Source organism: Lithobates pipiens, unplaced genomic scaffold (genome assembly GCF_037356315.1).
Source record: "Lithobates pipiens isolate NorthernLeopardFrog02 unplaced genomic scaffold, aLitPip1_a1.2 Scaffold_8, whole genome shotgun sequence".
Taxonomy (NCBI): Eukaryota; Metazoa; Chordata; class Amphibia; order Anura; family Ranidae; genus Lithobates; species Lithobates pipiens.
The window spans coordinates 686,105,916-686,178,004 of NW_027507903.1; the positions used below are offsets into that span (position 1 = coordinate 686,105,916).

At 46.2% G+C, this 72,089-nt stretch overlaps 2 protein-coding genes across 5 annotated transcripts in view; both read right to left on the bottom strand.

Moving 5' to 3' along the window:
- Positions 1 to 14,611: 14,611 nt before the first annotated feature.
- LOC143962198 (activated CDC42 kinase 1-like) lies at positions 14,612 to 45,353 on the bottom strand. 4 transcript variants are annotated; one of them, XM_077471532.1, is made up of 14 exons: positions 45,214 to 45,353; positions 29,568 to 29,744; positions 25,629 to 25,699; positions 25,270 to 25,491; positions 25,008 to 25,160; positions 24,045 to 24,322; positions 23,777 to 23,903; positions 23,539 to 23,685; positions 22,501 to 22,595; positions 21,935 to 22,093; positions 21,757 to 21,848; positions 18,725 to 19,134; positions 17,466 to 17,561; positions 14,612 to 16,774 (listed from the first exon to the last, which is right to left on the bottom strand). In XM_077471532.1, exons 2-14 carry the CDS (start codon positions 29,728 to 29,730, stop codon positions 16,652 to 16,654), a joined length of 2,136 nt encoding a protein of 711 aa, XP_077327658.1. In that variant the 5' UTR covers positions 29,731 to 29,744; positions 45,214 to 45,353; the 3' UTR covers positions 14,612 to 16,651. The 4 variants fall into 4 exon arrangements, with proteins under 4 accessions (XP_077327658.1, XP_077327656.1, XP_077327655.1 ...); XM_077471530.1 differs by lacking the exon at positions 45,214 to 45,353 and adding an exon at positions 45,020 to 45,198; XM_077471529.1 differs by lacking the exon at positions 45,214 to 45,353 and adding an exon at positions 42,261 to 42,704.
- Positions 45,354 to 47,885: 2,532 nt separating this feature from the next.
- LOC143962200 (sperm-egg fusion protein TMEM95-like) overlaps positions 47,886 to 72,089 on the bottom strand; it is a 29,271-nt gene continuing 5,067 nt past the window's right edge. The window contains exons 5-7 of the mRNA XM_077471533.1: positions 69,602 to 69,682; positions 69,030 to 69,117; positions 47,886 to 47,965 (exon numbers count right to left, since the gene is read on the bottom strand). Coding sequence (XP_077327659.1) covers positions 47,905 to 47,965; positions 69,030 to 69,117; positions 69,602 to 69,682 — 230 coding nt within the window. The 3' untranslated portion in view covers positions 47,886 to 47,904. The remainder of the gene's footprint in view (positions 47,966 to 69,029; positions 69,118 to 69,601; positions 69,683 to 72,089) is intronic.

The window sequence follows — 72,089 nt, forward strand, 5'->3', positions numbered from 1 at the left end:
CTCCTTTTATGTCCTACCCAACATGCACTGTCAGAGAGGGTGTCCATTAGTAGGTCACCAAGCATCCTGAGTAAAGGTCAACCTTCCAAAGTAAATAACAGTCACTTCCTGTATTCAGTCTTTGTGCTTTGTGAAAGCAATATTCGTTTCAGCTATAGAATTGTCCATAGGCTTACATTGTAAAACATCAACATTACATTAGTAGACAAAATTTATCAGCACTACACTTGACTTCTATGTTCTATCGCCCCCATGTGGAGAAGATCTGATGGAAGTACAGGGAAAGGAATAGACGGTCAGAGGAAGAATTGGCCCCGAGGGGAATTGTTGTCACAGCGTCACCAGAAAAATGTTTTTCAGAGCTGCGAAACTGTGTGAAAGTCTCAAATAAACATTTCCTGATTCATTTTCTGTAAAGTACCGTATATTCTATGAGAAAGATTGACAGATAACAAATTTGCTGACTGTGTTCTCACATTACCATAAGGTGAAACTAGACCTGAGTCTATGTAAAGGGCAGTATGAAAATAGGAGTATTTGACATTCTTTAGTTTTTGGTTGAAAGGAAAAAGGTTAGAATCATGGATTAGCGGGGTTAGAATGGTCAAAAGGGGGCTTTTGTTGAAGCCAGCCCCTTGCAATATAATGGGGCACAGGGCAGCCATGGTGTCAGTGCATTGGAAGCTGTTATAAGGAAAGCTGACAAACTACATAGTGAGAGGAAATGCACTTTCTGATTGCTAGCTCTTTGGGCAATCAACCCTGTGGTGCAAGAACGGTGAGCCACTAAACCACCTCACATTATATCACACACATTCACTGCAACCCCCCACACCCCCTTAGTAAGAAAATAAAGTTAGGCATACATCAGTTAGGCCTATTATAGGTGGTTAAAACTGACCCGCTGCTGGCGCATTATAGACTTCTGCATAATTTGCCATCTCCTAATTCTTTAAGCCCTTGTACACGCGGTCGGAGATTCCGACAACCAAATCCGTCTGAGTAATTCTGACGGATTAATTCCGGAAGAGGTCCGGAAGTGATGTTGCATACACACGGTCGGACTAAATTGTCGGAAAATCGGATTGTACATAACGTGATGACGTTATTTCGTTACGACGGGACTACGTTCAGGCTAGTAGCCAATAGCTTTGGTCTAGGAATTTGAACTGAGCATGCGTGGCACTTTGTCCGTCGGAGTAGGCTACACATGATCGGAGTATGTCCGATAGGAGCATTTTGTCGGAAAATTTTACCGGCAAGTTGGAAAACTTGGTCCGTCGGATACTCTGATGGAAACAGTCCGATGCAGACCAGACACAGTCGGAATATCCGACAAAACGGTCCGATAGGACACATCCCGTCGGAATCTCCGACCGTGTGTACAAGGGCTAAGAGGGTTTGATAGAAATTGGCCAGCAGCTGGAAATGGAAAAACTGCATCAATGAACTGTAATGTAAAAGAAGACATATGCTGTGTTGAATGTCCTCTATATGTACAGTGGCCATGTGGTAGGGAAGCAGACAGTCTCTTTACCCATTCCTGCCTGGCCCAGGTTGGCTCTGTAGACCCCCCCAGATACTATGGGCTGGAGGCTCCCCAGAGTACCCACTGCACCTGGCAGAGCTCCTGCGTCTCGCCCTTCCTAAGGCTCACCCTTTGAGACTCCGGGCTTGGCCTAATCAGCATCCCTAGCCATCTGCCACAGTTTGTAGTCTCTGACGGCCATAGTCCATTTCCAGAGTAAGGTCCGACCCTGAGGTTCGGAGAAAAAAACTGTCCACACAAACCCAACAACTATATGGCATCAGACATTCTAGATAGGAGATAGAACATTCCCTTTTAATTGCAAACCATATAGAGAGGGTTGACTGGGATGAGAGTCAAGGAGAAGCAGCCCATAACTGCAATAGGCATTGCCCTGAGTTTAGCATCCCATCCCTGTAGTCCCAAAAAGTCCTGCACCTTCATTTCCTTACATAGTAGGTGAGGTTGAAAAGAAGACATAAGTCCATCAAGTCCAACCTATTTCCTGCTTCCACTATAAGGAGAAGTGACATGAAAATAGTCTACCGGCTACATCTTGATGAATAGTAATGTAATGCACCCCCTTTGGAGCTGCTGGTTTGATGAACCCTGTGAAACTTAGCATCTTTTTTTTCCTAGGTGCAGGCCTCCCCCAGAACCACTGTATACAGTGGTGGTATGGGAAAGGAGCTCCGCCAAGTGACCTGCCAGGAGTCCCTGTCCTCTGATTCTCCAGCGGTAATCCCTGTCCTCTGATGTAAAAATGTCAAAACTCTTAAGCCACTTTGAGTATCTTTGCGTGCGGTGTATCTGCACACACATTGGAAGTAGTGGGGGTCGGGGGTGGGGGGGGGGGGGCCCAGGTCAACTTTTGCATCAGGGCCCACAAGCTCCAAGCTATGCCTCTGCTGGGAATGACTCTGCTAGGTCCAAGTCTGTCCACCAGTCTTAGGTGTACCAGAATGTGCAGAAACAACTTAAGTCTGTGGAAATAATATAAACAGGGAGGAATAACCTCCAACTGGAAAAGAGGACAAACAAATCTAGAGTTTCTTCTGACGGTTTGGGTGGGGCCAGTACAGTGGTGCACTAGTGCTGTTGCTAAATGGCTTCCTGCCCCCCCCAGTTAAGGGAGGTGAAGACTTGACAAAAAGTTCTGATAGGAAAAACTTGACCTGAGTTTAGCAGTAATGAAAGGGCAGGAACAGGTGCAAAGAGTTAACTGGATCCTGGGTAGTAAAGTAATCCAAGACTGGTAAAAAGAGGCACGGAATGTCAGGACTGCAAGGAATAAAATGCAGTAGCTGGACAAGACAGTGATGACTAAGAAGGTTGGGTAAGGGTTAAGGATTGGTAGGTGAAGAGAGCGGCAGCCGAGCGTGGGGCGGCATGGCTACAGTGGCAGGTGGGGGAGATCGTGGAGGCAGAGGAGGCCGCGGCGAGAGTGGGTGAGCGGCAGCAGCGCGTGCAGAGGTCGCGACCTTCGGTGCGTTTTTCACCAGGGCCTGCACCTCGGTCACCTCGTGTAGTGCGCAGCCCGGGGAAGGATGGTTCACTGCCCCCTGCAAAACGGACCCAGAGGGACACCCTGGCACCCAGGCGGTGCACACGCTGCCGCATTGCTGCGGGAGGCGGGGCTACAGGCCGGCAGGCGCTGTTTCCCCACCGGACCACGTGGGCACAACATGGGGGAGGCTTCTTTAGCAGAGCCCAGTAGCATGGAGGGAGAGGCTCAGGGGGATGGCGGACCACGCGGCAAGTCACCTGGGCCTGGGAGACATGGTGGTGGGGGCAAGTGCTCAGAGAAGAGGTGGGGCTGTGTGGACGGAGAGGGGGGAGGAACGCGGGCAGAGGCCAGCAGAGTAGGCAGCAGGACTGGTTCGGGCCACCGGACTGCTGCGGAAGGCACACCGGCGAAGAGTCCGACCGCTGAGAGAGCGAGTGTGGCCTCCGGAGTTCAGTCACCCGGGGGGCTTCTGATGTCGCCGGTCTGGGAAAGGGAAGAGCGGTCAGAGGGTGAGCTGTCTGCGGAAGAGGAATTGCAGGTGCCAATGAGGGAGAGCGACAGTTCAGCTGCTAGCAGATTCCGAGGCAGCCTGGTGAGTCCAATTCTATTACTGCTCTGTCTATTGCTTTGCACGATCTGTTGGGAGGGGTGCAGGCAGGGACAGGGGTGCCAGCAGTGCAGACAGGGTAAGTAGGGGCCGCAGTTCAGCCGCAGGCGGGTAATGTCCCTGCCGTAGTGGGACCCGCTACGCAGATTGACGAGTTGTTGGCGGGGTTGCAGGCATTGGTGGGGAAGTTCGAAGGGGGGCAGGGGCAGCTGGGCCAGGCCGCCCCTTGGACGGAGCCCGGGGCTGGGGTTATGGAGGGGGAGGCTGGGGCTTCCAGTGGTGCCCCCGCTATGGTACTGGTAGTGAGGGGGGGGGGGTGCTGAGAAACCGGCTGACACAGAGGCTAAGTGCGCCTGCCTCAGGACTGCCGACCGTAAAGAAGTGGGGTGTATGTTGGCAGTTTAACGAGGGAGTCTTTAAGTTCGGAGGGACCTGCAGGTCCAAGCACGAATGCTCAGGATGTGGGGGAGCCCACATGCTGTCCAGGTACTTCAAAAGAGGGAAGAAGGCTGGGGACCCTGGTCACAAAAGGGATGACGCTGGTGAAGCTGGAAAGGATGCTTCCTTTCCTAAGTAAGTATCCGGATAGGGAGGCGGCTCATTTATTGGCCTCAGGTTTTCGGGACTGGTTCAAGATACCTTGTTCTCTGGGGGTGACTCCGCCGGTAACAATGAATCTGAAGTGGGCGTTGTTGCACCCGGGGATGGTGGATGAAAATTGGCCAAAGAGGTAGCCTTGAGGCGCATGGGGGGGCCGTTTGCAACTAAACCATGGCCAGATTTGGTGGTTTCACCTTTGGGGGTTGTCCCCAAGAAGGAAGCTGCTAAATTTTGTTTGATACATCACCTGCCCTTTCCGAAAGGGGGCTCAATCAATGACTTCATTGACCCAGAAGCGTGGACGGTTTCATACACGTCTTTTGGCGCGGCGGTGGAATGGGTGAGAAAATATGGGCGGGCGGCCTTGATAGAGAAGGCCGATATTGAGTCGGCGTTTCGTCTGCTCCCGGTGCATCTGGAGGACTTTAAGCTGTTGGGGCTGCTGGCGTGATCAGTTCTACATGGACAAGTAACTGGCTATGGGCTGTTCAATATCGTGCATTTTCTTTGAGGCGTTTAGCTCCTTTCTGGAATGGGTAGTTAGGGATGTTTCAGGCCTGGAGTCGGTCATCCACTACCTGGATGATTTCCTGTGCGTGGACCCTCCTGCCTCTGCTGTGTGTGCGATTATTCTATCCATGTTGCAGCACATCGCAGGCAGATTCAGGGTCCCATTGGCCGCGGACAAAACGGAGGGCCCAACAGAGGAGCTGAGTTTCTTGGGGATTGTAATTGACTCCATGGCCATGGAGTGTCCGTTGCCCAAGAATAAATTGGAGGATTTGCAGAGGGAGATTAGGGAGATCCAAGGGCGGCAGAAGGTGCAGCTGCGGACTTTGCAGTCGCTGTTGGACAAGCTAAATTTCGCTTGCAGGATCATCCCCATGGGGGGGGGGTTTCTGCCGACCACTGTCGGCAGGTACAGCGGGGGGTTATGGGTCCCGACCCATTTCATTCGCCTGCAGCAGGAAGACAGGGAGGACTTGCGGGTTTGGCATGACTTCCTGTCCGGCTATAATGGTAGGGCCATGTGGATGTCAGGCCCAGTGAGCAATTTTGACGTGGATTTGGCCACTGATGCAGCAGGCTCAATGGGTTATGGGGCATTCTTTTGGGGCAAGTGGCGTGCAGAACCTTGGCCGCAGGCATGGGATGGGGCAGGGCTGCTGGGGAATTTGGTGCTGCTTGAGCTGTTCCCGGTGGTCTTGGCCCTGGAGCTGTGGGAGGAGGAATTCAGAAACCTAAAATTAAGGATCAACTGTGACAACATGGGGTAGTCCAGGTAGTCAACCGGATGTCGGCATCATCTCCGCTTGTCATACGGCTCTTGCGGCAGTTGGTTTTTCAGTGTTTGCAGTTAAATATTTTTATTTATGCTGTGCATATACCGGGGGTTGAGAACTCACTGGCGGATGCCCTGTCTCGTTTTCAGTGGGACAAGTTCAGGGAGCTGGCGCCAGGAGCGGAGGAAGCAGGGGCTGCTTGCCCGGCCTGGATGTGGGAGCTGCCATTGGCATCGCTGCAGGATGAATCCGGCAGTCCTTGAGCGAGTCTACCCGGTCCGCGTATTTGAAGGTATGGACAGAGTGGTTGGCACTGATCCAGGAGAAAGGGGTAAGTGGGCAGGAATCTGACTGACGCCTGCTGGTGTTGTACTTTGTGACCAGAGACATGGAGAGGGGGTCGCTTCGATAGACCGAAAGCTTGATAGATTTGCGTTTCTCTTTAAACTCCTTGGGGGGGAGATTGGGCGAAGGATTTTTGGGTGCGGCAAGCTTTAAAGGGATATCGGAAGCAGCACAAAAAGAAGGATGCTAGGCGATCGGTCACATTCGCGAACCTGACGGCGATATGTGAACGGTTGGGGTCAGTTTGTTCATCTCGTTACGAGACGCAGCGTTCTCTCTGGCATTTTATGGAGCTTTTAGGGTTGGGGAATTGGTCAGCTCATCCAAAAACGTGGCTGGGGAGCTATAGGAGCAGGATGTACAGTGGTCGGCAGATAGGATGGGCCTTTGATTGCGTAGGTCAAAAACTGACCAGCAGGGCAAGAGGACGGTAGTGTCCCAGTTCGCATTACCAGGATCAGGGGTTTGCCCGGTTAGGGCAATCCAGGAATTTAGGAGGCTTAGGTTGGGGGAGGCAGGACCGTTCCAGTGAATTTTGGTTGGTTGTAAAAGTATGGGTCTCTGTCAGAGATCACCAGACCGGGTTATACATTACTGTTGTGTATATATATATATATATATATATATATATATATATATATATATTTATAATTTAGATATATATATTTTGTTTGGAGTTTATTGAGTTGTTAATAAAGGCTTTTGTGGCCAGTGTACTCCAAACCAAATGTGTGGTCTCTTCTATTAATCGGGAAAGGTTAAAAGGGTGGTAAAGGTGATACAGTGGCGGCACAGTGGTGTAGTGGTTAGCACTCTCACCTAGCAGTAAAAGGGTCGCTGGTTCAAATCCCAACCACGACACTCCCTGCCTGGAGTTTGCATGTTCTCCCTGTGCCTGCGTGGGTTTCCTCCGGGTACTCCGGTTTCCTCCCACACTCCAAAGACATGCAGGTAGGTTAATTGGCCTCTGACCAAAATTGGCCTTAGTATATGAATGGGGACCTTAGATTGTGGGCTCCTTGAGGGTAGGGACCAAAGTGAGTGTGCAATGTACAGGGATAGGGGTAGACACTCACTCAGGTTGAACTGGATGGACTGGTGTCTTTATTCAACCTTACTAACTATGAAACTATGAAACTATATTGGTAAAAAAGGGTTAACAGGTAAAGGGAAATTTAGTCTACACTGGTCATGTGGCACCCCTCAGAGATGTATAGCAGAAGTATGGTAGTGTCTGAAGAGCCAAATCGCACACTGAGTAATTGGGGTCACGCTTAGTTTTGTGGGGCAGAGTGTCTCGTGGGTTTGAAACCCACTCGCCAATCTTGCACGTCAATGGTAAGTTGCCGACGATGGAGAGGTGGAATAGTGGAATTTTGGAATGGTGGCTCCTGCGCCAACTAACCTGCTCTGGATCGATGCAGCCACAGATTGTGATCGGCGTACCCACTGTGTAGGACTGTGGATGCAGATGGTGACCAGTGAATCAATGCTGTAGAGCTGTAGATGCAGATGGTGACCGGCCAACCCACTCTGTAGAGGCAGCAAAGGGGCTGCACTGGTGGATGGACTCCCAGGAGCTCAGCACTCTCCTTGGACATATGCCTCCTTCCCCAGTCTTGTGCCAAAAGACCTCTTTTGAGCAACCCACTGAATTTCCTCCACTACTCCTTCTCCTGGGGGTTGTACTTTCCTCCAAACAAGGGGGGGAGGGGGGTAGGGTTGCCACTTGTTCTAACTGAAACCACATCTCCCACAATCCTTACAAATTCCCTCCAGTCTAAGACCCGCCAATCTGGAGTGAGTCAATAGGGCATTGCCTCTGAACATACTACAAATTGTTGGCTGATTTCATAACTCTGGAACTTTTTCCTTTAGGTTGTGACCCCAAAGAGGGATTGTGCCGGCTCCCCTGACTGCAGGTTTCCGTTACATCAGAGAGGGGCGGGGTCACCCACTCGTCATTGGGGAAGCCTGGCTTTCCCCCCTGCGTCAGAGGGGGGCGGGGTCAGGTGATGGGTGGCCTCGCCCTCCTCATATAAGAAATATCAGGCTGCCATGATCCCCGCAGTCTCTCCGCCAGTGGAGACAGAGGATGGATGGGCTGTGCTGCGCGGAAGGGAGAGATGACCCATCGCTGGATCAGATCAGCCATCGCTGGACCCCGGAGAGATGATCATCCGTCACTGGATAGCAAGAGTGGATTACCACCACTGGAATCTTTTATTTATTTATTTTGATTTTTAATAAAGGAATTGTTCAAAAGTGTGTTTGTCTTTTTTAACATTATTTTGTACCCCCTTACCATTTCAAATGGGGGGGGGGGGCGGGATCTGGGGGTCCCCTTGTTAAAGGGGGCTTCCAGATTCTGATAAGCCCCCTGCCTGCAGACCCCCAAAACCACTGGTCAGGGTTGTGGGGATGAGGCCCTTGTCCTCATCAACATGGGGACAAGGGGCTTTGAGGGGTCACAGACCCCCAAAGCATCCTCCCAATGTTGAGGGCATGTGGTCTGGTACGGTTCAGGAGGGGGGGGCCCTCTTTTTCTGCGGCCTGCCAGGTTGCGTGCTCAGATAAAGGGTCTGGTATTGATTTTGAGGGGGAACTCCACACCATTTTTTTTTTATTTGGCATGGAGTTCCCCTTAAAATCCATACCAGACCTGAATATTTAGGGGGAACCCCACGTCATTTTTTTTTTATTTGACGTGGGGTTCCCCTTAATATCCATACCAGACCTGAAGGGCCCGGTAATTGAATTTGGGGGAACCCCAGGCTTTTTTTTATTTTTTTTAATCAATGACTTTCAATGACTGTCCTCTGTATTATGGGAGCCGACAATTCATTATAGCCGCTAGTGATTTTAAATTACTTTTTTCCCTGCAGAAATGACACTTTGTGCAGGGACAGTTCTAAGCACGGGAAACATGCGCCCCTTTACAGGCATACTATAGACACCCCCCAGGTACGAAATGTAAAGGAATATTACACTTTTATTGTTTCACTTTAAGCATTATTAAAATCACTGCTCCCGAAAAACGGACGTTTTTTAAAACTTTTTTTGCATTGATACATGTCCCCTGGGGCAGGACCCGGATCCCCAAACACTTTTTAGGACAATAACTTTCATATTAGCCTTTAAAATTAGCACTTTAGATTTCTCCCATAGTCTTGTACAGGGAGCTCTGCGGCTTTTCGAATTTGCCGCAAACAACCCAAATTGTTCACTGTTCGCCAAACAGGCAATGTTGAAACGAACATGAGTTTGACTCGAACTCAAAGCTCACCCCTATTCATAATGTAGTTTCCGGTCAGATAAGCCTGGGATCTTACTGGCCTACTTGGCACATTCGTAATGTAGCCGCCAGTCAGATAAGCCTGCAATCTTATTGGCCTACTGAGGACATTCGTAATATAGTTGCCAGTCAGATAAGCCTGGGACCTTATTGGCCTACTGAGGACATTCTTAATGTAGCTGCCGGTCAGATAAGCCTGAGATTTTATTGGCCTACTGAGGACATTCGTAACGTAGCTGTCGGTCAGATAAGCCTGGGATCTTATTGGCCTACTGAGTGTAAGGATAGGAAGAGTCACCATTTAAGCCTGGGATCTTATTGTCCTACTGAGGACATTCGTAATGTAGCTGCCGGTCAGATAAGCCTGGGATCTTATTGGCCTACTTAGGACATTCGTCATGTAGTTGCCGGTCAGATAAACCTGGGATCTTATTGGCCTACTTAGGACATTTTCTTATTGGCCTACCTAGGACATTCATAATGTAGTTGCCGGTCAGAGAGGCCTGGGATCTTATTGGCCTACTTAGGACATTTGTCATGTAGTTGCTGGTCAGAGAGGCCTGGGATCTTACTGGCCTACTTAGGACATTCGTAATGTAGTTGCTGGTCAGATAAGCCTGGGATCTTATTGGCCTACCTAGGACATTCATAATGTAGTTGCCGGTAAGAGAAGCCTGGGACCTTATTGGCCTACTTGGGACATTCGTAATGTAGTTGCTGTTCAGAGAAGCCTGGGATCTTACTGGCCTACTGAGGACATTCGTAATGTAGTTGCCGGTCAGATAAGCCTGGAATCTTATTGGCCTACTGAGGACATTCATAATGTAGTTGCTGGTCAGATAAGCCTGGGATTTTATTGGCCTACTTAGGACATTCGTAATGTAGTTGCCGGTCAGATAAGCCTGGGATCTTATTGGCCTACTGAGGACATTCGTAATGTAGTTGCCGGTCAGATAAGCCTGGAATCTTATTGGCCTACTGAGGACATTCATAATGTAGTTGCTGGTCAGATAAGCCTGGGATTTTATTGGCCTACTTAGGACATTCGTAATGTAGTTGCTGGTCAGATAAGCCTGGGATCTTATTGGCCTACTGAGGACATTCGTAATGTAGTTGCCGGTCAGATAAGCCTGGAATCTTATTGGCCTACTGAGGACATTCATAATGTAGTTGCTGGTCAGATAAGCCTGGGATTTTATTGGCCTACTTAGGACATTCGTAATGTAGTTGCCGGTCAGATAAGCCTGGGATCTTATTGGCCTACTGAGGACATTCGTAATGTAGTTGCCGGTCAGATAAGCCTGGAATCTTATTGGCCTACTGAGGACATTCATAATGTAGTTGCTGGTCAGATAAGCCTGGGATTTTATTGGCCTACTTAGGACATTCGTAATGTAGTTGCTGGTCAGATAAGCCTGGGATCTTATTGGCCTACTGAGGACATTCGTAATGTAGTTGCCGGTCAGATAAGCCTGGAATCTTATTGGCCTACTGAGGACATTCATAATGTAGTTGCTGGTCAGATAAGCCTGGGATTTTATTGGCCTACTTAGGACATTCGTAATGTAGTTGCCGGTCAGAGAAGCCTGGGATCTTATTGGCCTACTGAGGACATTCATAATGTAGTTGCCAGCCAGAGAGTTCTGGGATCTTATTGGCCTACTTAGGACATTCGTAATGTAGTTGCCGGTCAGAGAAGCCTGGGATCTTACTGGCCTACTTGGCACCCGCCGGTCAGAGAAGCCTGGGATCTTATTGGCCTACTTAGGACATTCGTAATGTAGTTGCCAGTCAGAGAAGCCTGGGACCTTATTGGCCTACTTGGCACATTCGTAATGTAGCTGCCGGTCAGATAAAGATCAATATTAATTTATACTCATTAAACGCCATCTGCAAAAAAGTTCACTAAAACAAGCTAACCCTTTCTAATAAGATAACTCCACCATCTCCCCTTGTGGAAGTGAGCATTATGGGGCTTCTGTACTAAATATCCTCAAATACAACAAGCTCACAACTAGGGATGACTGATTGATTCAGCCTGGACCTAGCTGGGCAGAACCTGTGGGAAGCTCCTCCCCCACCCCCAACCCCACAGATACATGGAGACAAAGAGGTGGAGGCTTCCTAGGATACGGCCATATGGGGCCAATGACATTGACCTAAGCTGATTGGGCCGGCAGGGATACTATCAGGTGTCAGCTTCCTATGGGCTCTGCTGACCTGGGTTTGGACCAAGTTCAGACCAAACCCATCTCACCCTGATCACAACATCTGCAACCACAAATACTTTCTCATACAAACAACACAAGTCCTCTTATTTTTCTCTTCTAAATACTCATTACTCATAACTCACGGCAGTTTCCTGTCTGTATCATACATTACACAACATTCTCTACACGGAGGAGTGATTCACCTTCCATTGCTGCCAAACACCCAGCCAGCGTTCCTTTACAGACTTCGAAGGAGCTTGCCTTGTGCCGGAGTGTCCCCGCCAATTACATTAAGGCCGCCTTCACACCTGAGAGTCACGTTTGAGTGTTTTTTTTCGGGCATTTGTATGCGTGTTTTTGAGCGGTTCTGTACAGCATTTTTAAAGTGTTTTTGAGCTTTGGTGTTTATTAGTCAATGGAGAAAAATATCATCTGCTTCATCATTTGTTACTATGTTTTTTCAGCTTTTTCATCCGTTTTTAATTATTTCTTCGTTTTTTTTTTTTACTTTTTTAAAGGGCTAAGAAGGGTTAAAGGTTATGGTTCATTTTATTTATTGACTTAATTTTATGTATTTTGTTGGGTTAGGGGCTAGCATTAGGGTTAGGGGTCAATGTTAGTGGTTAGGGGATAATATTGGGGTTAATATTAGGATTAGGGATCAATATTAGTGTTAGGGGTTAGGATCAGGGGTTAATTTTTGGGTTAGGGGGTCAATATTAGGATTAGGGGTTAATATTAGGATTAGGGATTAGGATTAGGGGTCAATATTAGGATTAGGGTCAATGTTAGGATTAGGGGTTCATATTAGAATTAGGGGTTAGGATTAGGGGTCAATATTAGGATTACGGGTCAATATTAGGATTAGGATTTAATATTAGTATTAGGGGTTAGGATTAGGGGTCAATATTAGGATTAGGGGTCAATATTAGGATTAGGGGTCAATATTAGGATTAGGGGTTAGGATTAGGGGGTCAATATTAGGATTAGGGGTTTAATATTAGGATTAGGGGTTAGGATTATGGATCAATATTAGGATTAGGGGTTAATATTAGGATTAGGGGTTATGATTAGGGGTCAATATTAGGATTAGGGGTTTATATTAGAATTAAGGGTTAGGATTAGGGGTCAATGTTAGGATTAGGGGTTAATATTAGGCTTAAGGGTTAGGATTAGGTGTCAATATTAGGATTAGGGGTTAATATTAGGATTAGGGGTTAAGATTAGGGGTCAATATTAGGATTAGGGGTCAATGTTAGTGTTATGATTAATATTAGGGTTAGGGGTAAATGTTAGTGCTTAGGGGATAAAATTTGGGGTTAAGGTTAGGGGTCAAAATTAGGGGTTAGGATTGGGGGGGTTAATATTAGTGTTAGGGGTGAGTATTGGGGGTTAATATTAGCGTTAGGGGTTAATTTTAGGGATAGGGGTCAATATTAGTATTAGTATTAGGGGTCAATATTAGGGTTAGGGGATTAGGATTGGGGGTCAGTATTAGGATTGGGGGTTAATGTTAGGATTAGGGGTCAATATCAGGATTAGCGGTCAATATTAGGGATCAATATTGGGGCTAGTATTAGGGTTCAATATTGGGTCTTAATATTAGGGTTAGGGGGCCAATATTAGGATCAGGGGTTAATATTAGGGTTAGGGGTAAATGTTAGTGCTTAGGGGATAAAATTGGGGGTTAGTATTAGAATTAGGGGTCAAATTTAGGGCTAGGGGTTAGGATTAGGGGGTTAATATTAGCGTTAGGGGTTAATATTAGGTTTAGGGGTTATTAGGTTGTGGGGTCAATATTAAGATTGGGAGTCAATATTAGGGCGCTTTCACACTGGGACAGGAGGGTGTCAGCGCTTTTCGCCCACTAGTGGGGAGCTTTTAACCCCTGCTAGTGGCCGAAAAAAAAGTTAAAAGCACCGGCAAAGCGCAGCGCCGCTTTGTCGGCCTTTCAGCGGCGCTGCCCATTGATTTTAATGGGAAGGGGCGCTTTAGGAGTGGTGTATACACTGCTCCTAATCGCCTCAAAGATGCTGCTTGCAGGACTTTTTTTAATGCCCCGCAAGCGCACAGCTCCAGTGTGAAAGCCCTGGGGCTTTCACTTTGGAGTGACAGGAGAGGCGCTTTACAGACGTTATTTTCAGCTCTGTAGCGCCTCAGTGTGAAAGTAGCCTTAGGGGGGTTTATGTTAGAGGTTGCTGCTCTGTTAGCTCCTCCTATATTCTAGAGGATTTTAGAATCATAGTGGAAGAGAGAACGGGGCATGCAGCCTGAACATTTATGGTGGTGAGAGAACCCATTAGTATTCTATTAGAAGGCTTTTGTTTCTGGAGACCATAGCCAGCCCAGATGGTGGTGAGAGAACCCATTAGTATTCTATTAGAAGGCTTTTGTTTCTGGAGACAGCAACCGGCCCTGAGGAAGCCCCAGGTTGAGGGCGAAACAAGTTGGGAATCACATCAATCTTGCTGTATCCATAAGGACTGTACTACATGTACCGGCTGTAAAATACATTTTTGAAACCTTTTTTTTTTTACCAATGTTAAAATAAAGTGCTTTTCTTTTAAATGTATTTCTTTGGATCTCTTTACTAATGTAAGCACCTTAAAAATCCCATAAATACTTCAATACTTCTTTATCTTATGGATGTGGTGCTAAATTTGGTGTTTTGTCCATGGTCAAGAAAATAACCCATAAATAGTCTGAGGCCCGAGCAGCAGAGTATTAGTGTTCCTGGGTCCAGACCTGCAGGAGAAGACCCCTGGGGCAGAAGTCTGGGAGGAAGCTACCAGGAAGACAGAGGTCCCAGCTAGGCTTAGCTGGGGGGGGGGGGGGGGGTCTATTCACAAGTTCAAGTCCAGGAATCAAGTTGGAGAAGCTCACTGGATAGAGCCAGGAGGGAATTGTTGGGAAGGAGTCCAGCTTTCCTATGGTGGCTTGGAGACACAGACCGAAAATAGACAGAGAATCCGACCCTTCCCACCAAAAACCTTGTATTTCATTACCGTCAGTGGCCTCATTAGGTAGATTTCTTCTCCCTTCCCAAATGGTCACTGGTACAGGAAGCGATTGGTAACCCAACCCAGCAAGGGCACAGACAACATAAAAAAATAAAATAAAAACCCTACAGAGGCTTTCCCTCTTCCTCATTCAACCCAAACCCACCAAGAAAGTTTTGGCTCGAGTACCACTTTAACGATTATCCACACCTCACCCCAATAAACCAAAGACAAATGTAGTATAATAAAAATTTTATTTACCCGAAATAACGGTGTAAACCTCTATAATGTACAGTATAAATACAATATATCTCTGCATACATGTAAACCAAGGCTTGTTCGGCCCACGGGTTGATATATACAGGGTTAAATACAGCTATGTACATACAAGTCAGGCGTGAGAACTCTGCTATGGAAAGACGAGAATGGTGACATTCCTCCATACTGCGTGCCGGAGGACGGAGCTTCTCAACCTGCCATTATCAGTCATCAGTATTAGATCCTGGAGATACACACAGTGCATGATGGGAGCTGTACTTCTCCCTTACAGTCATTTTAAAAACAGGCACCTCCAACCATCTTTTTAGAAAAAAATAAAAATTAAATACTTAACTCCATGATTGCACGTAAAAAATACAGTTTATGGTATCACCTCTACCTATATGGCCAAAAGCATGGAGGACCCTCCCCACCAATGATGGAATTGAGGTGTCTCCCCTGAAGGGTCCTGTTAATACTCCATCATTCAAAGACATAGTAGACAATTGTGCTCCTCCAACCTTGTGGTAACAGCTTGGGGAAGACCCCAATAAGGAGAAGCTCCATAAAAAGACATGGATTGACCAGTTTGGTGTAGAGGAATATGAGTGGCCCCCACAGAGCCCCAACCTCATGGTTTTAGAATGTGATGGTATGGTGTCCAAAAACTTTTGGCCATATAGTGTGCGATATAATCCCTGAAGAAAAAAAATCAGAACACTGTAAGCACAGACTATCTACATATGTATAGGTTCCTCTCACATGTAGACCCTCCGTAACCTCACTCTGTAACAGTCTCTTCTAACAGGAACCAAGTTGCAGACCACAAAATGTTGGAGAGCGTTACACCAGCTCCAACCTGATGATGACCGTTTGATCTTTAGGCTGTAAAGTAATTAACACTGGAAAATCCTTCTCTAATTACCCATGAGCCCTTACTATTAGAGCTCTGGTGCCCAACTTTGGTGCTTGCCTTGAAACACTTGGACAGTCAGTGGTGGGAGAGTTGGTTTTGTAAAGGAGCTGTAATGACATTGATCTCTAGGAGTCTCAAGTAACATGTCCCCACTCTCTGACTGTCTTCTGCAAAATGTTTTCAACCACATGTAAAAATGTAAGTCTTCAGTCTGACAATCTACTGCAACATTGCATATACTTAATATAATGCGTGGCCTTTTGTTCATATCAGAGGCTGTAGTTGAGGTCCTCTTTACTTCACAAGTTGACAACCAGTGTCCTAGAGTAAGATTATTGCTGAGAAATGTGGCACCATCATCCATAGTAGATGATGCTGGGCCCATGTTGGGTGTAATCCTTTGCCCATAGTAGATAAATCAGGCCCATGTTGGGTTCCATGCATTTTCCATGGTGGATGATATCAGGTCTGTGTTGGGTACCATCCATTGTCCATGGTAGAGATATCAGGCCCATATTGGGTACAATCCATTGCTTATGGTAGATGATGTGAGGGTTATGTTGGGTATCATCCATTGTCCATGGTAGATTACATCAGGTAAACATTGGGTACCATCCATTTCCCATGGTAGATGATGTCAGGTCTACATTGGGTACCATCCATTGTCCATGGTAGAAGATGTCTGGTCTACATTAGGTATTATCCAAAACACCTCCTCCCTATTAGTCTTGGAAAGCCTTCATACTATTTCGCGAGTCAATGAAAATCCATCATGGCTACAAGCCATACCAGATGGCATCATGAAGATTTGAAGAGAGTTCTAAAATCATAGCTTTTGAGCAGAGGACCTCGGAAGTCCAGAATTCAAAAGAAAAAGGCGACCAGCACCCCCAAAATTCCAGGCTATTGCTACACAACCTTTGACAGAAGATTATATTTCTTCCCTTGTCCATAATTATCCACCAATATGGAACTCCAGTAAACAGAACCATCTAGACAATCCAGGCACTCCTCAGCAGCCTCTGGTGTCTCTGTGTAGATAACACATTTAAATTGTTCTCCAAGCAGGAAAAACCTTCAATCGGGAAATGTCAAATGTCCCATCAGTGAGGGTGCGGGCGCCGCAGGACGTATCGGGAAGCAGACTCCAGGCTCCACTTGCATTTATCCAGGATGCGCTGGCATTCTTCCTTGCTGAAGCGGCAGATGTTGTAGAGCTGTTCCACCTGGGGAGAGGAAATAATGCGCAACATTAGAACCCAACTCAAAGGTGTAAATCCAATTCCAGTTCTTAAATAATACTCGAGGAACCCTCTTGGTGACTGGGACACCTTGCATTAGAGCTTCCTTACAGTTGTATGGGCCCCTCTTCTGTACAGACATTGCTTACTCTGCTATCACTGCACACCGAGTTTCCCACAATGTGCATTAGAACCTGCAGCAAGTCAGATTTAGCCCGCCTCATTTTCTGGCAGGAGGACACCCAGCATCTACTAGACCAGTGGTCTCCAAGGTGCGTCCCTTTGCTTGCTTAGATCTGGCCCTTGGGGCACTATTTCATCCACTGATACCAACAATGGGGCATAATTCCTGCCCACTGACACTCATCAAGGCTACCAATGACAACAATGATGGGGCACTATTCCTCCCACTGACACCAACAATGGGGCATTGTTTTTTTTTCCCACTGATGTTGGTACCTTTTCTACTCCCAGTGGACACAGTCCAATATAAGCAGATTAAAAACTTCAACTTAAAAATAATGGGGACAGGTTTGCAGTTTACGCCATTCCTTTTTGAAGTGGTTCTCTGTACAGTTTCATATTCTTTTACTAAAAACCTGAACTTTTGAATGACCCCTAAAACTAAAAAGAACTCTGATATAAGCAGTGTGGGGGGCATTTAAAACATGCTCACCTTTAAAGACTGCACGGCCCGTGTTACGTCCCCTCCATAGTTGCGCAGAGCCTCGCGGCTCTCTTCTGTCGTCACTCCATGTACGCACTCCTCCACCTGCACAACAGAAAACAAGTTTAGGTAAATATACACCTGCGTTCAAGGTGTGTGAAGTAGGTTTGATGGATGGTTAACGTGGATGTTTGAACTCTGCTTTAGACCCTACGGTGCATTGTAGACCTGGATTCACCGAAAGTCTACAAGATATTTGCCTTCACGGCTGTTGTTAACCAATGGAACTTTGTATTGTGTATTCAGTAATGCTGAACAACCAGTTCTGCTTTGTTGTAGCTGCGATTATTCCCAAAAACAGGTCAACAAAGAAAAGCTTCTCAAGGATCTCAGAAGAATTTCAATTGAGCCCCTGATTTCCCTGAAGGCAACTAGAAGAAAGCTGCATCTGACATGTCTCTGGGCCTGGTGTATCAAGTTCAACTTTAAAGTGAAAGCCTACGCTCCGTTGAACTCCAGCCAATCCAGTGGAAGTCAAAGTCCATCATAAATAAAGTCCAATCTGCATCATCAGGCCACAAACCTCCTTCCCGACCTCTAATGGCAGCTTTCGGATTTACATCATATATATATACTAGATCAGTGCTGGGACAAGGTCATCCAGTGCCTGGGGCAAAGATGCCAAACTGCATACCCCCCCCCCCCCCCCCCATTCATGATACACAAGCTTAGGGGATCCTACTCCCAGCAGTCTCTCTCTTGTCCAAATCACTACTCCTGTCAGCCTTGTAACATATGGAAGGCCCTCCATCCCTACAGTAAACCATTGCGCCCAGGAAAGCTGTCCCTCCTGGCCACCCCTTGTACTAGATTTAGAAGCAAATCCTGAAAGACATTTTTATCATTGATCATAAGATGGGTCAATACAGAGCCAGTTAGGTTTCTATTATACGGCAAAAAATCCGCACCCCACCCACCAAGTGACAAAGGACTTTGGGGAGGGGGCAAATTAGAAAATCTAAGACCACAATGTCCATCTTAAAGCTACCATAAGCAGTACATCCCACTCCAGCCAAACATCATGATCTTGGGTCTCTAAGCCAAAAGTATGCAAGGAGCCTTTGCAAATACCAGCCAGTGCCCCCCCCCCCCCCTCCCCCCTGAGTGATGAAGGGGGAAGTTCGTGGAACAGGATGGCAGATGAATTGGGACCACCATCAGTCTACACTGAGTTTTACACCTACACACAGACATCTCAGTCTCCTCACCTCCTTAATCTTCTTTTGAAGCTCAGCGTCTGCAGTAATGGCTCTGTACCCCGCGGGTTTACTTTCTGCTGGCAGACGAGGGACCGGGTGCGTCTCTCCTGGAACCGGGATCGAAGAAGATGGGAATTTATCTTTATTGCGAATCATCTGTTGCATGGGGTGATCCACTGTAGGGGGGCTAAGAAATCGATCCTTAGGAGCCGACATTTTTGGTTTAGGAGGAGGTAGGGGTCGGATGTTGGTAATCATACGCCGTGGTGGAAGGTCGCTCATTCTTCTTGGGGACGGGTCACGTGGTGGCGATGCTATGCTCTCCAGATCCCGCCCACGTTGCTTGGGTGTGTGGTGGCTTTGTGGCTTGTTGTTCATTAAGTCAAAGTCAGAGAGGGACTCCAAGCTTCTAGACAGACCTGTGGATAGAAGTCAGAGCAGGTGAGAGGAGAGAATGAGAAAATTGGGGACAATGAGAACTACAAAGTTATAGAATAGAGAGGAAGAATGGAGAGGATGACAGTAAGGAGAGGATGGATGGAGAAGATGATAGTATGGAGAGGATGAATGGAGAAAATGATAGTATGGAGAGGATGGATGGAGAGGATAACATTAGGGAGAGGATGGATGGGAAGGAAGCCATTAAAGAGAGGAAGGGTGGAGAAGATGACAGTAGGGTGTGGAAGGATGGAGAGAATGACAATAAGGAGAAGAGCATGGAGATGATGACAGTAAATAGAGGATGGGTGGAAAGGATGACATTAGGGACAGGATAGAGGGAGAGGATGACAGTAAGGAGAAGGATGGAGAGGATGACAATAAGCAGAGGATGACAATAAGCAGAGGTTGACTTTAGGGAGATGATGGATGGAGAGGGTGGATGGAGAGGGTGACAGTAAGGAGAGAATCAATGGAGAGGATGACATTAGGGAGAGGGTGACAGTAAGGAGAATAAGGATGGAGAAGATGACAGTAAGGAGAGGAAGGATGGAGAAAATTACAGTAAGGGAGAGGATTGATGGAGAACATGACAGTAAAGGAGAAGACGGATGGAGAGGATGACCAGATGGAGAGTAAGGATGAGATCAGCGTGTTTGCAACTTCACGTGCCTGCGCCTGCCAGGAAGCTGACACACCACAGCGCTAATCACAGGTAGTGAGACATTTCCCGATCTGTGCACTACCTGTGATCAGAGATGCGGAGTGTCAGCTTCCTGGCGGGCGTGGGCACGTTGAGTTGAGAATACGCCTGAGCTCATTGTTAATGGGGAGGATGACAGCGAGAAGAAGGATGGAGAGGATGAGAGCAAGGAGAAGAAGGATGGAGAGGATGAGAGCAAGGAGAAGAAGGATGGAGAGGATGAGAACAAGGAGAAGAAGGATGGAGAGGATGAGAGCAAGGAGAGGAAGGATGGAGAGGATGAGAACAAGGAGAAGGATGGAGAGGATGAGAACAAGGAGAAGAAGGATGGAGAGGATGAGAACAAGGAGAGGAAGGATGGCGAGGATGAGAACAAGGAGAAGAAGGATGGAGAGGATGAGAACAAGGGGAAGAAGGATGGAGAGGATGAGAACAAAGAGAAGAAGGATGGAGGGGATGAGAGCAAGGGGAAGAAGGATGGAGAGGATGAGAGCAAGGAGTAGAAGGATGGAGAGGATGAGAACAAAGAGAAGAAGGATGGAGGGGATGAGAGCAAGGGGAAGAAGGATGGAGAGGATGAGAGCAAGGAGTAGAAGGATGGAGAGGATGAGAACAAGGAGAAGAATGATGGAGAGGATGAGAACAAGGAGAAGAAGGATGGAGAGGATGAGAACAAGGAGAGGAAGGATGGCGAGGATGAGAACAAGGAGAAGAAGGATGGAGAGGATGAGAACAAGGGGAAGAAGGATGGAGAGGATGAGAACAAAGAGAAGAAGGATGGAGGGGATGAGAGCAAGGGGAAGAAGGATGGAGAGGATGAGAGCAAGGAGTAGAAGGATGGAGAGGATGAGAACAAAGAGAAGAAGGATGGAGGGGATGAGAGCAAGGGGAAGAAGGATGGAGAGGATGAGAGCAAGGAGTAGAAGGATGGAGAGGATGAGAACAAGGGGAAGAAGGATGGAGAAGATGAGAACAAGGGGAAGAAGGATGGAGAAGATGAGAGCAAGAGGAAGAAGGATGGAGAGGATGAGAGCAAGGGGAAGAAGGATGGAGGGGATGAGAGCAAGGGGAAGAAGGATGGAGAGGATGAGAGCAAGGGGAAGAAGGATGGAGAGGATGAGAGCAAGGGGAAGAAGGATGGAGAGGATGACAGCAAGGAGAAGGACGATGGAGAGGATGAGAGCAAGGAGAAGGATGTAGAGGATGACAGCAAGGAGAAGAATGATGGAGAGGATGACAGCAAGGAGAAGAATGATATAGAGGATGACAGCAAGGAGAAGAATGATGGAGAGGATGACAGCAAGGAGAAGAATGATGGAGAGGATGACAGCAAGGAGAAGAATGATGGAGAGGATGACAGCAAGGAGAAGAATGATGGAGAGGATGACAGCAAGGAGAAGAATGATGGAGAGGATGACAGCAAGGAGAAGAATGATGGAGAGGATGACAGCAAGGAGAAGAATGATGGAGAGGATGACAGCAAGGAGAAGAATGATGGAGAGGATGACAGCAAGGAGAAGAATGATGGAGAGGATGACAGCAAGGAGAAGATGAATGTGGAGGATGACAAGATGGAGAGGATGACAGTAAGGAGATGATGGATGGAGAGGATGGAAGTAAGGAGATGATGGGTGGAGAGGATGGCAGTAAGGAGAGGATGGATGGAGAGGATGGCAGTAAGGAGAGGATGGCAGTAAGGAGAGGATGGATAGAGAGGAGGACAGTTAGGTGAGGATGGATATGATCACTCAATAGACATGTGTCTATTATTGACCCAACAAATTATGTAACTAGAAAAGTAGAGGAAAAAAGGAATGAAGAAAACAGGATGGAAGGAAGGGTGACAATGAAAAGGGAAGTGAAAGAATGAGGGTAATGGTTGCTTCCAGAAGACACCTACGTTGCATACGCATCATCTTCTCTTCGGCTTTGATGCGGCTAGCAACGCCCCCTCCTGCTCTCCGCTGACCTTCTTTTGCTCGGATTCTTTTGCTGAAAGAAACAAAAAGTTAATGAGTATATGGTGGGAGGAGATATGTATGATTATCTTCTTGATCCAGAGGCATTGAGGCACTTACTTATTTTCTGCATCCACAAGAGAGATCTTCCCAAGATTGCTCAACAAGCTGATAGAGTTTCGGGAGCGTGCCAAGTCCTCCGGAGAGATGACGGAAGGGGGGAATGGTCCAATTCTAACAGTCCGCTGATTCTGTCCTCTCCAGGGCTGAGAGTCTGACCTGGAGGAAGCAAAATTAGAGCCATGTAATCTACGATTACCAAACAGGCGAACCACTTTAGGGTTGATTTACTAAAACTGGGAAGTGAATATCAGGATCAGCTGTGCATGGTAGCCAATCAGCTTCTAAATTCAACGTGTTCAATTAAGCTTTTACAATGGCCATAAATGGTAATGGCCATAAACTTTCAGGGGAAGAGCTGAAATATGTGGCCAGGGAAAGGGAAGTTGGGAATGACTGGCCTGCAGCCTTCTAATCGGATGAATAACACATGATGAATGATGGATGAATGGCCAGTTATGAATGAAAAATAGACGTCATGATTTCTAGACCAATGAATGACCAGTAATGAGATAAACAATGGATAAACAATAGATGATGAAGGTCCAATATGTTTAATGCCTTACCCAACATCAATGACGGTGACAACGTCCCCAGCTTCCAGCGGCAGCCAAGAGGGATTGTTCACTTCTTGAAGAACACAAACCTCTTGTGGTTTCACCTGAAGAGATAAGTTGACCATAAGATAATGAACTAAGAACAGGGGTCAAATAAGAAACGGGCTTGGTGGAGGAATAGGAAGTAATGAGCCTTAGAACCATAGACATGACTGTAGGAGAATGTTGCCGATAACTTGACATATAAGCATGACTGAATTATTTAGATATCTAAAAAGAGGACTTTATTAGGAACGTATTTCTGTAATTCATTGGAAAGGGACAGGGATGGAGATGCACTATATGGCCAAACATTTTGGACACCTGACCACAACACCTGTATGATCTTGTTGGACATCCCATTCCAAAACCATGGGGGGCGAATATGGAGTTTCTTCCAACAGATCTTCTGGGAAGACTTTCAGCAAGATTTTGGAGGGTGTCTATGGGGATTTGAGCCCATTTGTGAGGTCAGGTACTGTTGTCAGATAGGAAAAAACCTAAATCAGTTGGTGTTGGATATCCTATACTAAAACCATTGTCATTAATATGGAGTTGCCCCCATTGGATCAATAACAGCCTCCACTCCACTGGGAAGGCTTTCCACAAGATTTTGGAGGGTGTCTATGGGAATCGGAGTCCATTTCTGAGGGCATCAGGTACTGATATTGGATGAGAAGGCCTGGTTTACAACTGGCCTTCCAGTCCATTCCAAAGGTGCTCAGTAGGGTTGAGGTCAGGGCTCTGTGCAGGACACTTGGGTTCATCCACACTGGTTAAACCATATATTTATGGAGCTGGCTTTGTACACGGGGGGAGCACAGTCCTGATGGAACAGAAAAGGGTCTTCAAACTATTACCAGAGGGTTGGAAGAGCACAATTGTCTACAATGTCTTTGCATGACGTATTAACAGGACCCTTTACTTGAAACACCTAAGTGGCATAATTTGTTCATATACTGTATGGAACACATTGTAGGGGTGAGTAAGGATATATATTTCACTTACATCTTGGAGAAGGCTGATGAGAGTGGCGAAATTAGGCCTCTGTTCAGGTTTGTGTGCCCAACACTTCATCATGATGTTGTACAAAGCGAGAGGACAATCATCTGGATGTTCCAATCGCTCTCCTTCTCGGTCAATCTTCATTAAAATCTGGAGACAGGAACACAGATATATAAATTTCGGTTCTGTGAGACTTACGGATAAATGTTGAAGATGAAACTCTATGAGAGCACCAAGTTACCTGTCTCCCAGCAAGGCCCAACCAGGGCTCCTGTCCATAGGTGAACATTTCCCACATGGTGACCCCAAACATCCAGACATCTGATGAGTGTGAGAAGGTACCAATCTTCAAGCTTTCTGGTGAACACCTGTCACAAAGAAGGCAAATAGTGGGCAAATTAGTGATTTGGGATTCCCAGAGATTACCCAATGTTCTGATGAGTATCCTCAACCTCCCACCATAGGATTGATCCACTAGTGCCCTACTATGTTCTGACTCCCTTCCTCACCATGCAAAGGGTATCCTGCGGTGAGCAGACATGATGTATTGTTCATCGTTCGCCCTCAGCGCTCTTGTCAGGCCAAAATCACCGATCTTTACCATTTCTTCATTCATGAGCAGGACATTCCGTGTTGCCAGATCCCTGTGGATGAACTTCTGGTTTTCAAGATAGCTCATCCCAGAGGCGATCTGGATGCAGTACGACCACAAGAGCTGCAGAGGATATGCTCCATAGCGAGAACGCAGAGCATCATGTAGAGATCCGAGAGGTGCCAACTCTGTGACCTGAGATGGAAGAAGGAAAGAAACAAGAGGGTAATTATCCAGCTACACACATCACATCCCCATTTGCCTTTCTGGAGGGAGGGGACAAACTAAGTGTCACCCTGACGGAGGGGGGGGGCAGACTTAGAGTCCCCTCTTGCATTAAACTGGCGTGAGAGAAGAAAAAGAGAACGTTGGGACTTTAAATGAGGCGGTGACCGGGTAAGGTCAGTTGCCTCCATCCCTATTTGAATAAAGCAATCAGGATGACTGAGGGTTGGGACTTTCAATGAAGCAGGCAGGTGTAAAACATTTAAATTTATTGGAAAATCAATGGTAAGTTGCATGAGGGTAATCATGAGTACACCAAGAAGACCAATATATTCCATTCAATGGGTAAACATACAGCAATAACAATTGACCACTAAAAATACAAATCACATATTACAAGTGATCATTAAGTAAGTAAAACATAGTTGGCATAAAACATGGCATATAGTAGCTCTATGCATTTCGTTGGATGGAATATATTGGTCTTCTTGGTGTACTCATGATTACCCTCATGCAACTTACCATTGATTTTCCAATAAGTATAAATGTTTTACACCTGCCTGCTTCATTTAAAGTCCCAACCCTCAGTCATCCTGATTGCTTTATTAAACTGGTGTGGATAAAAATGACCCCATCAAGAGAACCAACCACTCACCATTTTCATTGGCTGGGTCAGAACTACCCCATAGAGTCGGATGAGATGTTGGTGATCCAGGGCGTACATGGAATTCACTTCTTGCAGGAAGTCCTGAAGAATTTCAGGGTCAGAGCTGGCATCTGTACGGAGGGTTTTCACAGCAACATTCACCTGAAAAAAGACAAAGACGGTGAAGATAAGACCACTGCAGAGTAACAGGACATGATAGGAGGACTGAGAGCTCAGGGAACTGGAAGACATATAGGAAGAGGATACTCACTATCCTTCCACCGGGAATCCTCCACTCTCCTCTACGGACCACCCCAAAGCAACCATCCCCCAGACGCTCCATCAGGTGCAGGTCTCGGTCATTCATCAGACACTTCAAGGAGTAGTCACTTTCCCCACGGTGGGAGGAGGGCGACAGCAATAGGGTGGGGGGTGATGAGGTGTCCAGATCTGAGGGTGATTCGGGGCCTTCAGGGCCTCTGTTTGCAAACATCTAAAAGAGGAGAAAAAGAAGACAATAATTAGAACAGGTTCTGAATGTGGATTTCCCAACAGTAGCTTGTGTCTCTGCCCCTCCCCCAATGGTGAGCTCAGTAGTATGTGTCCTTGCCCCTCCCACAAAACGCTCACCTTGTACATCCATGTTTTGGGGCGGATGAGTGGCTTCCTTCGCTTTAAAGCTTCTAAGAGTCTTCTCTGAGCTGAAAAATAGAACACGGCAAGTCAGGCATGAGGCATGGGGCACTGCAGCTCCTCCACATTCATTTAAAGTGAACTGGTAATTTGGAGATCTTGCAACTTCCTTGACCAGGGTAGAGGTGGTAGCACTGCATTGTGGGATATGAGGAGATCTAAGCTACAACTGCCAATATATCGTCATTGCAGAGCCACCAACAATACTTTATTACAGATTCAGACCAGCTTCTGACCTGTAGGCACTAAGCATAAGCCATGGCCGCTGCAAGAACTCCTCAAACTCAAAGCCAAGTAGAATTTGCTTTCTGGATGGTGACTCTGCCCGGGTTCCATCCACCAAGGGTTTGGGGGATTTTGGTGGAAAACACTTTGTCTCCATTACAGTCTCTTGTGTTATAAATCAGGGAAAGGGCAGCGGAGGAGATTGAGGTAAAGAGAAGGGAGATGGGTTCCTTCTGGGACCTGTGTGTGTCCGGGTTGTAGGATGACACATCCAATCCATCGATACCTCACACCTCATTATAAAGCTAAGCGGTGACCTCATTCCTGGAGGAACCGGGTCATGTGACACACCTGAGTCACCCGGTACACGTGAGAATGTTCAGTGACAACTGGCAGAACAACATAAACACGCATGAAGGGGGGGACATTATGTAATGTACAGTATGAAGACAACTTTCCCAATCGTGGTCCAACCCCCTTCCATGTCCCCGGAGAACCTATTATTGTTATGAATCATCAGAGAAGGAGCGCAGGGTGCAGCATGGGGACACCGTGAACTCAGCTGCCTGGGACACACATGTCAGGGATAACAATGGAGGGGGGGTAAAGGAAGAGTAGGGGTGTCACAGCAAAATTATTCATCTCCAAGGAGATGACGGGGATGCCATACTTCATACAACCGGCTGCATGGAGCCTGACCTTACAAAGTACTCTACATATGACCAGCCAATGACAATACTCTACATATGTCCGGCCAATGACAATACTCTATATATGTCCAGCCAATGACAATACTCTACATATGTCTGGCCAATGACAATACTCTACATATGTCCGGCCAATGACAATACTCTACATATGTCCAGCCAATGACAATACTCTACATATGTCTGGCCAATGACAATACTCTACATATGTCCGGCCAATGACAATACTCTACATATGTCCGGCCAATGACAATACTCTACACATGTCCGGCCAATGACAATACTCTACACATGTCCGGCCAATGAAAATACTCTACATATGTCCGGCCAATGACAATACTCTACATATGTCCGGCCAATGACAATACTCTACATATGTCCGGCCAATGACAATACTCTACATATGTCCGGCCAATGACAATACTCTACATATGTCCGGCCAATGACAATACTCTACATATGTCCGGCCAATGACAATACTCTACATATGTCCGGCCAATGACAATACACTATATATAACCAGTCAATGGCCGCCCAGTGACAATACTCTACATATGGCCGGCCATTGACAGTACACTACAGATAACCAGTCAGTGGCTGGCCAGTGACAATACTCTACATATGGCCGGCCAGTGACAATACTCTACATATGGCCGGCCAGTGACAATACTCTACATATGGCCGGCCAGTGACAATACTCTACATATGGCCGGCCAGTGACAATACTCTACAAATGACCAGCCAGTGACAATACTCTACATATAACCAGTCAGTGGCCGGCCAGTGACAATACTCTACATATGGCCGGCCAGTGACAATACTCTACATATGACCGGCCAGTCAATGACTGGCTAGTGACAATACTCTACATTAAGGCCGGCCAGTGACAGTACTCTACATATGACCAGCCAGTGACAGTACTCTACATATGGCCGGCCAGTGACAGTATTCTACATATGGCCGGCCAGTGACAGTACTCTACATATGGCCGGCCAGTGACAGTACTCTACATATGGCCGGCCAGTGACAGTACTCTACATATGGCCGGCCAGTGACAGTACTCTACATATGGCCGGCCAGTGACAGTACTCTACATTTAACCATTCAGTCACAGTACTCCACATATGACCCTCCAGTGACAGTACACTACATATGGCCGGCCAGTGACAATACTCTACATATGGCCGGCCAGTGACAGTACTCTACATTTAACCATTCAGTCACAGTACTCCACATATGACCCTCCAGTGACAGTACACTACATATGGCCGGCCAGTGACAATACTCTACATATGGCCGGCCAGTGACAGTACACTACATATGGCCGGCCAGTGACAATACTCTACATATGGCCGGCCAGTGACAGTACTCTACATTTAACCATTCAGTCACAGTACTCCACATATGACCCTCCAGTGACAGTACTCTACATGTGGCTGACCAGTGACATTATTCTACATATGACCCTCCTGTGACAATACTCTACATATGACCGGCAAGTGACAGTACTTCACATATCACCCTCCAGTGACAGTATTCTACTTATGACCGGACAGTGCTTCACATATATCCGGCCAGTGACAGTACTCTACTTGTGGCTGGCCAGTTACAGTACTCCACATATGGCCGGCTAGTGACGGTACTACACATATGACCCCCCCCCCCCCCAGTGACAGTACATATAACCCCCCCTCAGTGACAGTACTCCACATATGGCTGGCCAGTGACGGTACCCCACATATGGCCAGCTAGTGACAGTAATACACATATGACCCCCCCAGTGACAGTACATATAACCCCCCCTCAGTGACAGTACTCCACATATGGCTGGCCAGTGACAGTACTCCACATATGGCTGGCCAGTGACAGTACTCCACATATCGCCCCCCCCCAGTGACAGTGCTCCACATATGACCCCCCCAGTGACAGTACACCACATATGACCCCCCCAGTGACAGTACTCCACATATGGCTGGCCGGTGATAGTACTCCACATATGCCCCCCCCCAGTGACAGTACTCCACATATGCCCCCCAGTGACAGTACTCCACATATGACCCCCCCAGTGACAGTACTCCACATATGACCCCCCCCCCAGTGACAGTACATATAAACCCCCCTCAGTGACAGTACTCCACATATGGCTGGCCAGTGACAGTACTCCACATAAGCCCCCCCTCCCCCCAGTGACAGTACTCCACATATGCCCCCCCCAGTGACAGTGCTCCACATATGCCCCCCCCCCCAGTGACAGTACTCCACATATGACCCCCCCCCCCCCCCCAGTGACAGTACATCTAACCCCTCCTCAGTGACAGTACTCCACATATGGCTGGCCAGTGACAGTGCTCCACATATGACCCCCCCCGTGACAGTACTCCACATATGCCCCCCCCCCAGTGACAGTGCTCCACATATGACCCCCCCCCCCCATGACAGTACTCCACATATGCCCCCCCCAGTGACAGTACTCCACATATGCCCCCCCCCAGTGACAGTGCTCCACATATGACCCCCCCCCCCCATGACAGTACTCCACATATGCCCCCCCCAGTGACAGTACTCCACATATGCCCCCCCCCAGTGACAGTACTCCACATATGCCCCCCCAGTGACAGTACTCCACATATGCCCCCCCAGTGACAGTACTCCACATATGCCCCCCCCCAGTGACAGTGCTCCACATATTACCCCCCCCCCCCAGTGACAGTACTCCACATATGACCACCCCTCCAGTGACAGTACTCCACATATGACCCCAAACCACATATGACCCCCCCAGTGACAGTACTCCACATATGACCCCCCCAGTAATGGTACTCTACATATGACCCCCCCCCCCCCCCCGTGACAGTACTCCACATGTGGCCAGCCAGTGACAGTACTGTATGTCAGATCTCCGAGTATACACAGCATATTTATGGTAAGGCTGCTCCTCTCTTACCTGGTCTCCCCATCCCGATATTGTCCAGGTCGAAAGGTTTGACAAAGTCGAAGTGTCCCGGTCGGGTGACATTGAGCTCATCACGGATCCTCTTGTAGAACTGTTCAAGTTGGACCTCCCGTAAGAGTTGGGTGAGCCAGTCGCTCCCCTCTTCGGTCACCATCTCCACACCTGACACTGGAGAAATACAGAGAGACATCAGTTCAGGTCTACGGCAGTGCGGAGTTCTGAGGTCTCATGTGTGAGCGCTGAGTCTTCTATAGACACATGTGTACAGTCAATACATCCGACACGCTGTATACACAAACAACACACAGTAAGCCACGCCCTCTCACTGTACGGTACCTCATGTACACGCTCACGTGTGGAATGTCTATGGACGACATGTTCCAACACGGGAGGAATGAGGAAGACTTCACAGAGAAAACAAAACACTCGTCATGTTACAGAACGCAAAGTGAGACTTCCAGAGATTACCCGGAGAACACATAACATTGCCAGGACCAGCAGTGAGATAATGTTCCTAGGATGGCTAGTGAGATAATTTTACCCTGTCAGCATTCCTGGCACCAGCCAAACGGATAATATTCCCCCATCACCATTCCCTGGACCAGCAAGCAAATAGCATTCCCCCATCACCCTTTCCGAGACCACCAAACAGATAACATTCCCCCATTGCCATTCCCGGGACCACCAAGCAGATAATATTCCCCCATCACCATTTCTGAGACCACCAAACAGATAATATTCCCCATCACTATTTCTAAGACCTCCAAACAGATAAAATTCCCCCCATCACCCTTTCTAGGACCACCAAGAAGATAATATTCCCCCATCACCATTTCTGAGACCAACAAACATAATATTCCCCATCACTATTTCTAAGACCACCAAACAGATAAAATTCCCCCATCACCCTTTCTAGGACCACCAAGAAGATAATATTCCCCCATCACCATTTCTGAGACCACCAAACAGATAATATTCCCCATCACTATTTCTAAGACCACCAAACAGATAAAATTCCCCCATCACCCTTTCTAGGACCACCAAGATAATATTCCCCCATCACCATTTCTGAGACCACCAAACAGATAATATTCCCCATCACTATTTCTAAGACCACCAAACAGATAAAATTCCCCCATCACCCTTTCTAGGACCACCAAAAAGATAATATTCCCCCATCACCATTTCTGAGACCACCAAACAGATAATATTCCCCATCACTATTTCTAAGACCACCAAACAGATAAAATTCCCCCCATCACCCTTTCTAGGACCACCAAGAAGATAATATTCCCCCATCACCATTTCTGAGACCACCAAACAGATAATATTCCCCATCACTATTTCTAAGACCACCAAACAGATAAAATTCCCCCCATCACCCTTTCTATGACCACCAAGCAGATAATATTCCCCCATCACCATTTCTGAGACCACCAAACAGATAATATTCCCCCATCCCCATTCCCTGGACCAGCAAGCAAATAACATTCCCCCATCACCCTTTCCGAGACCACCAAACAGATAACATTCCCCCATTGCCATTCCCGGGACCACCAAGCAGATAATATTCCCCCATCACCCTTTCCGAGACCACCAAACAGATAACATTCCCCCATTGCCATTCCCGGGACCACCAAGCAGATAATATTCCCCCATCACCATTTCTGAGACCACCAAACAGATAATATTCCCCATCACTATTTCTAAGACCTCCAAACAGATAAAATTCCCCCCATCACCCTTTCTATGACCACCAAGAAGATAATATTCCCCCATCACCATTTCTGAGACCAACAAACATAATATTCCCCATCACTATTTCTAAGACCACCAAACAGATAAAATTCCCCCATCACCCTTTCTAGGACCACCAAGAAGATAATATTCCCCCATTACCATTTCTGAGACCAACAAACAGATAATATTCTCCATTAATATTTCGAAGCCCTTGTACACATGGTCGGACATTCTGACAACCAAATCCGTCAGATTTTTTCCGACGGATTTTGTCCAAAACTGTTGCATACACACGGACAAAGTTGTCGGAAAATCCGATCTTTCGTAACGTGATGACGTAATTTCGTTACGACGGGACTACGTTCATGCTAGTAGCCAATAGCTTTGGTGTAGGAATTTGATCTCAGCATGGGTGGCACTTTGTCCGATCGGAATTCTCTACACATGATCGGACAAAGTCCAATTGGATCATGTTGTTGGAAAATGTTACCGGCAAGTTGGAAAACTTGGTCCGTCAGATAGTCTGACGGAAACAGTCCGATGGAGACCACACACAGTCGGATTATCTGACAACACGGTCCGATCGGACACATTCCGTCAGAATCTCCGACCATGTGTGCAAGGGCTAAGACCGCCAAACAGATAAAATTCCCCCATCACCCTTTCTAGGACCACCAAGAAGATAATATTCCCCCATCACCATTTCCGAGACCACCAAACATATAACATTCCCTTATCACCCTTTCTAGGACCACCAAAAAGATAATATTCCCCCATTACCATTTCAGAGACTACCAAACAGATAACATTCCCCATCAGTATTCCTGAGACCACCAAGCAGAAAACATTCTCCCATCACTATTCCCGAGATCACCAAACAGACCATTCCAAAGACCACCAAGCAGATAACATTCTCCCATCACTATTCCCGAGATCACCAAACAGACCATTCCAAAGACCACCAAGCAGATAACATTCTCCCATCACTATTCCCGAGATCACCAAACAGACCATTCCAAAGACCACCAAGCAGAAAACATTCTCCCATCACTATTCCCGAGATCACCAAACAGACCATTCCAAAGACCACCAAGCAGATAACATTCCCCACCAGTATTGCTGAGACCACCAAGCAGATAACATTCTCCCATCACCATTCCTCAAAGAACACAGAGACATTTCCTGGTTACGTCAATGAAGGGGAAGGGGACAATTTCAACCTATCTACTATTCCTTTGAGATTGGCCAACCAGAAGTTATCTGGAGGAAAGTTGCAGAATATCTTTGTGAAGATGTACAGGCTGGTCACCTTTCTCTAAAATCAGGCACAGTCTAGATTGGGTCATCTGACCACATATGTTACAATGTGATTGTACAAGCTTTAGATGTAACAACAGCTGACCTTAATGGATCGTTCAGGCCACTGCCAAGGTTTGGCCAACCCACTGTACAATGAGATTGTAATGGGTATTGCCGGTGGAGGAGACACGATGAATAGTGAACCTCCAGAACCCCAGACGTTTGGGAAGCTAGGGGCTTGTGGTGGGGCAGAGGTAGATTTATAAATAGATTGTGTATGGAGGGCAGGGTGGGAGGAGCCTTAATGTAATAATGAGATTGCAATGTGTATTACTGGAGGAGGAGACATTTCTATAGACTGGGGGTGAACTGTCAGAACCCAGAAGTGCGGGAAGCCCATGGCCGGGCAGAGGTAGATCTATAAATGGATTGTGCATGGAGGGCAGAGTGGGAGGAGCCTTATTATAATAATGGGATCATAATATGTATTACTGTAGAAGAAGACACTTCCATAGACCAGGGGTGAACCTCCATAACCCAAACGTTTGGGAGGTCCAGGGCTGGTGGTGGGTGCCGAGATAAATGAATAAATAGATTGTGTATGGAGAGCAGTGTGCGAGGAGCCTTATTATAATAATAGGATCATAATGCATATTATTGGAGGAGCAGACCCTTCCATAGACCAGGGATGAACCTCCAAAACACCTGAAGATTGGGAGGTTGAGGGCCAGTGGTGGGGCCGAGGTAGAGCTGTAAAAAGATTGTGTATGGATTGCAGAGTGGGAGGAGCCTTATTGTAATAATGGGATTGGGATGTGTATGGCCTGAGGAGGCACATTCATAGACCAGGGGTGAACTGCCAGAAGCCCAGAAGTGTAGGAGATCCAGGGCCAGTGGTGAGGGTCAGTGGTGAGGCCGAGGTGGGGGCCAGTGGTGAGGCCGAGGCAGATCTACAAATAGATTGTTAGTGGAGGGCAGAATAGGAGAAGCCCTATTATAATAATAGGATCATAATGTGTATTACTGGAGGAGGAGACACTTTCATAGACCAGGGGTGAACCTTCAGAATCCAGCTATTCTGGAAGCCCAAGACCAGTGGTGGTGCCAAGGTAGATCTATAAATTGATTGCTTATAGAGGGCAGAGTGGAAGGAGTGTTTTTATAATACTGAGATTGCAATGTGTATGATTGGTGGAGGAAACATTTCCATCGACCAAGGGTGAGTCTCCAGAATCCCAGGATTTTGGGATATCCAGGCCTGGCAGTGGGACCGACGTAGATCTACAAATAGATTGTTAGTGGAGGGCAGAATAGGAGGAGCCCTATTATAACAATGGGATCATAATGTGTATTACTGGAGGAGGAGATACTTCCATAGACCGGGGGTGAACCTCCAGAATCCAGCCATTCAGGAAGCCCAAGACCAGTGGTGGTGCCAAGGTAGATCTATACATTGATTGCGTATAGAGGGCAGAGTGGAAGGAGTGTTTTTATAATACTGAGATTGCAATGTGTATGATTGGTGGAGGAGACATTTCCATAGACCAGGGAGGAACCTCCAAAATGAAGATGTTTAGGCCCTTGTACACACGGTCGGAGAATCCGTCGGAATGTGTCCTATCGGACCGTGTTGTTGGATAATCCGACTGTGTGTGGTATGCATCGGACTGATTCCGTCGGAATAACCGTCGGACCCAATTTTCCAACTTGTTGAAAATATTTTCCAACCAACTGGTTCGATCGGACATACTCCGATCATGTGTAGAGAATTTTGATCGGACTAAGTGCTACGCATGCTCAGATCAAATTCCTACATCAAAGCTATTGGCTACTAGCCTGAACGTAGTCCCATCGTAACGAAATTACGTCATCACGTTCTAAATGATCGGATTTTTCGACAACTTAGTCCGACCGTGTGTATGCAACAGTTTCGGACAAGATCCGACGGATTTGGTTGTCGAAATCTCCGACCGTGTGTACAGGGGCCCAGGGCCGGTGGTGGGGCCGCCGAGATAGATCTAGAAATAATAGGCTTGCATGGAGGGCAGTATGGGAAAAGCCTTATTATAATAATGGGATTGTAACATGTATGGCCTGAGGAAACACTTCCATAGACCAGGGGTGAATCTCCAGAACCCCAGAAGTTTTGCGATATCCAGGGCTGGCAATGGGACCGACGTAGATCTACAAATAGATTGTTAGTGGAGGGCAGAGTTGGAGAGGAGCCCTATTATAATAATGGGATCATAATGTGTATTACTGGAGGAGGAGATACTTCCATAGATCAGGAGTGAACCTCCAGAATCCAGCCATTCAGGAAGCCCAAGACCAGTGGTGGGGCCAAGGTAGATCTATGATTGCGTATAGAGGGCAGAGTGAAAGGAGTGTTTTTAATATAATAATGGGGTTGCATTAATTAACATCAGTTAGTTAAAGATGAGTCAGTTCAGCGTCTCCTCACACCTCGGGGTGCCAGCCTCGCCCTCCAATCTTCATAAACAGGATATTGACAATAAATCCGGCCTGTCATTATCCTGTCTGCCTGAAGCGCAGGGACTGTCTGGGCGGATTTTAGGCCGGGCACAGCTTATATTTTGCTGGAGATCTAAAAATAACAGGAGGATCATCCGGGAAGCTGGAAACGTAATCAGTAATGTGGTCATTGCTTTCAGAACAATAACTACATTTTTAAAAACGTAGTTTGGGTTATCTTAGGACAGCGATGGCGAACTGCGGCACCCCAGATGTTTTGGAACTACATTTCCCATGATGCTCATGCACTCTGCAGTGCAGCTGAGCATCATGGGAAATGTGGTTCCAAAACATCTGGGGGTGCCAAGGTTTGCCATCACGATCTTAGGCTATGGCCTCTTTTTTACTGCTTACAGACAGCAACTAATGAAGGCCACCCCAGGGAAAGAGAGCCTTGACTGATGGGGTCGTGACCAGGTGCCAGACAAAGGAGACGATTGGTTGAAAACATGGGGATGGCATGGGCCTGAGCTCAGTGAATTCTGTGTCTTTCGGAAGAACTGGATGGAAGAGATTAGATCAGATTGGACTGGTCAGTTGTTTACATTCAGAATTGAGGAAACATTGGACCTTCTCATATCAAAAAGCCTTGCAAACGGAGTATGGGTGACCTGCGTGAAATGTTTAAAGTAGTCAAAAATCATATAAAAAAAAGTTTAAATACTTGCAAACTTTTACACTTTAAGAAAAAGTAAACTGCAGATTCTCAAGATTAAAAAGAAACTGTCCTGACTTCCTTTGGCCAATGACGACATCACCTGCCCGGTTGACCCTGCTGGGGAACGTCAATGGGGTCCCAGCGCTGTCCTGGGGGAACCAAGAGCTTCTCTGCAGATCTGGAGCTTTTCCGAAAAGTCGAGTGTAGGTCTAAAACAGATCCCACAATGCACTGCGTTGGGTGCCACTCTGCTGGTCTCCCCGGTTGCAGCATTGCATTGTGGGACGTGCATACAGGTCGGTGCGCCACCGGCAGATCGCCATCGCCTGGGATCTGCCAGTGGCAGGTGGCCTTTGCCATCACAACAGCTAATTTGAAGTCCACGTACATTTTTTTTTTATTATATGGAGTGGTGAGGGGGTCACATCCCCTGTCAAGTTTTTATTTCCGTTGGTGTCTCCATTGGGAGGTTCACCCTTCTACTGTATATCCACTTCCAGACCGGGACTTTTCTGCCACTTTTTTTGTTCACAAGGAACAATCAGTGTTTTTTGCTAGAAAATGAGTTTGTACCCCTAAACATTATATATTTTATTAAAGCAGAGGCCCTGGACAATAAATTGAAGTTATTGCAATTTTTTTTGTGTAGCGCTTTTTCAAATGCATTTTAAAAAAATACACTTTTTTTTATTTTAGTGCAAAAAAAAATAAAAAATACAATACACGACCCAATTTTTTTGTAAAATATAAAAGACGAGGTTATGTCGAGTAAATAAATACCAAACACATCACCGGCGACAAGCGACGTCAATTTTACTGTTTATAGGTGACACTTTAAAAGCCTTTACAGGTTATCGCTTTAGCTTTACAGGGGAGGTCTGGAGCTAGAATTAGTTCCCATGATCTGTCTCGTTCGTGGTGATACCTCACACGTGGGGGCGATCGCTGTTAGCGTGCGTGTGGGACTGAGGCGCACTTTCGCCTTTGCGTGTGAACACGGTGAGATGGGGGCCCCACTGGCTCACCAGGGGTAATAGTTATCTGATGACTATGGGGCCCCACTGGCTCACCAAGGATTTTCTGGGTCTTTAATCCGGATTCTTGTTCCTCAATAGAAAACTGAATGACCCCCATACTGGACATGTCACCAAGCCAGGCAAAAAGTTCAGGGGGAGGACCGCAGTCGGGAATGGTTAATCAGGACTGAGCAATGGAATGCCAAAACAATGGACCTAGAAATTGCTGAGCGTTCAATCAGGAATCGTGTTCCCCCCCGAAGAAAACAATGACCACCATACCGGTCATGTGACCAACCCAGATGATAACCTCAAAGGAAAGGTTTGACGGCTCAACAGACACAATGAGGACATTCCGGTTTCTCCTCTTTTCACTTCTAGTGATGACGAATTGGCCTGTCCTCCAGATAATCATGGTGGATGAAATGAAGTGTTGAAAAGCATAAGGCCGGGGGGGGGGGGGAATACATTCTATATATAAACCAGACTACGGCCAGGCAAAACCAAGATGGAGTCGGACTCAGGGATACCAATTAACCATGAGCAGCCCCACTCAGTGCCAAGCGGCAGCTCTCAGTTGATTGGTGCCACATCAACATTCACCAAGCAGACCGGGCTTCTTCAGAACCAGGGGTTAGCAAGTTCCATAGGATTCCAGTCTGTTGTCTTTCAAAAGGGCAAACACAGCTTTGGCTTGCCCTGATGTCTGATCTGCAGTTCTGAGACATCCACTTTTTTTTTTTTTGGAGGGGGGGGGGGGGGGTTCCTTTATTTTATTTATTACACTTTATAAAGACAACAGACTACAAATCGTATGGAAAAAAGCTGAGTTTTGTCCTGAAGAAGTGGGTGATGTCCATCAAACGCACTGCCATTGGGGTGTTAGGGGTTGCAAGGCCAGCTGCAAGTGTGAACAACCCTTTATGGGCTATATGATCCAATGTACAGAAAATGGAAGCCCCGCTCCAAGATTTTGTCTGCTTTTTGCAAATTCTGCTTGGCATTGAGTGGACCTGATTATTGTTGGTTGGTATCCCCAGATCCGGCTCCATCTCGGTTCTGTCTGACCATATTCTGGTTAACTCATAGATGAAAATTTGTGATATATCACACGTATGAACCCCTGATAGGACCACAGCTAGAATACGGGGTCCGGTGTTGTGATTAGAGAAGAGCTCAGGTGTGTTCGCATGGTCCACGTGCAGAGCCCGCCAGGAAGTCGGTGCAGCGCTGCACTAATCACAGGAAATGAGACATTGCCTGAGCTCATCCTTAGTTGTGATATATGTATGAACCTCACCATAGGGCCACATCTATAATACGGGGGGCGGTGTTGTGATATATTCTAGGTATGAACCCCTAATGGGGTCACATTTAGAATACGGGGGCCGGTGTTGTGATAAATTATATATATGAACCCCTAATGGGGTCACATCTAGATTACAGGGGCCGGTGTTGTGATAAATTATATATATGAACCCCTAATGGGGTCACATCTAGATTACAGGGGCCGGTGTTGTGATAAATTATATATATGAACCCCTAATGGGGTCACATCTAGATTACAGGGGCCGGTGTTGTGATAAATTATATATATGAACCCCTAATGGGGCCACATCTAGAATACGGGGGCCGGTGTTGTGATATATTCTAGGTATGAACCCCTAATGGGGTCACATCTAGAATACGGGGGCCGGTGTTGTGATATATTATATATATGAACCCCTAATGGGGTCACATCTAGAATACGGGGGCCGGTGTTGTGATATATTCTAGGTATGAACCCCTAATGGGGTCACATCTAGAATACGGGGGCTGGTGTTGTGATAAATTAAATATATGAACCCCTAATGGGGTCACATCTAGAATACGAGGTCCGGTGTTGTGATATATTCTAGGTATGAACCCCTAATGGGGTCACATCTAGAATATGAGGGCCAGTGCTGTGATATATTATATATATATGACCCCCCCCCCCCCCCCCCGATAAGGCCACATCTAGAATTCAGGGTCATGGGTAGTCCACATCTAGAATACGGGGGCCGATATTGTAATAAATTATATATATGAACCCCAAATGGGGCCACATCTAGAATACGGGGGCCGGTGTTGTGATATATTATATATATATGAACCTCCCCCCCCAGATAAGGCCACATCTAGAATTCAGGGTCATGGGTAGTCCACATCTAGAATACAGGGGCCGATATTGTAATAAATTATATATATGAACCCCTAATGGGGCCACATCTAGAATACGGGGGCCGGTGTTGTGATATATTATATGTATGAACCCCGATAAAGCCACATCTAGAATTCGGGGTCACGGGTAGGGCCACATCTAGAATTCGGGGTCACGGGTAGGGCCACATCTAGAATTTGGGATCATGGGTAGGGCCACATCTAGAATTCGGGGTCACAGGTAGGGCCACATCTAGAATTTGGGGTCATGGGTAGGGCCACATCTAGAATTCGGGGGCCCCCGGTAGGGCCACATCTAGAATTCGGGGGCCGGTGTTGAACATTCCAGAGGTGTGGGGAGATGAGAGCAGACATCGAATGATAATAACAATAATTAGAGGGAGAGTTATGTAAGACTCCCTGGTGGCAAGAAGAGTATAAATATGCGGTGAGACTCTGCACAGCCCTCGATTACCGCGGCCGCACCCCTCGCATGTCTTCACGTGTGGAGGGTGTGATTGGAGCTGCGCCCAGATGGGCCACACGTGTGTTCTGTGTGCTGCCTCGGGATCTCCGTGTTTTGTGTCCCGTGTATGGCTGCACACGTGTGTACTGACCCCCCCCCTTGTCATGGACCATGGAGGAGGGGGTGCTGAGAGACGGAGAGGTGGAGTGACTGGGAGGACGATGGATTGGTGGGGCTGGATATTTTTATGTAAGAGCCGTTCATACCAAACTATAGACCTACAATCTGCACACACACACATATCTGTGCACTGCGTTCAGTTTTAGTAATCGTTTTGAAAGATGTCTCAGGGGTCAGGAAGAAGTAATGCACAGAGATCAGGGGTCAGGAAGAAGTAATGCACAGAGATCAGGGGTCAGGAAGAAGTAATGCACAGAGATCAGGGGTCAGGAAGAAGTAATGCACAGAGATCAGGGGTCAGGAAGAAGTAGCGCACAGAGATCAGGGGTCTAGAGGAAGTAACGCACAGAGATCAGGGGTCGGGAGGAAGTAACGCACAGAGATCAGGGGTCGGGAGGAAGTAACGCACAGAGAGCAGGGGTCGGGAGGAAGTAATGCACAGAGAGCAGGGGTCGGGAGGAAGTAACGCACAGAGATCAGGGGTCGGGAGGAAGTAACGCACAGAGATCAGGGGTCGGGAGGAAGTAACGCACAGAGATCAGGGGTCGGGAGGAAGTAACGCACAGAGATCAGGGGTCGGGAGTAAGTAACGCATAGAGATCAGGGGTCGGGAGGAAGTAACGCACAGAGATCAGGGGTCGGGAGTAAGTAACGCATAGAGATCAGGGGTCGGGAGGAAGTAACGCACAGAGATCAGGGGTCGGGAGTAAGTAACGCATAGAGATCAGGGGTCAGGAGTAAGTAACGCACAGAGATCAGGGGTCGGGAGTAAGTAACGCATAGAGATCAGGGGTCGGGAGTAAGTAACGCACAGAGATCAGGGGTCGGGAGGAAGTATTGCACAGAGATCAGGGGTTGGGAAGAAAGAAGGCACAGAGATCAGGGGTCAGGAGAAAAGAAGGCACAGAGATCAGGGGTCAGGAGGAAGTAACGCACAGAGATCAGGGTCGGGAGGAAGTAACGCACAGAGATCAGGGGTCGGGAGGAAGTTACGCACAGAGATCAGGGGTCGGGAGGAAGTAACACACAGAGAGCAGGGGTCAGGAGTAAGTAACGCACAGAGATCAGGGGCCGGGAGGAAGTAACGCACAGAGATCAGGGGTCTGGAGTAAGTAACGCACTGAGAGCAGGGGTCAGGAGTAAGTAATGCACTGAGAGCAGGGCTCAGGGGGCAGCTCATCAATCCATTATTAGTGGTGGTGGCTGCATTTGTTTTCTTCTTCTAGGCCCCCCCCCCCTCTGTTTTCACCTGGTGATCTGGCCAGTAACATGCCTCCTGTACTACAGCACCCCCCCCCCCCTTGCACTCTAGAGTAGGGAGCGTAGGGGGGACCTTTGGACAACAGCATTGCCAACAGAATTACTGGCCAGGTCACCAGGTAAGGATAGAAAAAAGCAAGCCTAAAAAAGAAAACGAATGCAGCCGTCACATCTAAGAATTTGTAAGCTGTGATATAATAAGGGTGGGGGGATGATGTCAAAGGTGGAGTATAGAGCACAGGGAACCAGTGCAGGTGCCCCTAACTCCTCACCCACATTAGTGATCTGATGTCTATGGGACCTCACTGGCTCATCAGGGGCAATAGTGATCTGATGACTATGGGGCCCCACTGATTTATTGGGATAATAGTGATCTGATGTCTATGGGGCCCCACTGATTTATTGGGATAATAGTGATCTGATGACTATGGGGCCCCACTGATTTATTGGGATAATAGTGATCTGATGTCTATGGGGCCCCACTGATTTATTGGGATAATAGTGATCTGATGACTATGGGGCCCCACTGATTTATTGAGATAATAGTGATCTGATGTCTATGGGGCCCCACTGATTTATTGGGATAATAGTGATCTGATGTCTATGGGGCCCCACTGATTTATTGGGATAATAGTGATCTGATGTCTATGGGGCCCCACTGATTTATTGGGATAATAGAGATCTGATGTCTATGGGGCCCCACTGATTTATTGGGATAATAGTGATCTGATGTCTATGGGGCCCCACTGATTTATTGGGATAATAGTGATCAATACATTTGGAAAGTTCAATCCAATCAATCAATTTGCATGGGATGACCAGGAAAGCTCAGTCGGTCACGCACAGCCTGCAGATACCTGTGAAGGGGCCCCGCAGTGTGTAAATAGGAAGTCATATACACAGGCGCCCCTCCCCCACACAATTCATTATCTTCATAATGAGGTGAGGCCGCCCCCTGCAGGGGTGGGAAATAATCCAATCAACACAATCATTCCTCATCACCATACAATCATCACTCCTTATCCAATGTACTCCTCCAGCAACTGACCCCCACCCCCATACAATCACCTGACCCCCCTCCCCCCGATACAATCACCTGGGAGGGGGTGCACCCCATAATAAAGCCCCCCCCCCCAAGACTCCATCAGACAACAGCGACACCCAATTCAGACCGATCGATCACTGTGCGATTGACGTTTGGAGATTTATATAACCTCCCAGGAATGTCCAATCACAACTTCACCTTCCATAACTAGAGGAAGGGCAGTGGGGAACGTGCTGAAAGTTTCCCTCCAGTAAAACGACCAACTCCCCCCCCCTCCACCCCTCCCCCTCCACCTCCACCTTCCTACCTGGCCGTCTGCTCTCCTCCTCGGCCCCCCTCTCGGCGGTGGCGGCGGATCTCATGGTTCTACCTGAAGTGACTCGACGGCTCTGACACCTCTCTCTCCGGGAACACCCTGATCCCCTGCCCTGCCGCCCGTCATGTGACCCGCCTCCTCACCAATCACAGCCTCACATTCCTCCAACTATCATACTGACAGTTATTGTACTGCATACTGACACATAGGAGAGATACAATGTACTGCATACTGACCCATAGATACATTGTATAATACTGACCCATAGATACATTGTATAATACTGACCCATTGATACATTGTATACTACTGACCCATAGATACATTGTATAATACTGACCCATAGATACATTGTATAATACTGACCCATAGATACATTGTATAATACTGACCCATAGATACATTGTATAATACTGACCCATAGATACATTGTATAATACTACATACTGATACAGTGCCTTGAAAAAGTATTCATGCCCCTTGAAATTCCCCACATTGTGTCATGTTACCCCCAAAAACGTAAATATATTTTATTGGGATTTTATGTGATGGACCAACACAAAGTGCCACATAATTGTGAAGTGGAAGGAAAATGATAAATGATACAAATACATATGTCAAAAGTGTGTGTGGGGGGGGGGGCATTTGTATGGTGTCCCCCTTTACTCCGATACCCCTAACAAAGATCTAGAGGGACTAATTGCCTTCAGAAGTCGCCTAATTTAGTAAATTGAGTCCACCTGTGTGTCATTTCATCTCAGTATAAATACAGCCGTTCCGTGAAGCCCTCAGAGGTTTGTTAGAGAACCTTAGTGAACAAACAGCATCATGAAGGCCAAGGAACACACCAGGCAGGTCGGGGATAAAGTTGTGGAGAAGTATAAAGCAGGGTTAGGTTATAAAAATATCCCAAGCTTTGAAATATCTCACGGAGCTCTGTTCAATCCATCATCGGAAAATGGAAAGAGTATGGCACAACTGCAAACCTACCAAGACATGGCTGTCCACCTAAACTGACCGGGCCGGGCAAGGAAATCATTCATCAGAGAAGAGCCAAGAGGTCCATGGTAACTCTGGAGGAGCTGCAGAGATCCACAGCTCAGGGGGGAGAATCTGTCCACAGGACAACTATTAGTCGTCTCTCCACAAATCTTCCCTTTATGGAAGAGTGACAAGAAGAAAGACATTGGAGACAGAAAGTCATAAGAAGTCCTGTTTGTATTTTGTGAGAAGCCATGTGGGGGAGGGGGCAGCAAACATGTGGAAGAAGGTGATCTGCTCAGAGGAGACCAAAATTCTACTTTATGGCCTAAAAGCAAAACGCTATGTGTGGGGGAAACTAACACTGCCCATCCCCCGAACACACCATCCCCACCGTGAGACATGGTGGTGGCAGCATCATGTGGTGGGGATGCTTTTCTTCAGCAGGGACAGGGAAGCTGGTCAGAGTTGATGGGAAGATGGATGGAGACAAATAAAGGACAATCTTAGAAGAAAACCTGTTAGAGTCGGCAAAAGACTTGAGACCGGGGCGGAGGTTCCCCTTCCAGCAGGACAACGACCCGAAACATCCAGCCAGAGCTACAATGGAATAGTTTACATCAAAGCATATTCATGTGTTAGAATGGCCCAGTCACAGTCCAGACCTAAATCCCATTGAGAATCTGTGGCCAGACTTGAAAATTGCTGATCACAGACGCTCTCCATCCAATCTGACAGAGCTTGAGATATTTTACAAAGAAGAAGAATGGGCAGAAATGTCCTCTCTAGATGGGCAAAGCTGGTAGAGACACCCCCAAAAAGACTTGCAGCTGTAATTGCAGCGAAAGGGGGTTCTACAAAGTATTGACTCCGGGGGGCGCCATACAAATGCCTCCCCCCACACTTTTCACAGATTTATTTGTATCATTTATAATTTTCCTTCCACTTCACAATTATGAGCCACTTTGTGTTCATCTATCACATAAAATCCCAATAAAATACATTTATGTTTTTGGGTGTAACATGAGAAAATGTGGAAAATGTCAAGGGGTATGAATACTTTTTCCAGGCACTGTATATACAATGTACAATACTATCCCAGGAGAGCAACAAAGTATTCACTGCATAATGGATAATGATACAAATGTATCACTAACTGACACTGAAAAGACTGGGCACAGGTGGTGGCAGTGGAGGGTGGGCACATGCAGACTGGGCAAAGTTTATGACAGTGGAACGTGGGCACAGGTAGACCAGGAACGGGTGGTGGCGAGTGGAGGGTGGGCACATGCAGACTGGGCACAGGTGGTGGCAGTGGAGGGTGGGCACAGGTGGTGGTAGTGGAGGGTGGGCACATGCAGACTGGGCACAGGAAGTGGCAGTGGAGGGTGGACACAGGTGGTGGTAGTGGAGGGTGGGCACATGCAGACTGGGCACAGGTAGTGGCAGTGGAAGGTGGGCACGGGTAGATCAGGCACAGGTGGTGGCAGTGGAGGGTGGGCACATGCAGGCTGGGCACAGGCGGTGGCAGTTGAGGGTAGGCACAGGTGGTGGCAGTGGAGGGTGGGCACATGCAGGCTGGGCACAGGTGGTGGCAGTGGAGGGTGGGCACATGCAGACCAGGCACAGGTGGGGGCAGTTGGGGGGCATACACCAGATGCAGGTAGAATGTATTAGTGACTTTGCAGGGAAATCTCTTGCAGTGAGGGGATTGTATGGAGGGTTGGGGTGGGGGGGGACATTGGGGGGTCATTATCTCAGACACTCACCTGAGAGACGGCCTGAGAGGAGGAGGGCGGCGCTCTTAATCCAAACCATAGTGACCCTGCGAGACCCCCTCGGGAGACCCCTCACTCTCTGGATGTGGGTAGTATGTGGGGCTGGCAGTGCACAGCTCTCTCTCGGATTGTAGGTAGAATGTTGGCACTTCTCCTAGGAATGGGTGCCAGGCTCACTGACTCACCTGATTTATACTGGGATGTCTCCAGATATTATTGTGATGACGCTCTCTCTCCTCCCCCCACTTTCCCCATGCGGTCTCCCCTGTAGATGGGTGGAATGAGCGCTCTATGGGGCGGGACGTCTCCGCTTCAATTACTCAGCCGTCTCTCCGATCCCGTCCTGGAGGTCTCTAGTGCCAAGAGCAGTCTCTGTAGATGGGTGCAGTCTCTTATGATCCTGTCCTTGCAGTCTCTTATGATCCTCTCCTTGTAGTCTCTGTAGATGGGTGCAGTCTCTTATGATCCTCTCCTTGCAGTCTCTTATGATCCTGTCCTTGCAGTCTCTTATGATCCTGTCCTTGTAGTCTCTTATGATCCTGTCCTTGCAGTCTCTTATGATCCTGTCCTTGTAGTCTCTTATGATCCTGTCCTTGTAGTCTCTGTAGATGGGTGCAGTCTCTTATGATCCTGTCCTTGCAGTCTCTTATGATCCTGTCCTTGCAGTCTCTTATGATCCTCTCCTTGCAGTCTCTTATGATCCTGTCCTTGCAGTCTCTTATGATCCTGTCCTTGCAGTCTCTTATGATCCTGTCCTTGTAGTCTCTTATGATCCTGTCCTTGCAGTCTCTTGTGATCCTGTCCTTGCAGTCTCTGTAGATGTGTGCAGTCTCTTGTGATCCTGTCCTTGCAGTCTCTTGTGATCCTGTCCTTGCAGTCTCTTGTGATCCTGTCCTTGCAGTCTCTTGTGATCCTGTCCTTGCAGTCTCTTGTGATCCTGTCCTTGCAGTCTCTTGTGATCCTGTCCTTGTAGTCTCTTGTGATCCTGTCCTTGCAGTCTCTTGTGATCCTGTCCTTGCAGTCTCTTATGATCCTGTCCTTGTAGTCTCTTGTGATCCTGTCCTTGCAGTCTCTTGTGATCCTGTCCTTGCAGTCTCTTGTGATCCTATCCTTGCAGTCTCTTGTGATCCTGTCCTTGCAGTCTCTTGTGATCCTGTCCTTGCAGTCTCTTATGATCCTGTCCTTGCAGTCTCTTGTGATCCTGTCCTTGCAGTCTCTTGTGATCCTGTCCTTGCAGTCTCTTATGATCCTGTCCTTGCAGTCTCTTGTGATCCTGTCCTTGCAGTCTCTTGTGAACCTGTCCTTGCAGTCTCTTGTGATCCTGTCCTTGCAGTCTCTTATGATCCTGTCCTTGCAGTCTCTTGTGATCCTGTCCTTGTAGTCTCTTATGATCCTGTCCTTGTAGTCTCTGTAGATGTGTGTAGTCTCTTATGATCCTGTCCTTGCAGTCTCTTATGATCCTGTCCTTGTAGTCTCTTATGATCCTGTCCTTGTAGTCTCTGTAGATGGGTGCAGTCTCTTATGATCCTGTCCTTGCAGTCTCTTATGATCCTGTCCTTGCAGTCTCTTATGATCCTCTCCTTGCAGTCTCTTATGATCCTGTCCTTGCAGTCTCTTATGATCCTGTCCTTGCAGTCTCTTATGATCCTGTCCTTGTAGTCTCTTATGATCCTGTCCTTGCAGTCTCTTGTGATCCTGTCCTTGCAGTCTCTGTAGATGTGTGCAGTCTCTTGTGATCCTGTCCTTGCAGTCTCTTGTGATCCTGTCCTTGCAGTCTCTTGTGATCCTGTCCTTGCAGTCTCTTGTGATCCTGTCCTTGCAGTCTCTTGTGATCCTGTCCTTGCAGTCTCTTGTGATCCTGTCCTTGTAGTCTCTTGTGATCCTGTCCTTGCAGTCTCTTGTGATCCTGTCCTTGCAGTCTCTTATGATCCTGTCCTTGTAGTCTCTTGTGATCCTGTCCTTGCAGTCTCTTGTGATCCTGTCCTTGCAGTCTCTTATGATCCTGTCCTTGCAGTCTCTTGTGATCCTGTCCTTGCAGTCTCTTGTGATCCTGTCCTTGCAGTCTCTTATGATCCTGTCCTTGCAGTCTCTTGTGATCCTGTCCTTGCAGTCTCTTGTGATCCTATCCTTGCAGTCTCTTGTGATCCTGTCCTTGCAGTCTCTTGTGATCCTGTCCTTGCAGTCTCTTATGATCCTGTCCTTGCAGTCTCTTGTGATCCTGTCCTTGCAGTCTCTTGTGATCCTGTCCTTGCAGTCTCTTATGATCCTGTCCTTGCAGTCTCTTGTGATCCTGTCCTTGCAGTCTCTTGTGAACCTGTCCTTGCAGTCTCTTGTGATCCTGTCCTTGCAGTCTCTTATGATCCTGTCCTTGCAGTCTCTTGTGATCCTGTCCTTGCAGTCTCTTGTGATCCTGTCCTTGCAGTCTCTGTAGATGTGTGCAGTCTCCTATGATCCTGTCCTTGCAGTCTCTTGTGTAGAACTGGACTTTCAGTCTCTTGTCCTTTCAGACTCTCCCCTCCCCCCAGGCTCCTCTGTGTAATCTCCTCTCTCTCTGTTTGTCCAGTTGGGTCACCTGAGTGTACCTGGCTGTCCCCTCCCACAAATGTGACACCGCAGAGACCCCCCTTCCCCCACACTACAGGAACTCCAATTACACTGCACACACTCACACCTGCATGGTTGCTATGGGTTACTGCAATGTGCTACCTGTACTGTTAACCCTCCTGCTGCCAGCCCAGACCCCCAATACAAGGAAGATCTCCTCTACATGGCAAATCACTTTATTTACAGTGGAGACTCCGACTGAAACCCCCCCCCCCTCCGCCCCATAGGCCCACCTACAGAGCGAGTCGGGGGGGGGGGGGGGGGGGGAAACTTTATTCTTTATTCTTCTTCTTCTCAGCTTCTCCATCCAATCTCATCACATTTCTCCAACACCTGAGAAGAAGAAGAAGAAGAAGAATAGAATATATGAGATTGTCCTCTACAGTCATCACTCTACAATCTATCCTTCTATAATGTTCACATAGCGATGTATCCTTCTATGATAATATAGAGAGCCTGAACAGTCTGTATGATAACAACGTATCCTTCTATTATAATAATATTATTATTAGAATAATTATATATATATATATATATATATATATATATATTAATGTAATAATATTACAATATAATAATAATAATATAGATCTATACATTCTATAAAAAAATGTATCCTTCTATGATAATAATAATATAGAGAGCCACGTATGGTCTATATCAAAACAATGTATCCTTGTATGATAATAATATGAATAATAATAATATTATTATTATTAATAATAATAATAATAATAATTATTATTATTATGAATTATTATTATTATTATTATTATTATTATATAGATAGATAGTGCTTATTATTATTATTATTATTATTACTATTATTACTATTATTATTATTATTATTATTATTATATAGATAGATAGTGCTATACATTTTATAAAAAAATCTATCCTACTATGATAATAATAATAATAATAATATAGATAGCCCTGTACGGTCTGTTTTGATATAGACTGCACAGGGCTATCTATATTATTATTATCATAGTGGGATAGATTTTTTTTTATAAAATGTATATAACAATCTATAGTATAATTTGTATTATTATTAGTAGTAGTATTATTATCATAGTAGGATTCATTGTTATCATATAGACTGTTCAAGATTATCAATAATATAATTTTGATTATTATTTATCATACAAGGATACATTGTTTTCATACAGACTGTACAGAGCTATTATTATTATTTATTATTATTATCATCGTCATCAAAGAATACTTTTTTTTTTCTTTTTTATAGAATGTATAGGACTAATCTATATTATAGTTGTTATTATTATTATTATTATTATTATTATAGAAGGATACATTGTTATGTAAACAACTTAGAAGGATACATTGTTTTAATATAGACTGTACAGAGCTTTTATTATTATTATTATTATTATCATCATCATCAGATAATTTTTTTAATAGAATGTACAGAACTATCTATATTATAGTAATAATATTATTATTATTATTATTATTATTATTATTATTAACTATAATATAGATCTTCTATACATTCTATTAAACAAAAAAAAATATCCTTCTATATAAAAAAATAATATAGATAGCCCTGTACAGTCTATATTAAAACAATCCATCCTTCTAAGTTGTTTACATAACAATGTATCCTTCAATAATAATAATAATAATAATAATTATAATAATAATAATAACTACTACTATAATATAGATTAGTGCTATAAATTCTATAAAATAAAAAAAATGTATTCTTCGATGATGATAATAATAATAATAATAATAATAATAATAATAATAATAATAATAACTACTATAATATGGATTAGTCCTATACATTCTATTAAAAAAAAAAGAAAAATATTCTTCGATGATAATAATAATAATAATAATAATAACTGCTACTATAATATAGATTAGTGCTATAAATTTTATAAAATAAAAAAAAAATGTATTCTTCGATGATGATAATAATGATAATAATAATAATAATAATAATAATAATAATAATAACTACTATAATATTGGATTAGTCCTATACATTCTATTAAAAAAAAAAAAAATATTCTTCGATGATGATAATAATAATAATAATAATAATAATAACTACTACTATAATATAGATTAGTGCTATAAATTCTATAAAAAAAAAAATTATTCTTCAATGATGATAATAATAATAATAATAATAATAACTACTATAATATGGATTAGTCCTATACATTCTATTAAAAAAAATATATATTCTTTGATGATAATAATAATAATAATAATAATAATAATAATAATAATAATAACTACTACTATAATATAGATTAGTGCTATAAATTCTATAAAAAAAAAATATGTATTCTTCGATGATGATAGTAATAATAATAATAATAATAATAATAATAATAACTACTATAATATTGATTAGTCCTATACATTCTATTAAAAAAAAAAATAATAATAATTATTCTTCAAAGATAATAATAATAATACTAATAATAACTACTACTATAATATAGATTAGTGCTATAAATTCTATAAAATAAAAAAAAATGTATTCTTCGATGATGATAATAATAATAATAATAATAATAATAATAACTACTATAATATGGATTAGTCCTATACATTCTATTAAAAAATAATAATAATATTCTTCGATGATAATAATAATAATAATAATAATAATAACTACTATAATATGGATTAGTCCTATACATTCTATTAAAAAAAATATATATATTCTTCGATGATAATAATAATAATACTAATAATAACTACTACTATAATATAGATTAGTGCTATAAATTCTATAAAATAAAAAAAATGTATTCTTCGATGATGATAATAATAATAATAATAATAATAATAATAATAACTACTATAATATGGATTAGTCCTATACATTCTATTAAAAAATATATATATATATTCTTCGATGATAATAATAATAATAATACTAATAATAACTACTACTATAATATAGATTAGTGCTATAAATTCTATAAAATAAAAATAAAAATGTATTCTTCGATGATAATAATAATAATAATAATAATAAAAGCTCTGTATAGTCTATATTAAAACAATGTATCCTTGTATGATAAATAATAATATATTATTGATAATCTTGAACAGTCTATATGATAATAATGTATCCTACTATGATAATAATAATACAAACTATACTATAGCTTATGTCCTTTCTTTTCTTCCTTAAAATTGAAGGAAAAAAAGAGAAAAAACAAGTAGCTGCTTGTTTTTTTTTTTTTTTTTTATCTTTTTTTCCTTCAATTTTAAGGAAGAAAAGAAAGGACACAGGCTCGGGGTACTTTTATTTTTATAAGTAGCGGGGTAGGTGTAGGGATTTAGGTTTAGTAAAATAAGCGCAGTGGTGATAGACGATTTGCGAGGAAGGAGTTGTATTGTGTGTGTATTGTGTGTGTATTGTGTGTGTTGATTTACAGTTTATCCTCTAGCTTGTTACACACAGTAGAATGTATATGAGGATGTTTCCTTCTATGACATCACAATAGTGCAGTCGATATGATAACAATGTTTCCTCCAATGATATCCATATAATAAAGATAAATGTTACATTGTCAGTACAATCTGATGTCGCCGTGTCATCTGATCCTCGGCTCAGGCAGTCCCCTCCCCTCCCCCCCCCCACCCCCACATTGTCCTATGACAGGTCCTCACAGAGCGCCCCCCGCTGTTCCCTGATCTCAGTGCAGAGATTCCTATAGACAGGAAGTGAGGAGTGCGCAGGGAAATATCTTCCCCTCAGGACCACAACTTCACCCCCTCCATTGTGGTGAGAGGTCGTAGTCGGGGATCCTCCTAAAAAGTGACTTTTCACATCACGGCGACATTTCCCTCCCGACCGGAACGTTTGTGACAAAATAAAGAGTAAAAAAATATAATAATAATTGGACATTCCCTAATAGTAGATGGCGCCGAGCGACCGACCTCCCCCCACCCAGAGAGTCGGGATCTTTTGGATTCCCCTGAAGATCTGTCTGACCTGCAGAGAATCGTACAAATCCCGGGTCCTGATTGGTCAGATTCCTGAATTTTCGAGGTTCTCCCGGTCCCCCAGTACAGCTCCGCCCCCTTCTATGTTCTGTTCTCGGAATTTTCGATCAAATCGCTGAATACGCCTGACAATGTGATTGTACGATCTCTATACAATCTATACTTAGCCATACACCTTGCAATCTGATTGTGCAATCTTGATACAATCTATTTGAAGATAGGTGGGGGGGTGACACACACGTGATAATCTGATTGTCTCTATGAAATCTTCTTTTCGACAGCCATGCACCTGACAATCCAATTGCAAAGATTTTAAGATGGTCATACACCTGACAATATAATTGTACAATCTCTATGTCATTTATTTCCATATGGTCTCTATACAACTGCCTTTCATAATCGCCATACACCTGCCAATCTGATTGTACAATCTCCATACAACTGCTTTTCATAATCGCCATACACCTGACAATCTGATTGTACAATCTCCATACAACTGCCTTTCATAATCGCCATACACCTGACAATCTGATTGTACAATCTCCATACAACTGCCTTTCATAATCGCCATACACCTGACAATCTGATTGTACAATCTCCATACAACTGCCTTTCATAATCGCCATACACCTGACAATCTGATTGTACAATCTCCATACAACTGCTTTTCATAATCTCCATACACCTGACAATCTGATTGTACAATTGCTATACAAATCTATACATAGTTATTCACCTGATTGTACAATCTTCATACAATCTACTTTAGATGGTCACAGACCTGACAATTTCGATTTTCAATGTCTATACAACTCCCTTTAGACCTGATAACAAGATTGTAAAACCTCTCTCCCCTTTAGATGGCCAATCACACGTGACAATCTGATTGTACGATCTTTATACAATCTGCTTTAGGATGGCCACACACACATACACACACACCTAACAATCTAATTGCACAATCTTTATCTAATCTCCTTGAGTCCATTCACTTTACAATCTGATTGCCACATAATAATAATAATAATAATCCTCTATGCCCCCCCACAACCAATGCTGCCGTCATCGGGGTTCTCGGGACCGTTCTGGGAACGGTTGTATGTGAAAATGGCCACACATCTTACAATCTGATTGTACAACTAATACACAATCTTCTTTAGTAAAACCCAGTCCATTCATTTTTTTTTTTTATCCAGGCAGGCCCCTCAGAATTGTACAATCAGATTGCAACGTGTGTGGTCACCTCAGCTATTGTGAAGACCAACCTAAACCCAACCATTCGGGTTTGTATCCAGCCAGGCAGATATAGGTATCAGTAAATCTGAAGGAGATTGTACAATCAGATTGTACAGTGTGTGGTCTATGGATGATGGGCAGTGCCCACCTATCAGACATCTCGTGTCTTGGAGGGTGGGGGGTGGGGAAGTTATTCCTGTCCTGGCGGTTGGTATTACATTATTCTCGATCAGCACGGTTGTAACTTTGTTGTTTTTCCTGGCGGTCATGTGACCGGGGCGAAGGGGGAACATTGCGATCTCGGGACGTCGGGGAGTCCTCTCTGCCAACCGAAAACACCCGTCATGTGCGGGGTGAGATAATAGTACAGTAGGCGGGCGAGGGTCGGCACGTTTCTGGGCGCACGAGGCACGAGATTGAGTTGGCAGAACGCGGCGTCTCCGGGTGTGGCACTAGTACTGTACTTCCCCCGACACTTCCTGGGTACACGGCGAGCCCTGAGGATGTACAGTACAGCCAGGGAAGACCAACCGGACGGACAGGTTCTCTGAGGACCACACATCGAGACCACACTTCCTGGTGGATCAATTCCCCCAACCCCCCCTCCCCCATTGTTGTCACCGATGTCAGGAAACGTGAGCGGGGTCATGTGACTTCTCGGAGAAAAGGATCTGCTGTGAAAAGTCGGCTCACAGGAGGGGGAGGAGCTTTCTGTACTTTGTGATTTCGAGTGAAGGAACTTAGGAAAGAGGTTAGTCAAACATCGGATTTATCGAGGAACATACAACTGGGAGACGGAATGAGGAAGTCCCAATGTATCTAAGAAAACGCCCCGTGTATGGAACACCCCCACCGACTCGGCAGAGCAAAATGCAAAAAAATGTTCAACGTTTAAAAATATGTCCAAGAACACAGATGTACCTCTTGGCAGATCTTTTCTTTTCTCATACATAGAACCGTATAAACAATCCCACCAAAACACCAACCCACCCCGATAGCAAGGAATCTATCTAAATATATAGCTTAGAGTAATCAGACTGCTATACCTGACAGAGGTCCACTGACCTCCATCACGTATGACAAAGTTCCACTGACCTCCTCCATCAGGTATGACAAAGGTCCAGTGACCTCCATCAGATATGAAAAAGGTCCAGTGACCTCCATCAGGTATGACAAAAGTTCACTGACCTTCACCAGGTATGGCAAAGGTCCACTGAACCCCGTCAGGTATGACAAAGGTCCACTGAACCCCATCAGCTGTAACAAAGGTCCACTGAACCCCGTCAGGTATGACAAAGGTCCACTGAACCCCTTAAGGAGTGACAAAGGTCCATTGAACCTCATCAGGTATGACAAAGGTCCACTGAACCCCATCAGCTGTAACAAAGGTCCACTGAACCCCGTCAGGTATGACAAAGGTCCACTGAACCCCATCAGCTGTAACAAAGGTCCACTGAACCCCGTCAGGTATGACAAAGGTCCACTGAACCCCTTAAGGAGTGACAAAGGTCCATTGAACCTCATCAGGTATGACAAAGGTCCACTGAACCCCATCAAGCGTAACAAAGATCTACTGAACGCCATTGGGTATGAAAAAGGTCCTGTGACCTCCATCAGGCATGACAAGGGTCAATTGAACCCCATGAGGTATGACAAAGGTCCACTAAACCCCATCAGGAAGTACAGAGATCCACTGAACCTCTGTACATAATGATTTCAGTAGAGAATTGAAGGAACTTAGGAAACGAGCCAACCAAGACTGGATTTATTATAGAGTGAAGAACAACGGGGTGAAGGAAGGAGTCCATATGTATATATCTAAGGGGAAAAAAATAAGCCTGTATATGGAAGACCACCATGGACCAGTCAGAGCAAAATACAAAATATTCAACAAATGTCCAAAAACTAGAGCTGTACCTCTTGTCAGATCCCCCCCCCCCCCTCCATTAACCACTTAATTCCCGGACCATTTTGCTTGCTTAAGACCAGAGCACTTTTTAGCAATTCGGCACTGTGGCGCTTTAACTGACAATTCAGCAGTCATGCAACATGGCTCCCAAACAAAACCGTTTTTTTATTTTAGTGCTATACAAATGCAGTAATTCCTGTGTAAATGACATTGGCAGTGAAGGGGTTAACCAGGAGGTGGCAGTGTAGGAGTTAAGTGTGTCCTAGGGGCGTGTTTCTAACTGTGGGGGGCGTGGCTGTGATTTACAGATCACTGATCTCTGCTCCAATCACAAGGAGCAGAGATCAGTGTCACTTGTTGCTAGGCAGAACGGGGAGATGCTGTTTACATCGGCATCTCCCCGTTCTCCCTCCCCGTGAGACGATCGCGGGTATCCCCGTGGCGATCGAGTCCGCGGGACCCACGCTCGGACTCACAGGGTCCCAACCGGCACGAGCGGCAAGTTTAAATGGATGTGCCTGTATGCCAATTCGCCCGTCCGTGCCATTATGCCGACGTACATAATCGTGCGCCGGTCGGGAAGCAGTTAAGGATGAGCCAACGCTCTCCACCACACCCCACCATCCCCTCCCAGGTTCAGTTCGCACCAGAACATGCAAAAAATTCAGAGGAATGCACCAAACCAGTTAAAGTCTATGGGACATGAACATAAAAAAAAATCAAAAGTGCTAATTTTAAAGGCTTATATGCAAGTTATTGTCATAAAAAGTGTTTGAGGTTTTGATGTATCAATGTAAAAAAAAAAGTTTTAAAAACAGCCATTTTTTCGGGAGCAGTGATTTTAATAATGCTTAAAGTGAAACAATAAAAGTGTAATATTCCTTTAAATATCGTACCTGGGGGGTGTCTATAGTATGCCTGTGAAGTGGCACATTTTTCTCTTGTTTAGAACAATACCACAGCAAAATGACATTTCTAAAGGAAAAAAGTAATTTAAAAATAATTGTGGCTGTAATGTATTGTCGGGTCTCGGCAATATAGATAAAACTTGACCCCTTTGGGTCTGGTATGAATATTAAGGGGAACCCCTGAACCAAAAATTTTAAAAAAATTGCGTGGGGGTCCCTCCAAAATCCATACCAGGCCCTTCAGGTCTGGTATTTTTATTAAGCGGAACCCTGCGCCAAGTTTAAAAAAAATGGCGTCGGGGTCCCCCCTAAATCCATACCAGACCCTTATCCAAGCATGCAACCTGGCAGGCCGCAGGAAAAGAGGGGAGGAGAAAGAGCGCCCCCCCTCCTGAACTGTACCAGGCCACATGCCCTCAACATGGGGAGGGTGCTTTGGATTAGCCCCTAAAGCACCTTGTTCCCATGTTGATGGGGACAAGGGCCTCATCGTCACAACCCTTGCCCGGTGGTTGTGGGGGTCTGCAGGCGGGTGGTTTATCGGAATCTGGAAACCCCCTTTAACAAGGGAACCCCCAGATCCCGGCCTCCCCCCTACATTGTCCCACAATGTAGATCCATCTCACGCTGCCCGACAAGCCAGAAAAAAAAAATTTGCAAACAGCTCCACCTCCATGGGAGGCTCCCACCGAGTGACGCCTCTTCTCAGTGACAGCTGTTATATAGCTGAGGGCGAGGACACTCGGTGACGTAAACAGGCAACCCGGCCTTTCCTTTGACATCACGTTACCAATTCACATGGGAGGGCGGGATCTGGGGGTCCCCTTGTTAAAGGGGGCTTCCAGATTCAGATAAGCCCCTTGCCCGCAGACCCCCACAACCACCAGGAAAGGGTTGCGGGAATGAGACCCTTGTTGATGGCATGTGGCCTGGTATGGTTCGGGGGGGGGGGGGCGTTCTTACGCCCCCCTTTTCCTGTGGCCTGCCAGGTTGCATGCTAGGATAAGGGTCTGGTATGGATTTTTGGGGGGGACCCCATGCCATTTTTTTTTTATATTTTGCAGGGTTCCCTTTAATATCCATACCAGACCTGAAGGGCCTGGTATGGATTTTGGGGGGACCCCCATGCAATTTTTTTAAACCACACCACATCACCTCGTTTGCATACAGAAAATAAATTGAAAAAAAAAGGAGTGGGGCCTTTTAGGTGTCTGTACTCTTGGGAAGGGGTGTATACATACATTGTACTACAAGGACAACCTGTGATAAATATCATCCTAATCAGTACATAGACGGTACAAACCCAACAAGGTCGCGATTAAAACGTGATGTCGGCAGAGGGTGGGGAGCGTATCTCTATGCATTTTGCAGAAAAGCCGGTTCAGGAGGTACAGAGGTGCTATTAATAGGAAGAAGGTTATTCGAATATCGGACTTCAATATTATGAATTATTACAGAATATGAGGAACATATTAAGTGTCCTGATAGACTATAATAGAACAACGTATACTCACAAATCATACATCAACTACTAGATATTCATGTGGAGGGATTGTCATAACCAAGGGAGGAATGGAGGACGCGGAGCCATGTCAGCACAGGAAAGGGCAAGGGACATAGCGTATGATGGGATACACGGGGTCCCCATTGCCGGCCCCTGCGCCTGGAAGAAGTGGGAACCACTGAAATTGAATACATTCCGAGATCGAATGTACTCCAACATTTCCAATACAAATCTATGGTAGGGCCAAGCAGATCATCTTATTTCCCTGAGAAATTCATATGCACGTGTACCAGCACACAGACGAGCTCAGGCTAATGTTCAGTCTTCACTGATACATAGGCACATTTCTGAGAGCCAGAGTTCACCAGAGTGCATGTTTTCCCGCATTGGCACCAAACAGGCTGTTTAAAAGGAGACCCTGCTGGATGCTAACTGCTGGATGCTGTTCAGTTTCCCCTGATCCTTGTTCCTCTGTTCCTACTTGTGCTGACTGATCGTCCATTGCTGACTTGGCTTGATCATAACCTCACTTTGTGGATTCTGGATTCTGACCTCGGCTTGCCTTTGACTATTCTCTGCCTTATCTCTTGATTCTGACCTCGGCTTACCTTTGACTATTCTCTGCCTGATCTCCTGATTCTGACCTTGGCTTGCCTTTGACTATTCTCTGCCTGATCTCCTGGTGTTAACCTCGGCTTGCCTTTCACTATTCTCTGCCTGATCTCCTGGTGCTGACCTCGGCTTGCCTCTGACTATTCTCTGCCTGATATCCTGGTGCTGACCTCGGCTTTCCTTTGACTATTCTCTGCCTGATCTCCTGATTCTGACCTCGGCTTGCCTTTGACTATTCTCAGCCTGATCTCCTGATGTTAACCTCGGCTTGCCTTTGACTATTCTATGCCTTATCTCTTGATTCTGACCTCGGCTTGCCTTCGACTATTCTCTGCCTGATATCCTGGTGCTGACCTCAGCTTGCCTTTGACTATTCTCTGCCTGATCTCCTGGTGCTGACCTCGGCTTACCTTTGACTATTCTCTGCCTGATCTCCTGATTCTGACCTCGGCTTACCTTTGACTATTCTCTGCCTGATCTCCTGATGCTGACCTTGGCTTGCCTTTGACTATTCTCTGCCTTATCTCTTGATTCTGACCTCGGCTTGCCTTCGACTATTCTCTGCCTGATCTCCTGGTGCTAACCTCGGCTTGCCTCCGACTATTCTCTGCCTGATCTCCTGGTGCTAACCTCGGCTTGCCTTTGACTATTCTCTGCCTGATCTCCTGATTCTGACCTTGGCTAGCCTTTGACTATTCTCTGCCTGATATCCTGATGCTGACCTTGGCTTGGCTTTGACTATTCTCTGCCTGATCTCCTGGTGCTGACCTCGGCTTGCCTTTGACTATTCTCTGCTTGATCTCCTGATTCTGATCTCAGCTTGCCTTCGACTATTCTCTGCCTGATCTCCTGGTGCTGATCTCGCCTTACCTTTGACTATTCTCTGCTTGATCTCCTGGTGCTGACCTCAGCGTGCTACTGGACCTAACTCTGCCTGCTTCCCTGGTACTAACCCCAGCCTGGCTCCTGAGCATGCTGCTGTCAGTGTATGACCCCTGCTCACCTTGGCTACGTCCCTAACCATGTCAGTCACCTGCTATCAAGATATTGGCACCTGTGCTTCTTTGAGCCTTGTACCTCTGTCATCACATTCAGGGATGCTCAGATGAGAGCTGCAAGGAAAGCCCTCTCGTCAACTCGGCCTCCAGCCATGGCACATGACAGGTGTTTAGGAATTAGTTCTTAGATTGTGATTGGTTTACAATCAGGGCTGTCTTTAATGCTGTCTTTAATGCAGGGTAAATGGGGAAGCTGCCCTGGGCCCAGTCATTGTTGGGGGGCCCAAAGCAGCTGCCCCTTGAGCCTGCGCTGCCCATACTCTTCAACTGTCACAGATTCAAGCTGCCTGTCCCGCCGTGCTCTTGTCCATGGCTGCATCCCAGAAATCAGAGCCGCGGTTGGGACAGTTTACAACCATTCTCAGTTTTAGCAATTGTTGCCCACCCACATACATCGGGACTGGAATCTCCATCCCCTGTATCTACCCCAGGAGTTTTCCAGATGCTCTCCTACAGGACTAAGGACCATCCCCAAATTGGAGCCTCCAGGTTTGTACTGCTTGCGTGGGTGGGATGGGGTTGTGCCTGACCGCCGAGAAAAGGCAGTGACAGTAGCTGAGCAGAAGGAGCCCGAATGTGCAGGGAGGTAAAATCATGTAGTAGAACATTGTGGATTTGCGTGCAAGCACCTCAATGCTAAGTCTGCTAAATTACTGCGGTTTAGCATAGAGGTGCTGTTAGCTGACAAATGGGAGGACGACATCTCCTTTTTCATGTAGCACTAGGAGAAATGTTGCTCATTAAAGCATTGTCACATCCTCCTCTGGTGTGTACTCCCTGACCCGCCTGGTGTGTGCCCTCCCAGCCCCCATACTGTACCCTCCCGACCCCCTAATGTGTGCACTCCCAGCCCCCATACTGTACCCTCCCGACCCCCTGGTGTGTGCCCTGCCGACCCCATACTGTACCCTCCTGAGCCCCCTGGCATGTGTCCTTCCCTGGTATTTGCCCCTTCTGACCCCCCCTGGTGTGAGCCCTCCCTACCCCTCGAGTGTGTACCTTCCTAGCCCCCACACTGTACCCTCCTGACCCCCGTACTGTGCCCTCCCAACCCCCCTGGTGTGTGCCCTCCCAACCCCCATACTGTACCCTCCCAACCCCCCTGGTGTATGCCTTCTCACCCCAATACTTTACACGCCTGACCCCCAGGTGTGTGCCTTGCCGACCCCCCTGGTGTTTGCACTCCCGACCCTCAGGTGTGTGCCCTCTCAAGCTCTCTGGTGTGTGCCCCTTCCGACCCCCCTTGTGTGTGCCCTCCCAGCCCCCCTACTGTACCCCCCACCCTTTCTTGGTGTGTTCCCCCCAATCTCCCTGATGTGTGCCCTCCTGATCCCTCTGGTGTGTGCCCTTCCAACCCTGTCATGTGCCTTCCTGACCCTCCCCTGGTGTGTGCCCTCCTGACCCCTGTACTGCACCCGCCCAGCCCCCCTGGTGTGTGCACTCCCAACCCCCATACTGTATTATATTACATACTACTGACCTCTGTACACTGTCCTACCATTTACTGACCTCTGTACACTGCTCTACATACTACTGACCTCTGTACAGTGCTCTACATACTACTCACCTCTGTACACGGCCCTACATACTACTCACCTCTGTACACGGCCCTACATACTACTCACCTCTGTATATGGCCCTACATACTACTGATCTCTGTACACGGCCCTAAATACTACTGACCTCTGTACACCGCCCTACCTACTACTCCCCTCTGTACGCTGCCCTACATACTACTGATCTGTGTACACCGCCCTACATACTACCGACCTCTGTACACGGCCCTACATATTACTGACCTCTGTACACCGCTCTACCTACTACTCACCTCTGTACACTGCCCTACATACTACTCACCTCTGTACACCGTCCTATATACTACTCACCTCTGTACACCGCCCTATATACTACTCACCTCTGTACACCGCTCTGCATACTACTGACCTCTGTACACTGCCCTACATACTACTGACCTCTGTACACTGCCCTACATACTACTGACCTCTGTACACTGCCCTACATACTACTGACCTCTGTACACCGCCCTACCTACTACTCCCCTCTGTACACCGCCCTACCTACTACTGACCTCTGTACACTGCCCTATATACTACTGACCTCTGTATGCCGCCCTACATCCTATGTGACCTTTGTACACTGCCCTACATACTACTGACCTCTGTACACTGCCCTACATACTACTGACCTCTGTACATGGCCCTACATACTACTCACCTCTGTACACTGCCCTAAATCCTATGTGACCTTTGTACACTGCCCTACATGCTACTGACCTCTGTACACTGCCCTACATAATACTCACCTCTGTAAAGTGCCCAGGGGAGTGGACCCTGGGCAAACTGTACAATGTTTGCCCGGGGTCCAATCAATATTCAAGAAGGCCCTGTTTACAATGTGATTGGTTTGTTGTGCTGCTACTGCTATGGTTTATCCAGGCATTAGAGTTTGCTTACTGTATCTTTATGCATGGCTGATCAGTCCTTGATGGGATGGGGAGGCTCACCCCCACCTCTCATGTGTGTTGCAGGTAGGGGTGCTGGTCTCCCTGGCAATGAGTGATTGTGCTGTGTATGCCTGGGAGACATGTGACGAAGGCACGCCCAACCACGCCTCCTCAAAATAGCGGATATCGGTGCTTGATGTGAAGGCGGAGATGAGAGATGGACAACCGTACTTATCTTATACTAGCTGAGGCCTCATACTCTGGTGTAGCCCTGGGAGGAGATACGTATTTGCTGTTGCCTCTATCCAAGTAATATGTTCTCCATGGTGGGCGATGGGAGATTTTTTGGTCAATTTATTAGTATACATATCAATGGTGACTACTATCCTTCCAGAACTCTGGTTGCACACATGGGTGCAGTGCAACATCTTACTCATGGTATGCCCTCAATTTCTTTTGGGTCTCAGTGGGCTTAGTGAGGTCTTACAACGTTAAGCATTGTGCTCCATGGAATTATATTACCTTCATTCTCTGTATACAGATGTGTACTTTGCTGCTCCATGAACCTGGTTCTCTAGAGATTTGGGTGCACTCATTGATGCATTTTGAGTGCAGTATAACATCTCATCTATGGTGTGCCCCCTCCCCACTTTTCCTCTTTTGCCCCCCCCCCCCCCCCGATGGTGAGGCAGTGCTATGTTGAGAATGATGCCCCCATAGCATTGCATTCTCACTCTTTGTATATAAATGAATGGGATTGCTGATCCATGACCCTGGTCTCCTGCATGTTCCTTATCCATTCCGGTGCTGACGCAGCCCCAGGTCCTCCATTCCTCCCTCGGTTACGACATTCCCTCCACATGAATATCTGGGAGTTGATATACTATTTCTAAGTATATGTTGTTCTTCTACTATGGTAGGACACATAATGCGTTCCTCGTATTCTAGATCATTATCAATGTCAAAATATTCCAATAACCTTCTGTTGATTAATGGCACCTTTGTACCTCCAAAGAAGCTTTTCTGCGAAACGCGTTGAGATACACTCCTCACCCTCTGCCAACACTGCATTTTAATCAGGACCTTGTTGGATTTGTACCATCTATCCATGTACCTATTAGGACAATATCTATCACAGGCTGACAGTCCCTGTAGTAACACGTATGAATACGGGGGGTGATAAATGAGGTGTTTATCCTGATATGCTTTTCCTCGTGTAGAAGTCTTATTAACACACGGGAAATGTTTTAGAGAGAGATTTTTATGTGTAACATCCAATAAATTAAAATGTTTTTCATTAATATGTTGTATTTATTGGCTCCTTCCTGAGAGAACAAATACCTAAAATGCCCCATTCCCTTTTCAGTCTTAAATTTCTACGAAGCTGAGAATAATAAAAAACTGTCAAACCCAACGGAGTACTGCTATGATAAAGGTCCACTAAACCCGGTCAGGTATGACAAAGGTCCACTGACTGCTATCAGGTAGGACAAAGGTTCAGTGGACACCAACAGTTATGACAAAAGGTCCACTGAGCTCCATCAGGTATGGCAAAAGGTTCTTTGAACCCCATCAGGTACGACAAAGGTCCACTGAACCCCACCAGGTATGACAAAGGTCCACTGAACCGCATCAGGTATGACAAAGGTCCACTGAACCCCACCAGGTATGGCAAAGGTCCACTGAACTGCATCAGATATGACAAAGGTCCACTGAACCCCACCAGGTATGACATAGGTCCACTGAATCCCATCAGGTATAAAAAAAAGGTCCACAACTCCATTGGGTGTGACAAAGGTCCATTAAACCCTATCAGGAATGGCAAAGGTCCACTGACCCCAGCAGGTATGACAAAGGTCCACTGAACTCCATTGGATGTGACAAAGGTACATTGAACCCCACCAGGCATTACAAAGGTCCAATGAATCGCATCAGGTATGACAAAGGTCCACTGAATCCCATCAGGTATAAAAAAAGGTCCACTGAACTCCATTGGGTGTGACAAAGGTGCATTAAACCCTATCAGGTATGGCAAAGGTCCACTGACCCCAGCAGGTATGACAAAGGTCCACTTAACCCCACCAGGCATGACAAAGGTCCACTGAACCGCATCAGGTATGACAAAGGTCCACTGAACCCCACCAGGTATGACAAAGGTCCACTGAACTGCATCAGATATGACAAAGGTCCACTGAACCCCACCAGGTATGACAAAGGTCCACTGAATCCCATCAGGTATAAAAAAAGGTCCACAACTCCATTGGGTGTGACAAAGGTCCATTAAACCCTATCAGGAATGGCAAAGGTCCACTGACCCCAGCAGGTATGACAAAGGTCCACTGAACTCCATTGGGTGTGACAAAGGTCCATTGAACCCCACCAGGCATGACAAAGGCCCACTGAACCGCATGAGGTATGACAAAGGTCCACTGAATCCCATCAGGTATAAAAAAAGGTCCACTGAACTCCATTGGGTGTGACAAATGTCCATTAAACCCTATCAGGTATGGCAAAGGTCCACTGACCCCAGCAGGTATGACAAAGGTCCACTGAACTTCATTGGGTGTGACAAAGGTCCATTGAACCCCACCAGGCATGACAAAGGTCCACTGAATCGCATCAGGTATGACAAAGGTTCACTGAATCCCATCAGGTATAAAAAAAGGCAATTTTTGAACCCCACCAGGCATGACAAAGGTCCACTGAAGCGCATCAGGTATGACAAAGGTCCACTGAATCCCATCAGGTATAAAAAAAGGTCCAGTGAACTCCATTGGGTGTGACAAAGGTCCATTAAACCCTATCAGGTATGGCAAAGGTCCACTGACCCCAGCAGGTATGACAAAGGTCCACTGACCCCAGCAGGTATGACAAAGGTCCACTGAACTACATTGGGTGTGACAAAGGTCCATTGAACCCCACCAGGCATGACAAAGGTCCAATGAATCGCATCAGGTATGACAAAGGTCCACTGAACTCCATTGGGTGTGACAAAGGTCCATTGAACCCCACCAGGCATGACAAAGGTCCAATGAATCGCATCAGGTATGACAAAGGTCTACTAAACCCCACCAGGTATGAGAAAGGTCCTCTGAACCCCATCAGTTATAACAAAGGTCCACTGAACTCCATACACTACTTTACAGGCAGACTAAGGGGACCCCCACCCCCGGGCATGAAATTTAAAGGAACATTTCATTTTTATTGTTTCACTTTAAGCAGTGCTCCCGAAAAAAAACTGAGGTTTTTAAAACTTTGTTTTGCATTGATACATGTCCCCTGGGGCAGGACCCGGTCCCCAAACACGTTTTATGACAATAACTTGCATATAAGCCTTTAAAACTGAGCACTTTTGATTTTTCATGTTCATGTCCCATAGACTTTAACGGTGTTCGCATCACATTTTTTGCCTGTTTGCACACCTTGTTAGTGTTCTCAATTATTTGAGGTGTCATCATGTTTTTCTATGTGGTGTATCTCCATCTATAAGACATTCTGATCTTCCAATTCATTAGTGTATAAATAATTCTGGGTTGTGCAACATGATGTGTTAAGATTTTGCTCTATAGAAAGAAAGTTTACACATGTTTCCGTGTGTTTCAGAATTGTCTCTACTTGGAGGAGCTTACCCTTCACCAACAGACGTTGCACAATTGTGTTCATCCTCAGACGTGAGGCAGAGCTCTGGAATTTGGAAAGAACTTTTGTTCTAATAATTGGAGGTTCAATCAGTTGTGTCTGAAGTCTTCATTGTACATTCTGTAGTATTATATCATCATTACTGTACATTCTGGAGGATTAGGAGTATCTGGTGACTCTCTAGAACATTATGAGTGCGGGGACCTGACCTACAACTGGAGCATCTCCACTTTAAATTTAGCGTTGGTGGCTTTGTTTGTGTTATCTGTAATTGATAGGTGGGAAGTCCGGGGGTGTTGCTAGGTGGGAAAAAAAGACCGGGGGCTTCAGCCTGAAGGTAAATTTGATAACCCCTCCCACATTTTAAAGTAATGCCTCGTACACACGGACGGATTTTCCAACGGAAAATGTTCAATGGTAGCCTTTTGTCAGAAATTCCCACCGCGTGTAGGCTCCATCAGACATTTTCCATTGGAAATTTGCAACACACAAAATTTCAGATCTGGATCTCAAATTTTCCGACGACAAATTCCGTTGTCAGAAATTCCGATGGTGTGTACACAATTCCGAAGCACAAAGTTCTACACATGCTCGGAATCAAGCTGAAGGGCTGCAATTCTCTCGGCTGGTCATACGTGTTGTACGTCACCGCGTTCTTGACGTTCGGAATTTCCGACAACATTGTGTGACCATGTGTATGCAAGACAAGTTTGAGCCATGTTTCATGACCGGTCACGTGATTGCTCTCCTCTGATGTTTCATGGCCGATCACGTGACCGCTCTCCTCTGATGTTTCATGGCCGATCACGTGACCGCTCTCCGCTGATGTTTCATGGCCAGTCACATGATTGCCCCCCTCTGATGTTTCATGGCCAGTCACGTGACCGATCTCCTCCGATGTTTCATGGTCGGTTACATGATTGCTCTCCTCCGATGTTTCATGGCAGGTCACATGATTGCCCTCCTCCGATGTTTCATGGCCGGTCACATGATTGCCCTCCTCCGATGTTTCATGGCCGGTCACATGATTGCCCTCCTCTGATGTTTCATGGCCTTTCACGTGACCGATCTCCTCCGATGTTTCATGGCCAGTCACATGACCACTCTCCTCTGATGTTTCATGGCCGGTCATGTGAACGCTCTCCTCTGATGTTTCATGGTTGGTCACGTGACCGTCCTCCTCTGATGTTTCATGGCCGGTCATGTGAACGATCTCCTCTGATGTTTCATGGTTGGTCACGTGACCGTCCTCCTCCGATGTTTCATGGCCGGTCAAGTGAATGCCCTCCTCTGATGCTTCATGGCTGGTCACGTGACCGCTCTCCTCTGATGTTTCATGGCCAGTCACGTCAACGCCCTCCTCTGATGTTTCATGGCCGGTCATGTGAACGCTCTCCTCTGATGTTTCATGGCCAGGCAAATGTCTGCTCTCCTCCGGTGTTTCATGGCCAGTCACGTGAACGCCCTCCTGTGATGTTTCATGGCCGGTCACGTGAACACCCTCCTCTGATGTTTAAAGGCCAAGCAAATGTCTGCTCTCCTCTGATGTTTCATGGCTGGTCATGTGAACGCTCTCCTCTGATGTTTCATGGCCGGTCACGTGACCACTCTTTTATGCTGTTTCATGGCCAGGAACATGACCACTCTCCTGATGTTTCATGGCCACTCACGTGACCGCTCTCCTCCTCCAATCTAAAGCTACACTCGGAGGAGGAGAGTGGCCAGAAAGAATGGAGCTAATAAGGTATTGACAGGTACCTTTTTCTATGACACTGACACAATGTAGGAAGGATCTATATGAAGGGGCTGCCAGTGATTTTTTCTTAACTTAAGAGTATGCTGGCAGGGCTGTCCCAGGGCCAGGATAGGCTATCCTGATCCCCCCATGTGTGGCACCCGGGGCGGTTTGCCCGATACCCGCCCCTCCCCCTGTTGATAAAACCAAAATATCGGTGAAAAGGGCGAGTGTTATACGCGGATAAATACAGCATTTGGGTTTGGGTTGAGGTGGCAAACAGTGCACCCACAACCTCCCCGGTTCGGTTGGTCAGTTGGGTCATCAGGAGCACCGGAGCACTTACCCCATCTATGGTGGCAATGGCTTCTCCTTCCCCTGCTCTCCTGCTCAGCATCACAGGCGGCTTCCTCTTTCCCTGCTCTCCTCGCATCACGGTGGCTTCCGTATCCTCCCCCCTCTTCAGCGGCCAATTGGAATGCTTCTGCTTTTGGCCAAATCGGGAAATGGATCTTCACTGATTACGAGACATGGGGCTTTTTGGGGGCTCACTCCGGGATATAGCCTGGGTCAGCCCCCCTCCCCATCCAACACCACTGCCTAAGTCCAAGGATATTGCTTTTGCCTATTGCTGTTCACTGCTCTCCGGTAGATAGAGAGAGACGATACAATCTTTGGGGTTATGAATATTTATTCTGCCTCAGCCAATCTCTGAGATGTTAATGCCAGAGATGTGGGCCCGGTGAAGGAGATAAATATTTTGAGAGAGTGGTGGAAGGTCGTTCCCTCTAAGTCTTTGCCTGGGGAGGGTCTAGTGTTGGGAGAAGGTGCCCTCCTTGCCAGGTTTTGCCTTGGTGATAGTGTATTGGTTCTCTCCCTCCAAGTCTTTGCCTGGCAAAGATATAGTGATGGAAAGGTCCTTCCCTCCTAGGCTTTTCCTGGAAAGGATGTAGTGCAGGAATGCCCTTCCCTCTGAGCCTTTGCTTACAGAGGATGTAGTGGTTGAAGGTTCCTTCCCTCCGAGTCTTTGACTGCAGAGGATGTAGTGGTGGAAGTTTCCTTCCCTCCAAGTCTTTGACTGCAGAGGATGTAGTGGTAGAAGGTCCTTCCATCCAAGTCATTGCTTGGAGAGTATGTAGTTGTGGAAAGTTCTTCCTTCCAAGTCTTTGCCTGGAGAGGATGTAGTGGTGAAAGGTCCTTCCATCCAAGTTTTTGCCTGAAGAGGATGTAGCAGTAGAAGGGTTCTTCCCTCCAAGCCTTTGCCTGGAAAGGATGTAGTAATGGAAGGTCCTTCCCTCAAAGTCTTTGCCTGGAAAGGATGTAGTGGTGGAAGGTCCTTCCCTCAAAGTCTTTGCCTGGGGAGGATGTAATGGTGGAAGGTTCCCGTCTTCCCAGGCTTTGCCTGGAGGGGGTGTAGTGGTGGAAGGTTCCTTCCCTCCCAGGCTGAGGGTGTAGATCCATAGAGGTGCAGTATTTTCCCCCTGAGCCTAGGACCTGTTCCTGGAGGAAGAAGCCATACCCAAGAAAGAGTTTTGCTCTCCTAGCTTTCCATTTGGGCCTAAAGTGTCTTAACCTGGTCTATAGCAGAGGCCAAAGAAAGTGAAATGTAGCCACCCGTCTTGGCCTACAAAATCGACATGGTCATACAGAGGCATAAGGCGTCCTACAACTGACCCATGGCAGAAATCAAAAGGCACTGGAAGACAGTCCCCAGTCTGGGCCTAAAGAGTTCTCCAAGATGTTACCGGTGGGGGGCAGTTTTCATTTAAATTTAATACGTACAAAATGAGGATAACAAGGGGTGGGTGTAGAGTATTTATAAGAAAAAAGTCCAGTGAAACTATTTGTACAATTGCTGTGGGTGAATGGGGGCACAATCAAATGTTATTAGGCCATCTTCTTTCCTGGGCACATGTTATTCATTCATTAAAAGCAGAGTGGTTAGGGAAAATGTGGCTTTATGGCCACTAGATGGAGCTGACAGTGATAATAAATAAGTATTTATTTTGTATGATCATCGGCTCCATCTAGTGGCCATGAATGGGTATTATTTTTAGCTCTAATTTGTATGAATGAATAACATCTAACCTGGAGGGAAAAAATGGCCTAATAACATTTGTTTTTGCACCACTTGCTACATGCAGCTTAAAAGGATGAATTACTCAGATTGGTTTAAAAAAATAAATACCCCCCCCAAAAGTATCCCATTTTATTTCTAAGGTTGGGAGGCGGAGCCTCATTATTTGCACAATGGTGATTATATATACAGTGTAACATGGAGGGAGGAACCGCATTACATATATAATAATAAGAGATAAAGGACTTACTCCACGGTGAATACGATGATCCCCAGAGCGATGGAGATGATGGAGAAGAAGACGACGGTCCACATGGCCTTGTGCAGAGCCAGAGCCCCTGCATAGAGAGGGGGAGGGGAGGTCAGGGGTATTTCACCACAATTCTGTCCTATGGGGGGGGGGCTCTAACACAATGATAACAGGAGCCGCTAATCACCTCTGCCACACCCACTCCTAAACATGGCGGGATTCCTTCCGAAGCTTCTACCCCACACACCATGATATGATATTAATTCTGCTTTATATAGCACCGACATCTTCTGTAGCGCTGTACAAAGCCAGGACACACAGGTGCTGTAATAATATTACTCTTTTAGTAGTATTTAGATCCTACAGGAAGTAGGGGGACGTTTTCCTATGGGGGACACAGGGTTCAGTAAAAACCTGGCAGAGGGGACAACCCTTCCTAATGCTAACTAGAATTTAAAAAAAAAATATTTTGTCGGAAGTTGGGCTAGAGATACCACAGGTTCTCTAACACGCAGGTACTTATTAATGTAACCCCTACCCCCGCCTTTCCTTCTGACGACATGGACTCTCACCTGGGTAGCAGATCTCATCCCTCAGACACTTCGTCCTCCTCAGCCGGCACACCGTACAGTTATAGAGGATCTTCGTCTTCACTGTGGGGGGGGGGGGGGGGGGACCCATCAATAATAAGGATAACATGTGACATGGATTATAACTGGCACACAAGATTACTGCTATTACCCATCGAGTCCTACCTACCTCCGAGGGGAAGGTTTTATCCAGCGCACATTGACATTACATAATAACCCCCAACATTGGTGTCAGTGATCACAATAATAGCCCCCAAAATTGGCGTCATTGATCACAATAAAAACCCCCAACATTGGTGTCAGTGGACATAATAACAACCCCCAACATTGGTGTCAATGGACATAATAACAACCCCCAACATTGGTGTCAGTGGACATAATAATAAACCCCAACATTGGTTTTAGTGAGTGCTATATTAACCTCAGAGGATGCAATGATAATCCCCAGCATTGGTGTCAGTGGATTCTACAATAACCCCCAACATTGGTTTCAGTGGATGCAATAATAACCCCCAGAATTGGTGTCAGTGGATGCAATAATAACCCCCAACATTGGCGTTAGTGGATTCTACAATAACTCCCAGTATTGGTGTCAGTGACCACAATAATAGCCCCCAAAATTGGCATCAGTGATCACAATAAAAAACCCCAGCATTGGTGTCAGTGTATGTTATGAAAACCTCAGAGGATGCAATGATAACCCCCAGCATTGGTGTCAGTGATCACAATAATAACCCCCAAACATTGGAGTCAGAGGATGCAATTATAACCCCCAGCATTGGTGCCGGTGGATTCTACAATAACCCCCAGCATTGGTGTCAGTGACCACAATAATAGCCCCCAAAATTGGCATCAGTGATCACAATAACAACCCCCAACATTGGTGTCAGTGGACATAATAATAAACCCCAACATTGGTTTTAGTGAGTGCTATACTAACCTCAGAGGATCCAATGATAACCCCCAGCATTGGTGTCAGTAGATTCTACAATAATCCCCAACATTGGTTTCAGTCGATGCAATAATAACCCCCAGCATTGGTGTCAATGGATAGAATAATAACCCCCAACATTGGTGCCAGTGATCAAAATAATAACCCCCAGCATTGGTGTCAGTGTATGTTATGAAAACCTCAGTGGATGCAATGATAACCCCCAGCATTGGTGTCAGCGATCACAATAATAACCCCCAAACACTGGAATCAGAGGATGCAATTATAACCCCCAAACATTGGAGTCAGTAATGGGCAGTGCACTTGTAAGAGAGGCTTTGCAATTGTCTAGTAATGGCACCAAGTCCCCACCCCCACTCCTGTCCTGCTAGAACATTGGCCCTCCTGCTGAGGCCGAAATCTTCCACCGTATTGTGTCCCCCTCCATGCCAGAGGCCTCCACATGACATTCCCGGGTGTTGACCTTTATATCCCAAGGAAAGAATGTCCACTTATTTGAGTGGGATTGCTGCACTTTACTGATGGAACTCAGGGAATGGCATAACAGTCACATCACATCGACACACATTCCGGAGTCACTTGACATCACACAGTCAATCACATTTAGTGGGCGGTCCGCAGTATTCACATGTGAAAGCACACTTTAGGTATCCATTTATTTCTAAGAGCCTCTCCTTCCACCCGGGGTCATTAGTACTCACAGGACTGGGTTCTCTGTAGTCCCCTCCTCCATAGGTACACCTCTCCCGGGACCCTCCAGGGGAATGACCTCACTCAGGGAACTCTTGGCCTTCACCTAAAAGGCCTTTTGCATACCGCCCTAGCCCCCCCACCTTCATAAAGGTCAGAAAGTTTACAGCCAGCTCTTCCTGGTTGCAGGTCCACTCTTCCCTGGCCTCCTGCCCTGTGTAGGGCCTCCATGTGCTGGTTACATCTGCACTAGTGTAGGGTGACCGGCTCCCATGCCCCAAATGTACTAAGGCTCCTCCCAACCTGACTTATAACTGAGCACTGACTCACCCATGACATCACAGCGGGAGGGCTCTAACTAAAAGGGGCCTAGCACCTGATGACACTGTCTGCAGTAACCAGACACTATTCTGGCACAGAGCCACCTATTGGCAGACTAGCTAACTGCACCTGCCTACACACAGACTACCATACCAATGTACAGTGAGCTGTAGCTATAACAATTATTTCCTGGGACCTGAATAGTTATTTCAAGGCTTCCTGTCTGCTAGAAAGCCACTAGAGGCAGACCGCCCTGGACAATTCTTATGGGACTGCTAAGATAAAGAATTATATGCCACAGTGGTAAGACTGCCATAGACATGACAGCTGACGGTAAACTGTGCCATGGTCACCTTCAGCCAGATGTGGTTGGCTCTGGTTTTCCCATTTCCAGTAGCATGGCCCCACACAGGGTTGAGCTGGCATCCATGTAAACCCAAAGATTGGTGGCATCTCAAAGTCCTCCACCAACTGAGTGCCATTATATTCACAAATAATGCTGTTTTT

What these genes read in the sequence shown, in the direction of transcription:
- LOC143962198 (XM_077471529.1), bottom strand. Translation starts at nt 42,315, where the DNA reads ATGAGATCCGCCGCCACCGCCGAGAGGGGGGCCGAGGAGGAGAGCAGA. An exon ending in TGGGCCTTGCTGGGAGACAG is followed by an intron (nt 23,686 to 23,776) that starts GTAACTTGGTGC and finishes TCCTGTCTCCAG; the next exon opens with ATTTTAATGAAGATTGACCG. An exon ending in TTCAAAAGAAGATTAAGGAG is followed by an intron (nt 17,562 to 18,724) that starts GTGAGGAGACTG and finishes TCTGTTGTGCAG; the next exon opens with GTGGAGGAGTGCGTACATGG.